Here is a 70407-nt window from a genome sequence, read left to right as displayed (position 1 = left end):
TCGAGTCTCTTGTTATTTGTCTCCATAAGTAGTTGCACAAAACCTTTGAAGTTGTCTTGTTGTTGGCTCAACAGTGCGGTGTACATCTGCTTCTGCTGACTCAACATCTCTGTTACTTGCGCCGCTGAAATATAATCCTCTTCTGCTTCAACATCCTCATTCGCTTCTGATTTATTAGCTCTTTTCCCTCTTGGAGGCATTTTAATAGTTGTAGAATTTGTTCAAAGACTTGAAAATGTAGATGTGAAAAATCGTAGACCAGCCAAGAGGAGCAGTAAAGACGTCTGCTCTCGCTTGCAACCCGGAAATAAAAAATGATCACCTTAGATCAGGTAAAAGAATAGGCACAACACCTTTCCTGTGTTCATTTAAGTCTGCTGTCTGCTTAATTAAGGACAGCAGTGTCTACACATTTGATCCATTGTTTTATTTCCATCTTTTCAATGACAGCAGCTCAGTGGCTAAAACAGTATGATCTTAGAGAACTGATGCCCTCTCAGATGTAAACATGTATATCAGTAGTTTAAAAAGTATCCAAACTGGTATTTAGCTTCTCTTATGTATCATAATTGACAGCTTGCTCTTCAGCTCCATGTTCTGTATTATGTTCTACCACTCTGTTCTCTGTAACTCATTCTCCTCACCGCTGTAATAATTAAGTTCTTTTCCCTTTTCCATTAAAAAGTGTTCAACATAAATTAATCATACGAGGCCTCTCATATGTCAAAGCATCAACAAAACTACTGTATAACTATTTCCTACACTGTTCACTCTGTTGCTCTTAAATCTAATACGTCCTGACTTAGACTAGTCTCAAAGTGAAAAACACAAGTTGTTGCCGTCATGGCTGAGCAGTTTCTATCTGAAGTAAACTCTGAGGACCGAGACCGAGATAAGAGAGCACCATATCACCTCATGGCGTTAATGATCGTCCGCTGTTACAACACAAAGACAGTCAAGTAGCAGATAGAGCACAGAAATAATTTAAGCAGCGGTAAGTGGTCCATTGTCATTCAAATGATAAATTATGCTTGGCAGAGGTTTTAGAGTCACTTTTACAAAGCGTTGCTATTGTTTGTGTCGAGACAAGGTTTTAAGGAGTTGGAATGGAGGGAATTACTTGGGAGAGTTTGGAGTTCCTTGGGGTTTGGACACAAATTAGTTCCCTGCTCATCAGGGCTGTGCTCTGACTGTTAGACAAGCCTCCTCGCCTGCACTGCTCTGACAACAGTGTGCAAATGAAGGTCTGGAGACAACATGGCAGCTTGTGTTTGTGTTAAGGCTAGAAGATGTATAAAAGTCTAAAAGATGACTGGCTGAATATTTTATTCACAATAAAGAAAAAGAAACTCTTTCCTTAATAGTATTTAATATTACAGAGGTTCTTAACCCTTACATCCTAAAGTGGGTCATACGTTACTTGTATGCCTTACCTACAGGAATTTATAGGAACTTTTTGTAATTTTATAATCATGTGTATATATTGCATATACTGATGAGCCAGTAAAAAAATTCTCTTGACTTTGTGTTTCTTCGTATGTAGTTCTGACAAGGCTGCTGCCACTATACAGCTGAAAAGGTCTCGGAGACACTGGATGAACAATCACTGTTGGGCTTACATTCAGAGGGAGACAACCCAGACTATCACAACATTATCATAGCATTTCTTTAGCTTAAGAACTACACAAAAGGAAATAACTGGGACACAACCTCAAATCACGTCACAAGCAAAACAGGTGGATAGTGTGCACATCCCACCCCAGCTGGGTACAAGTGTGGGGGAAAACACAGCTTACAAAGGAAAAGGAGAGGTCAGGACTTTGAAATGTGCAAGTTCTCAGTATTTTTTATTGATACAACATTTCAGCCTGAAAAGGTATTTGTCAAACTTGTGAGCAAAAAGCAGTGTAGGTGTATATGTAGTATACAGAACAAAAATGACAGCTCTCAGCTACTGGTATTGATCAATAACAAATCAGCGTTTATCAGCTGCTCTAAAGTAGGTGGGTGTCCTTCTGATCGAAACAGGAAATTACCATCTGCTGGTTTCCCTCCTCTGTTTTCAGGTGCTTGACATTGCTTAAGATGTCATTACCTCTGTTGGGACTGTTAAATGGTTCCATAAAGAAAAATGAAATATTCATTAACTTGGTTAATAATTCATACTGATAAAATGCAGTATGTGGTTTGCAGAGTAAAAATGAATGCATAATGAACACATACTCAGCATATTTGTGGATGGCAATGTTTTTATTTCATGATAGCAAAAGAAGAAAATTAATTGAAAGTTCATTTTCATTTCTTTTTTGTTCTATTCCAAATGATATAATAGATGCTTTCCAAGCAGTTTTCAAGAAACTATTAATAGGGTTTATATGTAACCCACACACCACACTATGGTTTTTAATTATGGAGAAACTGCATTTAAATAGTGTTGATCAAAATTTTAATTTTAGGTTGACCTAGTTCCAAAAGTCTGAGAAAACTGTGTAAAGCAGTTTATACTTTGCTGCCTGGAAATGGGCTCTATAACCTCCACTGATCATATGTTACCAGTAATAACTTCACAGAAGTTTTGTATTGTTAATGAAAATATCCAGGTGCTCCCGTCCTGACACAGCAAGCGTGTGCACATTGCCTCAGTTAACGCTGGAGTGGTGAAGTGTTCCCACACTGCCACACTGCAGTGTAAACACCGCTCAGCTGAACTGTCAAACTAATTTTCTCACACCACAGAGGTTCATTTTGGTTTTCAGATGAATCAGTCCGTTCTCTAATTATCAACTGTGACGCCCATAATCACTCGCAGACTGTAGTGCTGAATAAATGATGTCTTTTGTATTATAATTCTGTGCATCTTGACAAACATGACCCATTAAACAACCCTGCAGCCTTTTGCAAGAGAGATGATTACACTAATTAAACCTACAAAGCAGCTGAGAGGGCTGCATGTGTGCCAGAATTAAACAGGTCATTAAATCGGCTAAGGAATATATGAACTTCCACACTGGCTTTTGCTCGCACAATATGTTACTGAGAAGAAACAAACAAAAATATGTCGTGTACAGGAATGTGCTCATAATTTCCAAGATACCATTTGTAAAAACTAGCATCTTGAGGTTGTATGGTGGCCCTGATGTGCAAAACAACACTGGATGAAACAAATAAACAGAAAACAACATTTCACAATTTGTTAATGATGTTGGGAATGAAACAACAATGACTTGGTTTTATAAAACCTTTGCTGAAACATGTTTTCTAAATGTTTTTTTATGGGTTTTCCACAAAGTGGTTGTTTACAATAGGTTGTTGTGATTTGTTAAAGTTACAGTATGTTGTATTTTTCAAATATTTTTTTAGTAGAAATATCCCCCAAAACCTCTCCTTCTCCTGTGACTCATCACACAATCTGGAGGCAGTGCAGAGATATTCTAAAGGTTTTTCAGTTTCATGAAAGAGATATAAAAAAAAATCATCTATCATACTGAAAGAACTGTAAAATCTTTGGGACATTCAAATGGGATACTCAAATCTTTAAGCAATAAATCTGCAGCCATCATGAAGATAAGGCCCTAAAATCCCCAGTTAAACCTCTAGTGTCTGTCTGAGTGGTATGAATAGAAAAACAGACTGCCTTACAATCCTATCTGCTGCATAGAAATGGATTTGAGAAATCGATATACTATAGTGCTTTTCCTTTAGAAAAGGCTGATGGCGCAAGATGAATAAAAAAAAAAGAAAAATAAAATCAAGGTTTGTGAAAAGGTCTCAAACTGTGCTATTTTTAATGACAAAACATGGGCATAAGGTGCTACTGCACCTACACTACAAATCAAAGGTTCGGACACACTTATGTCCAAACCTTTTAGTCTATAGCAAGACTTGGCTCCACACAATTACAAGTCAAAACAAGATAATGTGTATGGGAAAGTTCCTGAAGCCAAAGTCCAAAAGACTTGCCAAACAACAGCTTCAAGTTTATGCTAGTCAGTGGAAAATGAATGCCTGGGCAACTAAACACCTTTCTTTAATTTACAATCAAATGGTTCTTTGTTAGCAGTGACATTTTGACTTGCAAAGTAATAAAACATTGTGCTGCTATATTACCACCACATCTTTGTAGTCACCCAGGTGAAACAAACTACTGCTGTCCTCAGCAATAACATATGTTTTCTAGTCTGGCCATTTTGCTGTGAAAGTAAATTCATAGCTAGGTTACCAGGTAAATAAAAACCTATATTATCTTCCTGAGCATGAGTACCACTCTTAACCAGTAGGGAAAACAGGTGCAAAACAACATCTGGGACAAAGTGATGACACACTGATGACATTCAAAATCACACATAGTTCAGTTTATTGTTTATTCTAAACATGTAAAGCTGTAGAATTTAGCTTAAAAAACATCACATTGATTTCTTTCTGAGGCTGGCACATTTAGTTAAATTAAGTGTATTACTCACAAGCCCCACAAAAAACCTGAAGGACACAAGGTACAATGACTTTTACTTTATAGAGAAGTAAATTTTGCAGGTGCTGGCTGACAACCAGAAGGCAGTGATTCTTTCGAGCTTGACACAATGCAGATGTGTGATCAGAAAAACAGGGAAGTAATTGATGTGAAACACTGCTATCATCTTTCCAATCTCTTCGACACTGATAAAGAATAGTACATATTGCAAAAAACTATTTAACCTTTAAACATGAGAGATGATGCAAGAACAGACAAAGGGGACAACCATATGTTTTATCTAAAAAGAAGTGACTGAATTGATGAGGTGTGCAAAAATAAAGAACAGTATATAAGAGACAGTGCAGTCTACAATGCTGAAAGAAAATATTGATGAATAGTTTAGAGATGACTGATACATATGGGAAAGGAGAGACGCACAGTAAAAGTTATGCTACTGTAGGACATCCACAAAATGTAAACAAGGAGAAGAAAAGACAGATTTAAAACTGTATACAGACAGGATTAATGACATATTAAATTGAAAGGAGCAGGAGAGGTACAGTATGAAGTGGGTAGGCATTAGGGATGGGCATTTCAAGCTAAAATGCTATTCGATATTCACTGGGAACTATTTGACTATCTTTGAATATTCGAAAATCACTGCTTTGTGCAAGGGTCAAGGGGGATGACCTTGAAGTATTTCAGGAGAATATGAAGTTAAAAAGAGACAAAAATGACTCACATCAGGGGGAATCCGTGCACCATCTTTGACTGTGTTGCCCTCTACAGTGATATGGTAGACCTGCCCATCTGTGTCAGTGAATACAAAATGCTCCCTTGCTGAGATGGCCTGGCTGGTCTCTGACTTGCTTTCTGCATCCTGCAGGAGGCTGCAGTGGAGAAATCACACAAGCAGATAATTCTCTCAGATACGCATAACATGTTGGCATTTTTCCACTGGGTCCATTGTGAAATATTTGGACTTAGATATCTTGGTATTCAGTATTTCTGTATGTTGCTGATAGTGGTAATGCATTTACCATCTGCATATGATAACCCAGTTGTACAAATGCAAACATGAACTTAGACATAGAGCTCAACTGTATGTAAATGTTATTGCAACAATAATGTTGAGGCAAAAAAGATTGTTCCAGGTCACGTTTTCTGCAGCTGCAGTATCTTTGATATTTACACAATATAAGAACTAATTAGACTACTGGAATGTTGACTTCCGCTATCAAATTATTAATCAAATATAATAAGGGGTTAAAATGTTTTGGAAATAGAATGATTAGACGTTGAATTAAAAATAGAATTCCATGAATTGCAGTCAGTCTGGTGCTGGAAGATTGCATTCATGGAAGTCTAAAAAACATGTGGCACTCTGCCTTAGGGCTTTCTACCCTGACAAAAGGCTTTATAATGCTGACCTGATGACTGAGGATTCAACACTACTCTGCTCAGCATCTGACACTGTCTGTCGTGCCATTGCCTCCCTCGCTGCCATCTGCTTCTTCTTTAGACTCTTCAGGTTGTGGGATGGGGACCACTCCTGTTTTCACACACATACATACATACATAAGGTTGCTGTTACAGAAACAAACCATCCTCCACCACATTCACTGAAATAACAGAAAACAATTACAGTGTAAAAAGACAGAGACAGGAGGAAAGGGAAGTGATCTGCACATGCTCACACAAGAGAAACTGAGGTGATCAGGAGAACTGTATTCCCCAGCCGTAGTGGAACACTCTTGCGAGAGTCTGGTTAACTTGAGATTGATATCAATATGGAAATGAGACAGCAATAGAGAGCTGGGGGAGGCGGGTATGTATTATTAAGGTTTTTATTTGCAAGGTGGATGATTTTACAGCTCCAATGTCCAGCATACAGTAAGTCTTCTTTTACGAGTATTTCTCTGGTCAAATGAAGCCAATGTTAGATTAGATAAGATAATCCTTTATTGTCATTGTAACACGTACAACAAATTTCTAGAGTGATTCCAGTCGGTACAGCAACAGAAAAAAAAAATTGCTAATCTTGCAAACATTTCCAGACTAATCTTTCAAGGGGCCAACACAAACACAAAAGTATGATACTATTAGTAAAAGAAGAAATCAACAACACTGACAGTGCGGTTTGTTAAAGTTACAGTATGCTTTATTTTTCAAATATTTTCTTAATAGAAACATCCCCCAAAACCTATCTTAATGGGGAGAATTTCTGTCAAAGGCTCCTGTGACTCATCAAACAATCTGGAGGCAGTGCAGAGATATTATAAAGGTTTCTGACCAGATAACTCTCTTAACCAATCAGAGAAGGCCACTGTCAGGGGCAGGAGCTCATGGCTGTCAATCAATACAGGAGCACACTTCAGCTCAACTGACATAACTACAGCTGTTTGACAGGCTAGCAAGCTGTTGATTCCAGTGTTAGCTGAGATAGCTACATGGAAAAGAAGGACAAGAAGAGAAAGTTAGGAAGAGAAAAGAAACCAACGAAACTGGACTTGGATCATAATCTTATATCATTTATATCTTTCACCCAATGGAGAGAGTTGACAGAAAAATTTACAAAGCACTGGCATTATTTCTGCTCAACTGATAGTATAATAATGATTCAAACCATTACCCCTTGTGCTTGTAGCAAAATCATGCCAGAACATGTCATTTGCACTCCCAGTGTGACTATAACAGCAGCTGGCTACGCTAAGGATGTCACTGTGTTGCTACTTTTAGTTATAGTAGTCTGTCAGTTACATCCAGGCAAGTTCATACACAAGCCACTGGTCTGCTGCTGCTGGTGAATCAGTTTGTGACCATGAATTAGATTATTTTGATGCCTGCCAGCTGAATGTGTTGTAGTCTCCACTAACTTGGTCATTTTTCCCCAGAGTCTGGCTCTGGGTCAGTGGTTTGGCGCCTGCTACAGCTGTGGTGATATTACTTTGCCATGTGTTGTTCTCTCAAGTTACTACAACGATACAGCTGCACTCGACAGTGTGTTTTATTCAAATTCAGATGTGTTTTCCAACAGCAAGTGTCCTATTGTATATATGATAGAGTGGCAAAGTGTTATTTGTGATGTGACCTTTTCAGGGTGCATTTGTTCTTTCTCTGTCAATGCTCACAAATTGTGATGGCTGTAAATGTGTCATGAACACCTGTCATGTAGTGGAAGTTGCTGTGCAGCTATGCTGTGTTTACTGTAGACATGAAGCAGGGTGGAGCTGAGCACAGCAGAGAGGAGCGAGCAGGGTGTGGGAGGGCTGGGCGGAGCAGAGGCGACTGATTCTAGAGTCTTATGCTAAGATAGCTTAGTTTTAAATTAATATGAATTGTAGCTTTAAATGTTTTAAAAAATTTTTTACTTCTTGAAAAAGTTTGTAAAAAGTTTCAATTTTCTAAAATGTTTTCAAAAATGTGTTTTGCTCTGTTGTGGTGTTTTCTGTCTATCAGGGAATATCCAATGAGACCAAGGTCTTTTTAGCAGGGCTGTGAAACCGTCAGTGTGACAAGTTACCCAATAAAACAACACTGTGGCTAAAGTCTTCTAAAAAAACTTGAATATAGGAACACAACCACATTTCTCTGAGCTACACTTTGGGTTTCATTAGGTGTGAGGCATTCTGAGCATTGCTGGCCCTTATCACCTGCATCTTGGAGGTCTCTCCTTCTGAGTTAATCCTCTTCTAACCAGTGATAGCAGCGTGTGATAGTGCTGATGTCTTGTTACCAGTAACATATGTTGCCTTTCATAAAACTGCAGCTTCCCAGCCATTTAATGGAGTTGTTGTTTTATCATTAACACCGCTCCATACAACAAACTCTTTTCCTACAAGTGATTTGACATGTGCCCAAGGAATTTGTCTCTGCATTTCACAACAAATCAACCTGGGTCAGGGGCTAAGATTGGCCTCCAGTAATAGACTATTGAAAACAGCTCCTCAACATGAGGAGGGGAAAGTGGATTTTCCAGCTTAAAAGCAGAATCATCTCTGCTCAAGGCATTATCCTGTGTGCAGAGAAAAAAGTGAGATGCTATTGATATGGACAATGATGCTCTTAGATCAGTGTTGGTCATGTTCACTGACAACTACTGGTTTTAAAAAAGAAGAGGCTTTACATATAGAAAACATATTCATAGATATTCATAGATGATTTTTAGCTTCAGTTTTGTAATCTTCCTTCTCTGAGATGATAAATCCAGAATATAACCTTCTTGAAAAGTTGTTGCCTCTGACAGGCGGTGCCATTTTCTGCAAATAAAACAGATGCTTAAACTATGATGTTGCCCTCAAGGAGTTATCCAGAACTTTTGAATAGTTTGCCTCCTTTTGTCCTGTTAATGAAGCATCCCTGATGTTTCCTCGCTCCCCAGTGAAGATATATTTTTCATAGCAGTCATCAAAGTGAAGAAATCCCATGTTGTACTTTGATGTGCTTAACACCATTTTAACTCGCGTCTCATTACAGAGATAATTAATAGTTTAATTAGCACCAATTCTCACCAACTGACAGCTTCTCAGACACACAGACGTGATTCACTTGAATGGAAAATGATGCAAAAGCTTGATTTTTTAACATTCAGCTTGTGCATATCTAGGTTTCTTCAGCTCAGGTGTTTTGTATCATAATTGCCTATAAACTTTTATTGCTGATGTTTTATTCATTTCACCATGTACTGATTCAGCCTTCGCAGCAAAGTGCTCCTCACTAGGGGACAAAATGTCCAAATATGTGCAATGCAAACAACTTAGGAGGATTAATTTTAATTCTTATTACCTTGAAGCAAAGTAATTATTTTCTATGGTTAAAAAAAACTGTAAGCAAGCAAGAATAAAAGTAATCATCATTTTGTGCTTTTTTGCATGCTCTTTGCACTTAACACTTCCTGGAATCTGAATGATGCATTTCAAAAGTGTTGAGTAGCTGCAAAAGATGCAGATTAAAAAAAGATCAAACAGCAGAAGGGATCGACAGTTTTAGATGAGTTTACCGATGCTGAAGAGAGCTCATCACACAATGAGTGGCGAGTGTAGGCTTCGAGAAACAGCTTGTGCCTCTTGTTTGGGCTGAGAAACAATAGCATGTCTCCCAGCATGGGCGAGGGCCAACAGCAAAGCCTCTGTTTCATGTCTCACACTGCACCCCTCCCCATTCACTTAACTTCCAGTTTACGACAGCTCACATCAGTTTACAGCAGCCAATTTTCATTTTCTACTCCCAAATCCTATCGCACATTATCCTGTGCATTGCATTAAAGCCCTAATCTTTTCTTTCTCTTCCTTGGAAGAAGAAAGGAGTGCCTCCATGATTAACCCACTTTACAGCAATAAACACAACATCCAGTAATGTACACCAGATTTAATTTGAAGGAGGAAGAAAAAGCCAGAGCACTCAAATAACTGAAATGTAATGAAAAATAACACAATGCAGACACCAATGGGTGCCTTTGGAATTAATCTGAATGTTCCATGATTCTTCTCTCTCTTGTACTCAGGATTGGTTTCTCTCTGTGCCTTTTCTCCCTCACACTCCACTGGTGTGAAATCTTCAAACATACAAAGAGAGAGCGAGAGGAAAGAAAAAAAACAGGGTCAATCCTTTAAAAAGACACCACTTTTATCAAATTAACTAAAAAGAAGCACAGTCCTTCTCTTTTTCCCGTTTGTCACATGTAGCCCATGTTGCTTTTGGTTTCCCATCGTTTTTTCGCCTCAAACCTGCAACACAGAAAAACATTCAATACATTTTAACTTTCAGCTTTAAGCTGTGCATAAGCAGCCATTCACTTCTGAAATGCAGACTTCAGTGGCTCCGTTTTAACTGTGCTTGAAACCTGAGGGTCACATGTGGCAGATATGATGGCAAACAAACATGAAAGCAGAGAGAGACGTCCTACCCCCAGGCTATTTGCTTTCTTTTCTGCGCTGCCCTCAAAGCATCCTCTTCCTGTTTGCGTCGCACAAAGTCATGGCAATCAGCGGCTTGAGCAATTTTCACAGCCAGCTATTTAGAAGCAGACACAGGAGAGACCCATTAGAAAATAGAAATCAGTCTGTGGCAAGAGAGAGCTTTCTGACTAATGTGTCCAAGTGGCTTCTCGTCAAGTGTCTCTGCTGCCTCCTCCGCAAAACAGTAAAACCTTAATGAGCTGATCAACACATGGATGCTGCCCTGTTGTCCTATAATTTACCACATTTTACATTACTGTAGGACTGGTGATTGGATATAACCTACAGTATCTCTTGGAAAGTAAGTGATCTTGCACAGTGTCCTATGACTTGCAGCAGAAATTCATTCCATCATATGGACAATAATGTTTCTCAAAAAACTATATTGGATAGTTTTTGTTCTCCACCGTCAGTAACACTTCTTTTACAACAATGTCAAAATCGAGTGTCCTGTTTCTGAAACAGACATTAATACTGCAATGTTTAGTCAAATGACTAATTAACACTTTCTCAAATATTAATATTTTGCTATAACTAAATATCTTCTGGATGTCGACGTCCTTACCTACATCACCTAGGGCTCTGGGTTGGGCACTGTTTTGTGACATTTTATTGACCCAAGCAATTAATCAGGAAAATTATTGGCAGATTAATGGATTCACTACTTGCCGCCCCAGTAGACAGAGTTTTCTCCAGCGCGTCTTGTTTTAATTTGAAAATTCAACCCTACAAGCTCTTTACAATCTGCAAAACCCAACGTACAGAAAATAAATATATATGTGATATATGTGTGTGTGAGTTTGCGGGGGGGTGAAGTGCCCCAGCTCTCTGCAAATGACAGTTCTATTTTACTATTTTATTAAAATCCTGCTAACCTCTCCTGCCTTTTGTTTGAGTCCTCTATAAAGCTCCTGGCTTACAGTCTCTTGTTGTTGCTTTTTGATGACTTTTTTCTGTTGTTTAATGTCTAGATTAAATAACTGAATACATAAACAATGAGAAATAATGTTCAGCATTTTGCCCTTTTTCCTTCATCTCAAAAAATGTTGTAATAGCATTTTTCACTCATCACCAGTGAAAAGTGTTTGGAGTACTGCAGGCAGTCCCTGAAATCAGAAGTGCAGAGAATGACCGTGACTGCAAGAGGCAAACATTCAAATCCCAGGGAAAATGTGTGTATTGTGAAGCAGAATAATCCCAATAACCCCAGTCACACAGAAGCACGGGAAACAAAGGGAAGAATCCTGTCTCGGCTGTCACTCCTGCGATAGGTTTATTATTCAAGCAAAGGCAAACTTTGATAAACAACGTGGAACAATTTTACCAAACCTTTGGGTAATTCTCTGCAATATTCACAGTACAATCAGGGGGGAAAGTCTTAAGGCAGTGAAGAAATATGCCACCACTGTGCCACTTGAAAAAAAGACCTGCTGGAAAAAAATGTTTCAATTATAATTAAGTGGGATAAACTTTATTAGAAAGACTGAAACTAAAATATCTCCTAATGCATGCTGGGATTAAGCAGGTCAGAGCGAGCAGGCAGGAAAAATTAAACTCTAAAGGCTTTTTATCACCATATTTCAGGAACCAAGGGTGTAAAATGTTCTAATTTGGGATACATTAAAAGCCATAAAGGTCTTTCAAAAAGATTAATGGTACTTTGCTTGGATTTAAGATAAGGGCTTCAGCTGGCTGCAAGTACTGGGCTCTGACTGGGCCCTCAAGGCATTCATCTATACAGTCACTGGAAGATTTGTGAAAGCGTCTGCATAACCTGAAGCACACATACTGTGACAGTTCTCTAGTTTTTTGCCATTTTATGGGTTTTACATTCCTCAAATCATGTTCCTCCTCTTAAAGGGCCCTATAATGGGTGACTACGCTTACGTTTGCAGCAGATCTGCGAGCAGATAAAATCACACCAGGATGTTTCTCCACTCTTTGTCAGAGTGGTGTAGGTGCTAAATGGCTCTGATGCACGCTGAGATTAGAAACCAGACAATTATTAAATTTATGACAAATCCAAAAGCAGTCTCGGGTGTTTGCAGAAAAAAAAAACACTTTGGGGCTTGCTCATGGAGCAAATCAAATGAAAATGCATAATGTTAAATGTTTCATTTGGAGATTTACAGACATTCTTTTTTTTTTTAACATGAGGATGAAATGCAAAAGGTCTTAAAAACACACCTTCCCATTCATCCTAAAAGAAAAATGAAAACCCACTTCCATGCCCCTCATGTCCCCCTATTAGTTCACAACATAGCCTTTGCTATATTCAAAGCATTAAAGGTCTTTATTTTTTCCCTTTTTTAATCAGTTGACTGTCTTTACTGGGGCTCAACATTAATATCAACCAAGTTACCTTGGAGATAGAACAGATCAAAGAGACAAAAACCCCTCAAATGTCTGATTAATCAAGCCTGCAAACAGCTTATTTCTTTTAGCCTGCATGCAAGTATGAAAATGAGATTCTGAGAGCAGTACATTGTGCAGATTTGTTCATTCTTATCTGAACAAAGCCAGCAGCAGCTTATTTCATGGATCACTGGCACTGTCAGCGCTGTGGCGCCAAGCAGGTGATGGCTCCTCTTTCTGTGGCGAGAACAAAATTAGCAAAAAGTCGGCACAAATTAGCCTCTCATATTTTCTGTAATATGACGTTATTTTTCATTTACTTTTTTGATCCACTTTTCAGGATTTCCCCCGTCCTCCCCTTGCGTGCATCTTAGTGCCAAATCCTTTCACATTAGACGCTTGTGAAAAATAAGAATGAAAGTACAATACTGGAATAAAGGCAGGAGACAGGAAACCTTCTGCATTCTTTATGTGGCTCCTAAAAAGCTATTCTTCCCAGTCCACAACATATTAATACACAATTAAGTGTCCATCACAGGCGTGTTTCTGTGCATTGTTGCTGTCTCTTGTGTGGCCTGTGCACAGCCCTGTTAAAAACAAGGTTTATTCAGAGGATTATTTCTCTGACCTTTGGAAGATGTGAATGCAAAAAAACCATGGTACACAATGCTGGCACTGCAGAAGCAGAGGCTTAAGGCCACTAGGAGGGTTAAGTCAAAAGTACTGTTTTCTGTTCATTCATGTTTGGGCCATCATGGAGATTTCAGTGAAGACTCAAATATGAGATGTCCATACGGGAACAAAAAAAGGCAAAATAAAAATGAACATTGCTGCTATGTAAGCTATACACAAGATAAGCCAGTGCTATCTTAATAACTGTTTCACAGTGTTTTGATTTGTGTGTCGGTTCTGAGGTGTTTGATGAATGAAAGCAGCATTAGGAAGTCTTTGTGAGCAGCCAGGGGTCCACAAAAACACTGTGGCAATTAAACAGCGAGTGCAAAAAGACAATAGCTGAATGAAAGATGTGGAAAAATATATCTCCATGTGAATAAAGTGTTAAAGCTCCTATTAAGAATGTGAAATAAATGATGGCTTTAAGGAAGAAATGGCCTTAAACCCATTCATAAATTTCCTATCCAGGAAGCCTCTTCCAATTAAAACATGTGAGAGGTGGATTAACAAGGGCTATATGGCTTTGCCTCACTAAATCACCTCCCCGAGCTGCTCTGCTGCATTTGACGTGTAAACGATTAATGACCAGCCTAATTCCCTTATCACGCTACCTTAATGCCTAAATAATGTGGCCTTAGTCAACTTTGGAAAGCAGGGCTATATAAGAAAGGAATGAATATCAGATTAGGCAGCTCGTGTGTTATTTCAGCATAGTTTCTGAGAGCTGAGGTGGAAGGGGAAGAAAAATGTGTTTCTGGCTGCAAAGCCTTAGTGTTGCGACAGCATAAGGAAGGACAGGAGATCAAGAGGATGGGATACAAAGTTCCATTCAACTGGTCCACTTTGAAATCAGTAAAGAAAAGTAAGAGGCTGGAGTAAACATAAAGAATGTAAATCCAGCAGAATGTCAGCTCTTACATAAGACAATAAATGTAACAATGATTAACACCATCATCATGTGACCATACAGATTTCAGGGGTTAAAAATTTGTATGGCTACAACTGGTGGTTATTTCCCTGATTAACAGTCAAGTGTAATCATTTCTAATGAGGAGGCTTTAATATGTCTTGTTTTGTCTGACCATCAAATACAAAGATATTCCATTTAGTATCTCAGAAGACAAAAAACTGAAAAACTCCACAACTGTTTTTGTTGTTTTTCGTGTTTATGAATTAACAGCTACTGTATGTTCACTGTGCTGCTGCAAAGCTACCGGCAGCTACCGGACACTTTTAAGGTGGAATGTTTTCTTGCATGTTACTTGCACAAGTTGACTTTTTGAATCAATCACTACACCTTAAATTTTAATATCATAACTAACCCTAACTTTTTCTGGTTCTCTTGTAGGATGTGCTTTACTGATGACTTGTTCTTCAATCACTAACAATATAACGATATATTTATAATTATATTATAAATATAACGTTATATGAATTTCATTTATACAATCATTCTTTTTAGTCTCCTGGAGAAAAAAAAGCATCAGAGGGTCATACCATTGCACTCCAGAAGCACTACACCTATAGTTACAGCCTATTAAAAATGTGAAGTGTCCAAAATACACCGTATTTCTTGAGCGTTGTTATGAAAATCAACTTGCACAGAATGAAACTGGTGAACAGATCAGCCTCCTCACCTCCAAGAACGAGCTTCAGGTACGAAGGGTGCTGAAACTGAGTTTTGAACACTGGCTATATATAAATGCACTGTGACATCACCCATTAAGTTCAAGTCTGGCCATCACTGATGACTGGATCTTCAAGCATTCACAAAAATGCAACCTAATGAATTTCAACCACATTATGCAAATATTCTTGTTCCTCTCTTGGAGAAAGAAACCACTACACCTATGGTAGTAATCAAGTAAAGTACCTAGATTTGTACTTAAGTACAGTACTTGATTCCACCACTGGTCATCCCAAAAAGCATTCAAGCTAATTTCTTGAGGGTTTGATAGTCAGAAATAGTGAAATCACTGTTAAATAATATGCCATTATTTCAATGCTTAATATAGTGTTAGACAATATTCCCACCAAAGTTGATCAGTCATAAGAGCATTTTGTAATCTTGCCTCCGCTTTGACAAACAGAATTACATGGCAAGCCAAAAGAAAGCCACTCCAGGGAAGGCACAGTGGAACAGCCATGTCCCCAGTTTCTCCTCTTGTAATCTGATGCTAGATACACACAACATGTCATTTTTAGGGAGAAGAGAGAAAAAAATCTCTGAAAGTTTGCCTGCTTTGTGCATTTCATTATCTCGCCTCTTGCGGAGGCTTATTAGCGAGCTTTGAACTCACACTTACAATAATATGCCATCAACAGTTTTATAAGCTAATTAGAAAAAACTGTTTAATTAATGAGTGACTGGCAATAAAATGGCAATCATGAAAAAAGAAACCGCTACCACCAATTAAGGCCTAATTACAAACAAAATTATATATGTGTTTTGCTGTGGGCTTTAATTTTAAATAATGGCTTTAATTAAAAGAGAAAACATGCTAATTAATTAAACAGCACACAAATCTACATTGAAAAGTATGCTTTGTCTATCAAGTAATTAATGAAATACAATAATCCAAATGAGATTCCCAGGAATTTGATAAAAGCTTAGCACCCATTTCCAAATCCATTTCAAAATTAATGGGCGAAAATTTAATGCGAGTCATCCAGAGATACAATAAAAGTTCATTCAGTGATAAATTCCTTGTGCTGAAGGAAAAATGAACAAAGAGGAGAGTTTTCCTAAACTCTCTGTGAGGTGGCCTATGGGCCATGTGGGTGGGAAAAGTCAGAATCTGATAAAGCTCACTTTTCACAAAAGCGACGCTCAATTTTTCGATTACAAACACGGGGCATGGGAGGGAGACGGTGGCAAGTAGAAAAAAAAGGTGTTAAATAACATAAAAATCATGAAACACACTTAGTTCAGCTCTTTGTTTCAACTAAGCCACCATGTCTCCTCCAGCAAAATGCCATGCCACCTTTCTTTCACAGCGCTTTAGTGAGGCTTTCTAAAGGGTAGATTTCAAGGACAGTGAGGCTTTTTCTTTCAGCTGCTGCTTCTATTGAAATATGAGCCTGAACATAATGAGGGATGTTAGAACCATCCGCATGTTTAAAGGATACAGAAACCATAAATGGTTTCTCAAGTTAATTCATATGGCTAATTACTGTATACATTAAGTGACCTAACTATTAGACGGGATGTCTTTTTAAACACTTTAGACTGCTCAGGTCAATTATGTATAAAACAGAGTGTAAAGAGAGGTCCGCCAACCAAATGCCATCTAGAGAACAGGAAGCCACTGATCAAACATGAAGCCATATGAGGGTGGCACAAATTTGGTTGATTTCAATTCAGCACATAACAGGCACCAATAGAACAGAAGTCATCATGAATGTGCTATGAATCTATGCTGTGATATACTGGTTTTTTTTCCAAAATTTAATTCTGAGAAAAAGTGACCTGCCTTTTACACTCTCATATTTGTTCAATCAGTTTGCAGATACACTAAAAATAAACACACCTAGTGCACATAAACACACCTAGAGGAATATATAATTGTTGCAAAGCAGGGTTTGCTAAGCACTTTCATTTGCACAGACGTGGAGTGTTATATAAAGGCCACCGTGTATGTTCAATTTATTGTCCATCAGGACAATAAATTTGTTTGTTTTTTTGCATGCAAGGATAATAACTGGGTTGGGATAGGTTTAATCTCTTTTAGAAACCTGATCAATAAGTCTGCTTATGTTTAACTTACTGTGGCACCACTAATCTCTCCCTTTTGATTTTCACAAAGTACAACATAAAACTCTTACATGTAGAGTAATATGGGATAGCACCAAAATCATGGATTCAAAAGAAGATTGTAGATGAAGAAGAGGTAAACATTTTCATTCAAAACAACTGAAAAGCTTGTAGGCTTGTTGTCAGTTAAACCTGAACTGGATTAAAGCCAGTATCTGGGCTGTACTGGATCTAAATGCAGCCAGTGAATCCAGGATTGAATGGACAGTTCAGTGAATACAGGAATGAGGTCAGCTCATCACAGCAAGCTTCCACTAGATTTTGATGCATTTGTCATTGAGTATCACTTGAATCAGTGTGAACAGAGGTCAATTTCCCACTGACTTGAGTCTACTGTGGGAAGAACTGCATTTGTGTGACCCTTTGTGGTGTTTGCACACTGGCAAACATGTCTCCAACTAGATCCTTATATTATAAAACCACCTAAACAGTTCACTGCCATATCTATAATATAGTGGTCCTCCATAGTGCTAGTTGACTGAAAAGAAGAACTACCTTTTAGAACATACATGTTTTTTGTGTTCGGTGGTTCAACACAGGTCCGTAGCCATGCAACAACTTTTTATTTTTCATATGGACTTGACATCCCCAGTTGTGACAGACTATAGAGAGTTTCTGTTTTGAAGTGGTAATGCAACTCTAATAGCTGTGATGAGTGCTATGGGGAACTGTAAGCTCTAACATGGTGTGACCATCTTTTTTGGTGAAATATACCGACTTACTGTATATAAAACACAGCTCCTGACTATTTCAAAAGACCTCGGTGGCTCTGTTTTTATAAAGAGAAAAATGAGCAAGGGAGTAATTATTTATTGCAAGGAATGAAACACAAGAGGGTGGATTAGTGTGACAAACAATGTGCTGTACAGCAGCTGAGCACCAAGTAGACAAAGCAGCTTTTGCTTTGCCGAGTTGATTTTTATCATCCTGATTTAAGGTTCAGTACGGAATGAAGCTACAAATACAAGTTCTGTCTCAAAATGCCAAGCAAGGAATAATTATAAGTTTAGTACTAAATGCTGTAGCCAATGTAATCCAGTTTCATAAAATTATATGGTTCTATTCGACCTTCAAAAAACTTTTGATACAGTACATTATTTTATTTGATGCAATAAATATGAGGCTGTTGGGTGCGATAACTTAGCAGCTAGCTGGTTAAATCATACCCAAGTAGTGTTATTCAATGTGTAGGTATTAATGGCACCACATCAGATGTAGAAGTGCACATTTCACAAGTGTATCAGGTTACATCCTCAGCTGACTGGGAGCTTTTTCTCTTTGCTGATAATGTGGCTTTGTTAGATCCATATGTGTCTGTCCAAACTGAGTACAGTTAGTGCCTGGTTAGAGGACTGGCATCTTTTGTTCTACTGAACTACTAGGACCACTTTGGAGGTGAGAGGATTTCTACATCATTCTGTCTTCTATGAATTATGAAAAGAAATCTACACATGCTGAGGAGGATCAACAGACATGTTTATGAGAAAAGAACCTTATTTGCATGGTTTAAAGAAATACATTGGGGAGCTTTGTCTAAGCAATGCAGACATTAATGATACTTTGTTACCTAAAAGGGGATGTGAGTTCTTTGTGCCAGCTTTGAAGGTATTAATACTTTCACTTAGAAAATGGAGCATGTCTTCATGAATTTATCCGAAACAAAGACTTACAGCCTTGGGAAATATTTAAAAACCGTAATGAGAATAAAAAACCTCAACCTGAAATATCTGAGGAGCGTGTCTCAGACGTCTGACAGATGAAAGAGCACATATCTCAGAATTTGTAAGAAGCCTTCAAAACACTTTTTTACTTTTGGTAATTGTTTTAATGTTAAAATGAAAAAAAGAAAGTAGAGCAAATGGAAATCACTAATTGATTTGGGGAGCTCAAACGGCAGAAACAAACATTTTTGTCTTATAAAAGAGAAATTCTGACAGCAAGCTTTCTATCTTCCTTCCATTTGCCTTTGCTTTGAGGAGATAAGTGGGAAACGATTAGATTGAGGGTGAAAATACACTGAGACTTTGTCATCCAACATGTAGCGGCGTCTTCCTTACAAAACAATGCCTAGAGGGACAAACAGGCCTCTTTAGTTCTTCACAGCTGTCGGAATGTTTTTGCTTTTTTTGCAAGAAAACCTGCTGCTATTATCCCAGTGAAAAGCCTGTCACAATCATGTCTCAGTGTTATGACCATAAACAAATTAAACATCTAAGCCATTCTGTACCAAATGAGCCACTCAATTATAACCTTGAAACTGATTCTGGCCACAGCGGGGATTATTGATCCTCTAAATGTTTGTCACAGTGCTCCTGTCAAAAGTGAACAGGAGTGCTGTAAACAAATATGTTGGTCTTAATGCTATCTGTTTTACAGACAGCATTGTTCCAGATAGATCATAATCCTTTCTGATTCAGAATCCTTCAAAGTTATTGGCTTTTAGCTGCCACTTCTATTCAGCTTTCCCATGCTTCCTTTCTTTGTATTCAGAAGGAAATGGTGCACAAGTTTGCATCAATTCACTACCCTCATGAAATAAGTTATCACTGCTATACAATGAGTTGGGGCTGCCAGACTGCTGTCACATCCCATCACAGCTCTAGCAGGTGCCAGGCAGGCGAGAACCCAGGCTCAGGCTAAAACCAATCCATGAGCGCTCTAAGAGGCTTTCTGAAAGTACAGTGCAGGTGCCACTCACAAGAGCTTTCATTTAACTCCCCCATATTTGACCACTATGTTAGCAGTTAAGACTGGAATATGAAAGGGCCCTGATGCTGCACACTAATGTCTGTTAAACGCAGGAGATACCGGTGCACAGATGCAATGCCAATTCAGTGAATAGTACAACTGCTTTTTTAACATACTGAACCTTATTTATGGAGCCTGCTTACTCATTCAAGAGGGTGAGGTCTTCTAGAAAAATGTTTTGATGATAAATAACAACAAAAAAAAAACCTGGAATATAATCTTGTGCAAACACAGATTCTACACTTGTATTTACAGTGTGCGGTGTCACTTCTTCCTGTACATCATTTTGGCTGACAATTAGAGATACATTCTATGAGAGCGACAGACTGAAAAATGACTCCATAACCTGATTTCAGCTTTCGGTTCAGGAGCTAACGCTAGCTGTTGACAGATAACATAACCACTTCAGATGAATCAGTTTCTGACCTGTCTGTGCTCACAAACTGAACACTAAAGTGGACATCTGGATGTAGCTAAAGCACCTGCTATCGTATGTAGCTTATGGCAGAGTAGTTTTTTTTTTTTTATTTACTTATAGATGTATGTTGTGTATATATGGATCTATGGATAATGAGTATGATGCTCCAAACATGGTGCATTTACCCAAAATTCAACATGGTGTGATGTCAACTTCACATTCTACATAGGAGCTATTTTCCATAATTCTGAACTATTACTTTAAATCAATACACTTTTAGATTTCAGGTCAATTTTGGAAAAATTTTGCATCTATGGCAACATATTTTGTTCACAGCTGCAACAACAAAGTGTTTTGAATTTGCTACAGCTCTGATTCACACCTCTGGCTGGCATGTTTTCCACAGAAATTATGAAAATGGCTCATGGGTACTGTACTATTTGGCACTGGCCATCATGCCAAAATGACAACAAAACTTAATTTCTTGGAAACTAAGCTTAAACGGTTAAAACTGGTGGTCACAACCTATACGATCATGAGTTTAAATGGGAGACTCCCATGCTTGTATGTTGTGTAACACTGAGCAAATCACTGAAAGAAAAACACTGAAATGGTGATTCAGAGAAGGGAAAGTTATTCTTGAACCTAATTTATAACTATAGTGCAATCCACACCCAATAATGAATTCTGAGTCTGCAGTAGGTAACATGTTTGTGTTGCTACTATTACAAAGTGAAAAAGCTTATGGGTTGCTGTAAGCAACATGCATCATGAAACAAAGAAGTTTAACTTTGACACACGAAGTATGGCAGTTCCCCCAGCGGAAGAGTAACACTGCAGTTGTGTGTCCTTTTAACCACAATTATATGTGTGTGTGGGCTACATTCTATGCTAAATTAGTTTCAAACCACTTGATCCTTGATGCCTGCCAAGGCAGTTAGTTACAAAACTTCAGGCACTGCGTTTAGGAACATGTACAACTTCAAAGGTATGAAACTCTTACCTGGAGAATGATTTAACAGTTGGCTTGAAAGCAATGTACCCTTCATTAAAAAGCAGAGCCAAAAGTCCTTTAGACACTGCAGCACTTCAAAACTAAGGGGAGGGCTTTCCATTAACTCAATGAAAAAGGGCTGCAGGACTGAATGGTGGGTGTCTGCGTGTGTTTTTGTTCCTCTATGTCTTTGCAGCAGAAATGGCCACGGATCCATTAGCCTGATTTGTCACAGCAGGGGCACCCCAAAGATCTCTTATCAGCGCAACGTACCTCTCGAGTGGCGAGTCTGTCGCTCATCTCCTCCGCCTTTGCAATGTCCCCTTCAGCTATGGCCCTCTCTATGCTCTTTTCAAGGCCGGACTGCAGAAGAGAGAGAGAGGAGAAAAAAAAATCAGATTTTTTTTGAAATGGGGTAGAGAGAAAAAAAAAATCAAAGAGTAACTTCAAAAGTCCCTAGGGCCTTATTTTTAATATGATTGCCATTACTACAAATATGTAGATTTCCCTTCATAAATGAAAACCTTTTTGATTGGATATTAGTGGGGAAATCTTAGAAATGCTACAGGAGATTACCAAACATAAATGTGACTCTTTAATTACACATTTCCATTACAGGCCTAAGCGGGTGGTGGGGGGGATTGGGGGGGGATACTGATGGTAAGGCAGTTCTGCTGTGATGAGGGAGCGGAGCACCAGATTTCTTCATCCCCCAAATTTTCAACATGTTAAAAAAATACACTGGAAAGAAGCTCTATTGTTAATGTGTCTCCTCTGATGTACTGTTTGAGGACCTTGACTCTACTCTAAAAGTACAACACCATCAGGCTTAAACACACAATGTTCTCTGTAACTCTGGCTGCTTGGTCTTTATTTTGTAGTTTATTGTTCTGTATTTATACTTGAAATGATTCTGACACAACTTGACTACTGTTCTCAGTTATCATCTACTGTATCTCTCAAACAAAACTCACAATGACAAACCATAATCCTTTGTGCCATGAAAAGTGTTTTAACCTCTAGAGTCCTGAGCTTTGGAAACCCAAGCTGTGCGGTCCTCATATGAGGACGCAGGGACTCTAGAGGTTAAGGTCACTGAAGAAATTCTGTTAGCAGATGAATTAATGCCATCTGGCTTTTTTCTCAAATGACTGTGTGCAAGACTTGGCAGAATTTAAAAAAATATATTCATTACAAGGAACTGCATTTGAGGGATGAAGGAGCCCCTCATTATGTTGATGTGACAAGTTCTGTTTCATTCAGCTTGTTAATCATTTCTTTTTTCCTTTCATAGTTTCATTTTTCAAAATGAGGCTAAAATCAGCAAAAACTCAATTTTATGCTGCTGTGAGATAAATTAAGCACAAAATACTCCAAAATAATCATTAAACGGGTTTCAAATTGAAATGAGGACAGTTCCCATTCACTGGGTTAATGCTCATCAAGCTTGCAAATATTTTGCTTCCTTGGCAATTTGAAAGGTTTTGCAATAAACGTTCATTAATTTTTAAGTGCAGAAAATGTATTCGAATGGAAGAAAGTTCCGTTTTAATTTCTTCAATTATGAATTCCACAGAAGCGGTAGCACCAAACCACCTATTATCTAATCATTCATTTAAATGCTCTGGTTGCAGTCACACAGGCTGTATCAGGTAATTTAACTCTCTCTTCTTCTGGCAAGGAAAATTTAGATTTTCATTAGGTTTCTTCCTGAGAGAAAAAAAACCCCCATCTCACTTTAATAGCAACCCCACAAAAAAGGAGATTCATTGTATCATTAAATGAAGACATACATAATTCTTTAAATTCTTCTCCATGTCAGGTTGAGTTAACATAAGGATTCTTCTAATCCATATATCATAGCATATAAATCAATGAGAGGATACACCACAGTGGAAGCATAAAGGATGTGGTATTACTAACAGCTATGACAGACACAGTATAAAGCCTCAGCAGATAAGTTGGAAGGAAGGAAACCTTTGTTACCTTTGGAGGGGGTTTGGAACATGCAGGGGGATCAAATCGATCATTTACACCAAAATATTGCTTAAGCTCACTCCAGTGCTTCTCCTGCTCCTTCCGACGCTGTCTGCTGACAGAGGAGATGTGTGTTAATGTTCGTTACATACATGTAGACCAGCATTATGATAAGGCAAATTGTTTTCACCACATCTTATTTCTTTTTATTGCTCATCCTTTAACTGGACTCTGTTTTTATCATTAAGATGAAATTAGATCTTTATCCATTTCATAATCCCTTGGTGTTTTTAGCTGTGTGTTTTGGGTCATTATCCTGTTGAAGGACCCATGACATGAGACTGAGACCAAGCTTTCTGACACTGGGCAGCACATTTCGCTCCAGAATGCCTTGATAGTCTTGAGATTTCATTGAACCCTGCACAGATTCAAAACACCCTGTGTCAGATGCAGCAAAGCAGCCCCAGAACATAACCGAGCCTCCTCCATGTTTCACAGTAGATACAGTGTTCTTTTCTTTGTATGCTTCATGTGTGCGTCTGTGAACATAGAGCTGATGTGATTTGCCAAAAGGTTCCAGTTTTGTCTCATCTGTCCAAAGGACATTCTCCCAGAAACTTTGTGGCTGGTCAATATGCATTTTGGCAAATTCCAGTTTCGCTTTTTTATGATTTGCTTTCAACAGTGAAGTCCTCCTCAGTCGTCTTCCACAAAGTCTACTGTGGCTCAAACAGAGACAGCTGGTGCAATCTGACACTGATGTACCTTGACCTTGGAGTTCACCTCTAATCTCTTTGGAAGTTGTTCTGGGCTCTTTGGTTACCATTCGCATTATCCATCTCTTCAATTTGTCATCACTTTTCCTCTTGCAGCCACGTCCAGGGAGGTTGGCTACAGTCCCGTGGACCTTAAACGTCTGAATAATATGTACAACTGTAGTCAGAGGAACATCAGGCTGCTTGGAGATGGTCTTATAGCCTTTACCTTTAACATGTTTGTCTATAGTTTTCTTCCTAATCTCCTGAGACAACTCTCTCCTTAGCTTTCGGTGGTCCATGTTCAGCGTGGCACACACCATGATACCAAACAGCACAGTGACTACTTTTCACCCTGTAAATAGGCAGACTGACTGATTACAAGTTTGAAAACACTTGTGATGCTAATTACAGGACACACTTTAGTTTAACATGTCCCTATGGTCAAATTATTTTCAATCTTTTCTAGGGGTACCATCATTTTTGTCCAGGCCAGTTTCTTTAGTTTGTTTTAAAAAACGCTTCTGTTGAACCACAATTCCAAAGCAATGACTGATTTTCATTAGTTAATTTTCAGTAAATTTTTATTTATTACTTTTGCCAATTTCACATTATTTCAGTGACCATTGTGAGTTTCTCTTTCTTTAACGGAAGGGTACCAACAATTTTGCCCACGTCTGTATCAGAGGCAGCTGCCAAACAGTGTTGCATTCATAAGCTATTGTTTCCCCAGTCCACAATATCAGATTCACATTTGCTAGTGATACATAAGCATGACTATATGCATATTTTGACAATAAGCACCAGAAAGCTTAAACACTTTACTTGAATATCAGCCAGATATTTTGCTTTCTAAATTGTCTTGAGTGAACACTGTAATATTTTAGTACCTTGTCTCTGTAAGTTCCCCATTTTCTGCTCCTGTTAAAAGACATAAGACGTACAGTAGTTAAAGGTTGTTAGGATGTTTCATACAAATTAGCATAAGCTAAACAGAAGTCTTCAAGTATAACAGATGTGCCAATAAGGTGCTAAGTATCTTAAAGTTCTAATATGGGTTAGGCTTGGTCTTTTCTTTTACTCCCCTTTTGTCATAGAGTTTTTCAGATACACTTGCCCACCAGACTAGGCCAGCAATTGAAGCATACCCTTTATTGCATTTTCACTGACACTTTTTTTGTGTCGTCTTCTTTTTCTTCTTCTGGGGACCTCCTCCATTTTCTTCATTTCATCATTCTTCTTCCGCAGATCCTGGAATTTCTTGAACGTACAGTGCACACATACTGAATTCAGAAGAGCACCAGGAGCCTTGATCTACTTCTGCTGTACAAATACAGTTTTATGATATACACATAGTCCAACAGGCCTTCACAAACCATATAACGTTTAATCTCAGTAATCTTGTAACCAAAATTCTCTCTAGTAAACAGCCCTTACTTACGTGCAACAACAACACCGGTAAAGTACACAAAAGCTAGCTTGTATTTCAGACTTAATGCTAGTTAAGCTTAGTTAGCTCACTGCACCACATCAACATACTTGCCAACTTTCCTGGGATATGCCAGGAATACTGCACGTCGAACTATCACTGCCTGCATCACTGGCAGTGTGAGTCGGCTGTGCCTCTACCGCTGAGTCTATGTTTTCTTCGGCAGAACTCTCACCCTTTTTACCCTCCATCATTTTCTTCGCAGCATCATCCTCCTGATTATCCTCTTCGTCATCTGGACTGAGGTCGTCTTCTGTTAAACCTTTGGGCAGGAGTCCGCTGTACATATTTAGTCGAATATGTACAATCAGATCATAAGGTAATTGTTAATTTTACTAAACTAAAACTATCGGAAGTCGGTAAATTATAGATTTCGACCACAGTTGTAGAAGCAGATTCCCATTTCCGGGTAAACATTGTTACGTTTTCCATATAAAAGCACCGATTGGCTGACAGCTATTCATGTTATCCAATCAGAACTGTACTTACTAAGGTTGCACAGTGGGAATCACCAGGGCAAGACCAAAATTCTTATTGGTCGTTTTTGTAGGAACAATGTTTAACAGTTTAGGATTAAATTTAAGGTGTTTGGCTGGTAGAGCTGTGAACCTTTCTGTTATAGTTAAATTCGCGACTGAGAATATACATGTAGTTACAGCGTTCTAAACCAGTCTTTTCAGTAAAGTAAAGTCAAGAGTAGACTGTTGAGGAGCATTTCTAATTGAGGTGAGCAAGGCTACTGACAGGTCTGTGAATTACTAGGAATCATTTAAATGTTATGTTATATTTGTGTCATGTTCTGGGAGAGATAAGCTTCCTTCTATGACCAGTGGTTCACAAAGTGCTTTGGGCATTACATTATTATTAGAATGATTAGCATGCAAATCTTGTATGGCTTTTGGCACTGGCACAGGCACATCTAGCCCTAAATTGCTCTTTCACACTCATTCACATTAGACTTTCTTTTGGCTGCATCTCATTGCAAAGCCAATAATCTACATAAAATATGGCCTGTATTTTGTGTGCTGTTTGAATGTGGAATAAAGAGAGAAACCTATAACAGCAATGTGTATATAAAATGTTAATAGCTAGTCTCATGTAGGCTACTAGGTACTGTATATAAAAGGGGAAGAAGTTTTTCAAGTAAGCCAATAATATTGTATTATTGTAAAGGAGGCAAAACTTCACAGATGTTATAAATGTCAAAATTATGTTAAAACTCCCCATAGTTCATGGACTGTAGTAGCTGGTTTAATAGATTGTGTACTTTAGCTGTAAAGAACTACATTTCCAGAATGCACCTTTTCACTCCATACCTTACACTGTTCCAGCTTTTATTTTAAAGCATTTTATAGATTAGACAATTGATTGATTTAAAAACATGATTGACAGCTCAGTAGATAATGAAAAAATTCTTGACGTGCACCCTTAAAATCGGAAACTGTTTGAACAAATAGGAATACAATTCAGACCAGAAATTAGATGCTAGCCTTCAGTACGCAGTATTTTGGACACATTTGGGTCACTAACAAAAACGTAGGTTCATTAGAAAGCTCTGTCTTTTTGCTCAAATGTAAAACAGAACAAAACCTGAGACCTTGCACTCTCCTTGACCTTCCTGTATCCTAAGAAGACAGATTTACCATACTCAGCTTTGCAAAATGCAGTTCATATTAAACTGGGCTGGTAAGTCTTATGCTGTATTCAATGTCATCTTGAACCTGCATAATCTATATATCATCCTATAAATATGCAACCATTAACTAGTATCACTCGCTCAGCATTATTGTGACATGTTGATGAGCACGGCACCATCTGAAGGTAAAAGAATCACAATTTAGAGCTGTTAATACTAAACAATTTTGGCATTACAACTCTGAATCATTTCCTTATTGATTACTAGACTTTGTGTTCTATTTCACACTTGAATTAAAGTCTCTTGGCTTTCCCACCGTCCACCTCTCTGTCTTTGCCCTGGCATGTGCTCCAGTTCATTATTTCCATAATTTCTTGGTAATTTGGAGTTGGCTGTTTAAAACTTAGAGCCTCTTATTAAGTTTTGGTCATGGTGGATAAGAGGCAGGACTGTAAGAGCACAGAGATAAACTAATCATCTTAAAACCCTAATTATTAGTATCTTACTGTGACAGACTGTTTTTGCGAGCCAGCCAAATTGAGCCTCAAATGAGGAAAGGCATATCTGTGTAAGTGGTAATAATTTTAAGTCATCTCGATCTGGCTTGGTGTGGCAGAATTCATTAGTGCAGATTAGCACTGTGTATACAAAGTAAATGAGATATCTAATAGCAAACGTGGAGGTCTAGGGATGCTTAATTTCATCCCCAATATGAGGGATGGTGTTAAGAGTTAATTATATAGATTTTAACATTGTGACTTTGGCTATGTAGATTTGTCTTCTTCTGTACCAAGCGGTGACACTAAATAGTGTCACTAAACTGTTGACCTCTCACCTCCCTCTGGATTTCAGCTGCAGAGCACTGACAACAGTGGACCCCAAATCAGATTAAGCTCTGTTACTTTGATGCAGAGGCAAGCTGATTTTTTATTCATTCATTGATTTATTTATTTATTTGTGAGGTTATGAAGGAAGTTAATTATGTGTGTAAGGAGAAGGTTGGGGAAAAATAATAAGATTACAAAGAATAATTTGCTGATATAATTACACCAAAATTGGGTACACACAATTGTAAAATACATGTATTGCTTGACCTGGGTTAGCCAGTGAAATAAATCCTCCTTCTATAGCCTTTGTTAATTTGTTTTTATCATCTCCAAGTGGTGTTTGTGCAGGCAGTTCAATTTGCATGTGTAATTCCACTGTGCAAATTGACAACAAGTAGATAATTCGAGGAAATAGGCTGGTTGCAGGCCCCTGCTATCTTCCCAAGCCTATTCATTTTGAGGAACCGCTGAGGCATGAAACTCATACATCAACTATTTCCTGACAACGCTTAGGCTTATTGTCCCCTAAAATGTCATTACAGCCATTATTTATGAAGCTAATTCATTTATTAAACTATATTTACTCTGACAGAATTTGTCACATTCTATCCATATCCTCAGCATTGCTTTTGAACAATGTCTTTAAATGAGTATGTGTGAACACGTACAGCCTCACAAAGTTTTGAATCAACCTTATTTGTCACTCATAATAGTTAGAATATTGAGAAAAACGGCAGTAGCTCACAGTTTTATTGACTTTTTCATGGAAACCTTTCATGCCAAAAGCCTATACTTACTAACAGAAGTCCACTGAAAATAGTGAGATAATAACCTACTTCCTATTTTGCCCTAACACAGCAATTTTAATATGAATGTAATCACATGGATTGCATGTATTTTAATGGCACTGATAAAACCAACCTCTGACAGCCTCCTTCCCAAATGAGTGCACATTAGTCACTTTTAATGCATTGCACTCAGACATCTAAAGCTAAAGAGTTCTCACATGGAGCTTCCTGGCCTGTTGCTGCTGATTTATGGATCTGTCAGTTTAGCGCAGCACACTTGTAATCATGAACGATGAACTACTGTAACACATGGGGGAGTCACATTTTAATGCTACATGTTCTCTCTGGGTAATTCCATCATACCATTCTCATGTACCTCTTTCTTTGGACTTACCTGTCACCCAAAAGTACTTAACCACAGCAGTGGCGATGAGTTGTGTTTGAGCTAATTTAAAATATTGATATGAAGGCATGACATTTTAATTATTACTGGGTTTTAGCTGTCATATAGGCAGCCAGCCTCAGAGGTTAGAATATGAGACAGGTGAGGTGGGGGCAATGAAGATAAGACTAAAGCACTTACTGTGAAAATGCTGCAAAAAAGGATCAATGTAGAAGTAGAGAGACAGTCATGGGCTAAATGTAAGGTGGAAAAAACTAATATCTGCACTCACTGTAAATCTGTCAAGGTCTATTTTGTGCTCGTTAGCAGAAATCACTGACACAGTGTGCCTTCTGCCTTCTACAGGTTGCAGAGCACATCATGTTATTGGGAGTCTGTGTTGCCAGTAGACCCAGAGAGAGGCTGCATGCTGAGAGACAACCGGGGGGAAATTAGGTAACTTTGTAGCACTCCATTGAACAGCAATAAGCCTTTAGGGCTTAGCAAGCATAAACACATTAAACTGATGAGATTCATCAGCACTCTTGTGTCAAATCTATTGTGCCCACAAGCAGAGCTCAGCAGCAGCAAACTGCAGAGTGAGGAAGGGTTGGACACAAACCAGTGCTGTGTCTTCTGGATAGTTCCTGGTTTACCCAGGCTGAGTCAGGTGATATATATACAGTGTTGTGGTACAGGCAGTGCAAAGAATATGAATAATAAGGTAGTCTGAGTAAAGTACAGAGTAGTTAATTGATTTTATATGCATACATTGAAAGTACAAATACAGAATATGCAGTCTGCTTAGAATTTTGACAACAGAATTGTTATTACTGCAGAATGCTTCTCTATGATAGACATATATATATTAAAAAACATATCTGCAGACAGACACACAGCCTGCTTGCCTGGAGGAGGGGTGGTCTTCTGTAATGGTGTGTTGTTCTGTGTTTCAAAACGGCCAAAGAAGTCATTGAAGCTGTTCAGCAGAGAGATGTCACTGTCACAGTTCCGAGGTGGGGGTTTATAAAACCAGTCAGCAGCAGATTTACATATAATATAACAGACGGTAAAACAGCAGAGGTAGTTTTTTTTGTTGTTGTTGTTGTTTCCACAACAGTCAGCAGCAGATTTACGTGTAATATAACACAAAGGGGGAATGTATTGAGTTTGTGCAAACAGCAGGGGTAGTCTTTCTAAGTCTTTTTATGTTCTGTAGTGGGTTACCCTAGGCCTGCGGTGTCGCCGGCCCTAAACACTGAACCTCACCTGTCATCCAAGGCTTAGCACGAACACTGATACGGGCAGAGGGGGGCAGGTAATGGACAGCATTTAGCATCCTCACAGCCTGATGGATGAAGCTGTTTGTAGGTCTGGTGGAGTGGGCCTGACATTTGTGATGTATGCTGTGATGGCCTCAGTGTATTCCGCTGTATCTATGCAATTGTTATGAGTGGCTGCTTATTTGAAAATGTCCCAGTCTGTAGTGTCAAAACAGTCCTTCAGAGCATAAGAAGCCCCCTCCGGGCAAACAGGTACCTCCTTTTGTGTTGGTCTGATGGCTCTCATTCTGGGTCTGTATGCAGGTCTCAGCATGATGAGGATGTGATATAATGATTTGCCAGTAATATCAAGCACTCATTTGCCTTTGTAAAGCTACAATCAGCAAATATCTGATAGTTTTACATAACAAAATGACCAAAACTAAGAATCACTTCACAGCTTCTGAGTCAAATACTGTTCAGGTGACAGACTCATCCACTCACTAACTAATCATTTCAGCACAGCAGACATGTTTATGGACAGCATGCAGCTGTGTTAAATCTGTCTTTCTAGATTTAGTGACTTGTGGTTGTAACTGAATAGCGCTAAACAACAGCAGAGTGCCTGCCTTAAAACAGGGCCTTTTGTTCATTTACAGTTAGTTCACCATATTTGATGTTTAATTGGTGTAATCTCAGAGCTGCAAAGCTGGAGGACCTTATCCTGATAAAGTGATACATTTAAATTGAAATATTTTTTCTCAAAGGTAAAAAGGCCCTTTAACTTCATCTTCCCATTTATGTGTTGTCTCTGCTTTCCAAATCATTATAGCCTCTTGGCTTTTGGATAGTTTCACTGGAGGCAACCAGACTAGCATAAAATTAGCTCAGTTTGACTTTATATGGTCCAATCAGATGAGCTAAGATTTAATCTAGGCTGGTCTGCCCTGCCAGAGTCCAGCCCCAACGATGAAATGGACCACATATTCACAGGTTCCTGTGCATGGATGATTATGACAGCATAGATGGAAAGTACAGCCTTTCTTCTGTTTATCTCTATTCCAGTATTCCTGTGTGAGAATGAGGATTGAATACTGAACATGAATTCCAGCCACTGACTGATTCAAACCCAAAGAACACTATGACATGGCACCAATCTTTCACCAGTCCAAGTGTAAAGCACATACGCTTTTACACAACCACTGAATCCATATTTTTTCCCATGGCGCAGCAGATTGTTCTAGTTTTAAATATTCCCTTTCTATAATTTCCATCAGTCCCTTATATAATTTACATGGAGTACAGTTTTGTAATTTGTAGCTAAAACATGTGCATGCCCTCATAACTATTCATTACCTGGCCTGACATAAAATAATGCCTTGGAATAATGGGACATATTACCTGATTAATTCATTATGATGATAGCATCTATGGTAGGAGTCTTAAATGCCATCTTAAATTACATGCAGAAACTTTTGACTTGTCTCATTTGCATAAAAGGAGCAGAAGTAAGCCTGGCTTCTTTGCAAAAGGGGAAAGGGATTTCTTTGGGCAGCCTGATGAATTTAGAGTGTAGAAATTACAAATTACACAGCAATGCAAAGACTATAGGTAAAATGCCTTTTTTGTACTGTATATAAAATGGTTTGTGTTGTCACCTTTTGATACAGCTACAGCATATATCAAGGGTTACACCCTGTTAGTTGAGAACTACATTTGTTTTCACAGTGAGGCTGTGAAAGTTTTCTCATTATTTTATTTGAATATCAGAAGTTAGTGTCTCTTCAGCATATTTAAATATTTAAATTTAAAACAGGAAATGAAATTTTCCAGATAACAAATACTCAGTTGTACTGAATCATAATACTAATGTAATTTATTGTATTGTTTCATTATTTGCACAAGGCACCGAGGACTAATAATGATAATGTAAAACACGTTTGGTAGAAGAAATTGGGAACAGGGTAGATATACTGTAACTATAACTGTCGCTCAGATAAACTACAGAACAGCACAATAATAATTGCTTAATAAATAATGATAATTATTCAATTTTTATGGCAAAAAGTGGTAAGCATGATGTGATTGCTAATTGTGCTTTACCTTAATTAAGCTCTTATTTTCTGTGTTTTTAATTATATAATTGTGGCAGTTTTTGAAGTAAATGCTGGTTACCTGTACTGTACTATACTGATCTTCATGCTCCTGTTCAAATTTCTCCTAATGTGGTTCACTGTCAAAATGTTTTTGTATGCCATGTATTTATTTGCAGTGCATTGAAAAAAAAAATCTATATTTCCTCCACCATAAAAGAGCTAGTTAAGCTCAGGTGTACCCACACTACAGTAAGTTCACAGCTCTCCTCAGTTTGTAGAGGAAATAGAGAGAGGCGCGATTGAGCTCATATCTGATAGTTTTACATAACAAAATGACCAAAACTAAGAATCACTTCACAGCTTCTGAGTCAAATACTGTTCAGGTGACAGACTCATCCACTCACTAACTAATCATTTCAGCACAGCAGACATGTTTATGGACAGCATGCAGCTGTGTTAAATCTGTCTTTCTAGATTTAGTGACTTGTGGTTGTAACTGAATAGCGCTAAACAACAGCAGAGTGCCTGCCTTAAAACAGGGCCTTTTGTTCATTTACAGTTAGTTCACCATATTTGATGTTTAATTGGTGTAATCTCAGAGCTGCAAAGCTGGAGGACCTTATCCTGATAAAGTGATACATTTAAATTGAAATATTTTTTCTCAAAGGTAAAAAGGCCCTTTAACTTCATCTTCCCATTTATGTGTTGTCTCTGCTTTCCAAATCATTATAGCCTCTTGGCTTTTGGATAGTTTCACTGGAGGCAACCAGACTAGCATAAAATTAGCTCAGTTTGACTTTATATGGTCCAATCAGATGAGCTAAGATTTAATCTAGGCTGGTCTGCCCTGCCAGAGTCCAGCCCCAACGATGAAATGGACCACATATTCACAGGTTCCTGTGCATGGATGATTATGACAGCATAGATGGAAAGTACAGCCTTTCTTCTGTTTATCTCTATTCCAGTATTCCTGTGTGAGAATGAGGATTGAATACTGAACATGAATTCCAGCCACTGACTGATTCAAACCCAAAGAACACTATGACATGGCACCAATCTTTCACCAGTCCAAGTGTAAAGCACATACGCTTTTACACAACCACTGAATCCATATTTTTTCCCATGGCGCAGCAGATTGTTCTAGTTTTAAATATTCCCTTTCTATAATTTCCATCAGTCCCTTATATAATTTACATGGAGTACAGTTTTGTAATTTGTAGCTAAAACATGTGCATGCCCTCATAACTATTCATTACCTGGCCTGACATAAAATAATGCCTTGGAATAATGGGACATATTACCTGATTAATTCATTATGATGATAGCATCTATGGTAGGAGTCTTAAATGCCATCTTAAATTACATGCAGAAACTTTTGACTTGTCTCATTTGCATAAAAGGAGCAGAAGTAAGCCTGGCTTCTTTGCAAAAGGGGAAAGGGATTTCTTTGGGCAGCCTGATGAATTTAGAGTGTAGAAATTACAAATTACACAGCAATGCAAAGACTATAGGTAAAATGCCTTTTTTGTACTGTATATAAAATGGTTTGTGTTGTCACCTTTTGATACAGCTACAGCATATATCAAGGGTTACACCCTGTTAGTTGAGAACTACATTTGTTTTCACAGTGAGGCTGTGAAAGTTTTCTCATTATTTTATTTGAATATCAGAAGTTAGTGTCTCTTCAGCATATTTAAATATTTAAATTTAAAACAGGAAATGAAATTTTCCAGATAACAAATACTCAGTTGTACTGAATCATAATACTAATGTAATTTATTGTATTGTTTCATTATTTGCACAAGGCACCGAGGACTAATAATGATAATGTAAAACACGTTTGGTAGAAGAAATTGGGAACAGGGTAGATATACTGTAACTATAACTGTCGCTCAGATAAACTACAGAACAGCACAATAATAATTGCTTAATAAATAATGATAATTATTCAATTTTTATGGCAAAAAGTGGTAAGCATGATGTGATTGCTAATTGTGCTTTACCTTAATTAAGCTCTTATTTTCTGTGTTTTTAATTATATAATTGTGGCAGTTTTTGAAGTAAATGCTGGTTACCTGTACTGTACTATACTGATCTTCATGCTCCTGTTCAAATTTCTCCTAATGTGGTTCACTGTCAAAATGTTTTTGTATGCCATGTATTTATTTGCAGTGCATTGAAAAAAAAAATCTATATTTCCTCCACCATAAAAGAGCTAGTTAAGCTCAGGTGTACCCACACTACAGTAAGTTCACAGGTAAGCTCTCCATCAGGAAAAAAAAAAACATTTTGTGGAAATCTGTTTCTCTGTAGAGAAAGAGAGGGGGAGAGAAAGTGGGAGATGGAATGCCTTGCCTTCCTCATTACACTGCTGTCATTTACTCTTCATCCCCCGTACTCTTTAGTGGCATTAAGACGAGATGTAAATTTGACAGTTAACGCTGTTAGAAAATGGCTAGTTCAAGAAGGGCAGGAATTAGAGATGGGCATTAGGCGCTGATAAGCTCCTTTCCTCTGCCGTGGCGGCTGCTTAACATTCATGGGAAAGTCATCATCAAACAACGTTATCACAGCTCTGTTGACGGCTGAGGAACATCATCACTATGATAATTTTTTTTATAGCTGTGAGCCAAAAAAGCACTCTTTTATTTCAGCGGGTTGTTAATGAGATAGGAGCTTGTTGGTATGGGCAAATGCAAACTTGCCACTCTCCAGCATTTGTTTGAGTCACCCACCACCCACCACCCCCACCCTTCCCCTATGCCTCCAACTGCACCCCCCCACACACTGTTTAATATTGTGGTGGTGGAGGGGATAGGCATTTTTATGTACTCCTTTGGAAGTGCTCTGTGCACACTGCTGAAGGAGGGCCTTTATGTGTACCTTTGCAGATCAGTCGCTCAAAGAGAGGAAAACACGGTGGTATCAACAAACGCTCTCTCCTAACAGCCCTGTAGCTGGCACCTGTCACTCACCTGGGATTTTGCCATAGATCTGGATGAAGGGAGCATGCTGATGATTATTTGAAGCTGAGTAAACTCCCACCAGTTACAGACATTGATCAGTTCTGCTTTTAATAATGACTGTCAGATCCCGAGCCCTTCAGTAATTATGGCTATAAATTATTTGCATTGCTTCTTCCTATTTATTCATTGTGTTCTTAACAGCTTGGTTCAGACAGCTTGTTAACCACTGCAGCAATTCACATATGTGCTAGCTGCCAACGCTAAGCAGCTTTCTTATGGATAGGGATGCAAACTGTGTGCTGTAGATACCAAAATCTGATTTTGGCTTTATCACTGTTTGTGTTTGTGGAGTGGGTTAAGAGAGATTTCATCTTTGGAAATCCTTATCAGGGGAGATGACAAATCATCTCTAACTTGTTCTAATTACTTCTAAAACTTTTTGTTTGCACTACAGTTAAAAAGCAAAGGTGCGTAATGTAATACAAAAGTTCAGTTTATTATGAAGGTTCAGAGAATGACATTATTATTATTTTTATGAGTATCATGAAATTTCAGTGCACAGCTTGGCACAAAGTGATCTGTCATTTATGACATGTCTGTGTAAGTACTGTATGTCAGAAAGGTCAATGTAGCATAGAGGACCCAAACTGACAATTCAGAATAAACAACTTGGCTCATTAAGATGAACATGTATAAACCTTACCAGACAAATGATCTGTCTGCTATTAGTAAGATACTAGTCTAAGCTTTCCCCTTCAACTTTTTACAACTTTCTTTTTTCTTCTGTTCATTTTAATTATCTTACTCAATTTATACATGAAAAACATATAGAAATTTGTCATGATACAGGGCCTGCAATTCTTATTGTAGCAGGATGTATGTGTTTTGAGTCAAATAGCCAAAACCACAGAGAGTGAAAACTAAATCTCTCACAGGGTCCCATTATAAGAGACGTCTAGAAATTTTCATCAAAATTACAGATGATGGCTGTTTGTAACTCATGATAAAGCATTCACGTTATGGGATATCTTCACATATAAGATATCATATCAAGTGTGTCATAATATCTAATTGTACAGTATATACAGTAATTCATTACTACTTGCGATATGGCTGATTATCACTCCTTTCGTTCTTGCCAACTGATGAGACCCTATGTGGCAAAAGCAGCCATTTTCATCGTGTCTAGCTGAGGTATTTTGTATCTTCCCATAAGACTTTTTCAAGTCCAGCACATAGCAGCAATACCTGGAAACCAGGTAGAAGTACACAGAGCTGCCTGTCTTCTCCATGCAGTGCAGCTCCTGGTAATCATTATGGCAGATTTAAAACCAGCAAAGGTTAACATTTTCTGACACAGAATTATACCTGACAGAGAACCATGCATAACATTTCAGTACGTCTATTAAAATTCAGTTCTCTAAGGTACTATAAGAAGTATTTTTCACAGCTTTTTGATACAGATTTCATAATGATAATTGCATGGCACCCCAGTTTATAGGAATTTAGTTAATGACTAGACATAAAAACTAAGATATCACAGCAACAACACAGTTTTATGATTTATACCTGAAAAAACAGTTTGTTGCCTCATTAGTGCAAGAACACAAAAATGTCTCTTTTTGAGGACATCACTTTATACAACATACTGATTTTTGATAAGATGTCCTTTTAGAGGGGCACAAGTTTTTTTGCCTAATTGTTAGTACAGAAAGTGCTTTGACATTATCAATGTTTTGTTTCACTATGAAGTCAGTAAAATAGATGTTATTAAGACATACACATAAATGAAAATGACCTTCAGTACTTGGACAAATGAGCACAATGCAAATAAATTGCAATCTTTTTGGAGTGTAGTGGTCTCCGAGCCCTGTGTCATGTTAGTTCAATAGTCCATTGCTCTGTGTAGCTGAATTATTTATTCATATGAATAATAAACTATTCAGTGCTGTCTACATTATTCTGTTGACTGACCAAACTTTTCAAATGCAACCAAGAAGAGAAAGTCTAGAAACACTTAAAGCCAACCAGCTTCTATGGTAAAGCCTTCATAACTAAGACACAGCTTTGTTTTCCTTATTTATGATAATGAATTGTAATTCTGCCTTTCAGTGACATGCAGTGCTCTCATACTCGAGTAAATTATCTTTTTACCATTGCTTACATATTTTGAAGCCTTCACTTAATCACATTGTCAAAATCCCCATTTCCTCTCATCAATTCAACGTTGAGCTTTCCTTTCGTTTGCCCTCAGCCACTTTATTCACTTCATTTTTCTTATTTAGTTTTGCTCCACATTGGTGTTTATGAGTTTGAGGATGACTGGATTACCCCTACTGAAAAAGCTATTGCTCTGATTTTAGTTTATCTACCAAATCCATTAGGGGAAAATATACAAATAACATTTTTCTCTGCCATCCATAATGGTCTGCTGTTTATTTTATGTCTGTAGAGAATTACAGTGCTATTAATAGTATGTAATCTGTAACAAACCTGTCTCCTAACACACTTGTGGTTATTGTGTTATGGGAAATAAACACTTAATGCTGATAAAGGCTCTGGCATACCTACCTACCAGTAGCTTTACCACTTGATGGATACTAAACATTACTGTGTCACATTAGTGGCAGCCAGCTCATAATTCATAATGTATTAAGTTACTATTAGAGAATTTAATAAAATTGATACTGCAGTATTAGTTATTTGGTGTACAGTTTTAACAGAAACAAATCCGTGAATTCAGTGAAATAAAAGTAGTCACATGAAAAAAATTAAGTGAAGAAGCAAAAGGCATTGAAGCTAACGAAGTGTATTACACACTTATTAAAGTAATTTTCACGTTGCCTTCCAGACCTGGCCAAAAACACGTATTGTACTCCAAGGTAGGCTATGTGGAGCTCTTTTTAACTTTGAAGTAAGCTCAAAAAATGTATAGGTAGACAGGGGTGGCATCACATAATCAGTAACTTCAAAAAGCATGCTGCCACTTAGCATTCTTAAAGCTAATGTCCCCAAGACATGCAGAATGGAAATTATTCAAACTCATTTAGTGGCAGCAAATTGGTCTAAGTTCAATCAGAACACAGACTGACACTAAACAAGAAGTGCAGCCTAATTATACTTGTTTGTCAAATGAAAATTTCATTTGGGCAGAAATGAAACCTTCCAGCAACTTCTTTTAAGGTGAGCTCCTAGTTGTATTATCAGCTAAATGCAGTAAAATCCATAATCATATGATGATAATGAAAATGGAGCCAATGTTAACATTCAGGCTTCCAGTGCCCCGGGCGCATGGCGATAAAAATTAAGTACCATAGTCCTCTGCCAGGCACACTGACACCCAGGCTGGTCTTTAGCCTCTTAGATGCGTTTTTGCATTTTAAAAACTTTATCAAAGCACTGTTGCAATGTGGAAAATGTCAACGTTAAATGCACTGAAGGCAAATTGGAATTTCATTAATAGTAAAATTATTGCTTTTGACTGATGTATTACTATGCTTGTTAAGAGCTGGAGAGTGGAACGTTTGTCTGACTGGTCGGCAGCCTCGCCTCTTCTTGTCCCATGTCATTTGCTGAAAGTTAGAGATCTACTTTTAACTGAAAATGAAAATATAAAGTTGCCAAAGCTGCCAAAGTGAAGAATATCTAGCCTAAGTCTCCTAACTAGGTTCTGTGTGAAGATGCTAAGCTTATTTAAGTGAAAAAGAGAATGGACAGGACAACAAGATCACACAGATACTGTATATGGATAGGGTCATACTTGCTATATTGTCCCCCAGCTTTAATATTCACCTCATGATTGACCAACACAATGTGAATTTGTGCTGCAGCGCAGTGAAATGTCTTCTCATTTTTAAGCATGGTGCCATCTAAGCGTAACTACAGAGAAAAGGTCCTAGACATCACAATGGGGATTGGTATCACAGGTAAATAGACCTAACCTGATGTGAAGGTATTAGTTCCCGGAGACTTGGGCTCATTCATGAAGCTGCAGTGTTTATTGATTTACCTTGTAATCCTCTCACTGTCAATGCAGTCAGTGATGGAGTAGAAAATGGGAATAATGTGTCAGATAGAGTACATTTTCTGACAGCGAAACAAGACAACAGACTGTCTTTAATGGGATACTGGTATTCTTGTTCTGCTGTGGGGTTTGGATATGTGCCATTCAGTCTACAAGTGGACCAGAAGGGTTTGCTTGAAAACAAGTTTTTTGATAAACCAGCCTACATGATGGAGAAGCTATTCAATGCCCAGCGTTAACATTTTTTAACCATATACATGCTATTTTGGTTATTTCTCATGACCCACAACATCCTATTTTCTATAAGGGGAAGTAAAGAAACATCTTGGTCATAAGTGGAAAAATTTGGTGAAAATATTTGGTAGCATTACTGTTTTAATGACATGTACTGTAAATACTACAAGGTAAAAACTAGTTACAAGTACCTTAGATGTTATATGTATATTAGAATTCAGTGTAAAGAGCTGAGAGATACAGCATGACAGAGTTTTCAAATGAAATGAACAGTTTATCTCTGAAGTGTTTTGGCTAAAAGAGAGAATTAGCTTACAAGCTCATGTTTTCAGGGTGAAGAAGCATTCTGTGCTGATTTAACAAATGATCATATAGAAATGTCCTGTGCCTGCTGTTGCTTTACTGGCCTACATAAGCTTGTGGTTTCATTTTGGCAAGTTTTGATGATACAGGAACTGCAATTCATGCTTTGACTTGACACCATCTCAGACCAGGTTTCACATCTGCGTTGCCTTTCTGTGTACTCACCTGGCATTTGTAGATGTATTTGTTACGTGGTAAGTTTTATTCTAGTTTATTTAATCTGGCACTTTTCACTTTAAGTGTTATATGTTGGGTCACAGGAAACACAACAAGTAAAAGGTTGCAACAAGTTTAGAGCTACTATATTCTAGCTACATACATCAGTTCCCTTTTCAACTCAGACTTTATTGCAGGGCTTAATATCCACTTTGGCAAGACATAAGACATAATGTAGATTGGAACCAGTTTTCTGTCTTACTTTAGCATAAAGCAGCTATAATTACATGGTTGCGTTAATATACAGTGTGCCTTATTTTCGAATAAAAATACAGGCTATAACAATTTGCTTTCTCATGGAAATACAAACATGTATTACATAAAATAAATTAAGCAAATAATGAAAAGCACCATATACAAAATACTGAATATTTTCAACAAATGTGTCAGGTATATTACTTACAGTTAAAGGTACATTTTGAGCATATCAACAGATTTTTAACCTTAACTCTACTGGATGAAACATTAATAACCCGAGCCTTGACCAAAGAAGATGATTTCACTGATCAGCTGGTACATTCCATTAAGCCAGCTCCTGCTGGTCCTCTCATGGCATGAATGATGTGTTGTCTTTGTGTGCTAGAAGTGTACTGTTAGCAAAGATAGCATACAGTAAATGTGATGGAATGTGGACAAAGAGTTGGACTAAAACAGTTTGATAAGGTCTACTTTGCTTATGAAATTTAAAATGTATTGATTTTAAATGATTGATATAGACTCATTGGTGGTATCAAATGAAATCAGACCATACGCTCCAGTTAAACATGTTTAAAGAGCTACTTTTTGAATCAATGTGATAATTACAGTAATCGTAACATAATAGTGCATCTTATGTCAGTCAGTAAAGCCCATAGCAATACCTTCCTCCATAAGGTCTTCATTTAAACATCACTGACACGTTAGATTGGTACCTGATCTTCAGCTGTAGGCTGCGATTTAAAAGAATTTCAAATCACACAATATTGTCACTCTTTTCATCTAGTTTAATGACACTATTAATTGGATTTGTAATGATGTTTTAAGCAAACTTATTTCAGCAGACATCTTTCAGGCAATGGCCTTCATGATAACGATGAATAGTGCATGTCTGGCATACTAGCTGTGGATTACATGCCAAGGTATTTTATAATATTTGCAGTGGAGCTCTGACCTCTTGTGCCTTATTGTGGAAGTGCAAAATCTTCATGCTACACTGGCAGCAGTGGTAGTAACAAGCTCTGTACTTGTAAGTTTGCACTTTAATTTTACAAATTAAACCTTCTTAGAAGCCCCTTCCACAGTTCCTCCATACACAGTATTTCATGAAGCCCTCGGGTGACTTCCAGAAAACCTTCATGATAGTTCCCTGTAGGGTTGGTAATATTTTAAAAAGCCCAAAGAAATGGTCCACAAGGATACATTTATGGGATGTTCACACTGGAACTGTAAAGGAACCTTTATTGGCTTCCAAAAGGACACATACTGTACCAGTGTTGGTTACTGTATCAGCTTGTAATAGAATGAATTTAGAGTCTATGTCATCATATAATGTGCTCTGAATTACTGTACTGTACTGTATGTCTAGTGGTGGCTTATTGTTACCTTATTGTTCCACATGATTCATGACCTTTGATGTTTAACATTCCTGATTCTTGTGTCATTCCTGTACTGCTGTAACTCTTGTCATATGTAATGATGCTTTAGGATAAGTAACGTTTTCATAAGTTCCAATTCTTGATGTTACTGTTGCTAACTTGGACAAACAATCCCACCTGGAATAGTGCCAACTAACAAAACAATGGTAATCTGTCAGTGGGAGTCCCTGAGAGTGCCATAGATAACATCTGGAAGCAGACCAGTTTGATATCCTCAGAAATCCACCAAAAAGGGCCCCAGCATGCCCCAGGATTTTAAATATACCAGAAGACACGCTGTTAGCAAGAAATCAGTTTAATAGAGGTTCATTTAATTTCAAGCTAGCAACATATCTGCTCATGCTGACTGAATGAAATGAGCTATGACAGAATACAAAGTAAAGAGTGCAAAGTAAAAAATGCATTAAAAATTGAGAAACATAGGGGGCAATAGCAAAGTATGATATGATGCTATACAAAACACTGTAACCAAAAAAACCAGGCCGACGGACATTTTTCTCCCTCATCCCATTGCTCTCATGAACACTTAATCTATGACTATAACAGGACAACAGCCTTTAGTGCACATTGAGAGCTACTAGAGTCAAATTCCTGTGTGTTCAACATACTTGACCAGTGAAGCTGATTCTGATTCTGACATGCAGTTGATTTTATATAACAGGAACAGCACTGTTGAATGGCTGTGAGTTTTATATATAAATGGCAGGACCTACTATATACTGTATTCTTCAGTAGCTTCTTTAAGTTACCTTTAAGGAAGCATATTCTAGTTATGAATGTTAAGACTATAAAACAATTAAATTCCTAAGAAATCTGGTAGACGGATGAATTCTCTTAGTCAATAGTATTTTTAGATAAATTTGAAACTTTTTTTAACCACATTTGTGGGCTTTAAAGGTGTTTTTACAGGCAGTGTTTGAATTGTTGAGGGCCATTATGAATTGTGAAAACATGAAAGTTACAAGAGTTCTTAATTATCATTAAATATACCACTCAAGATATTTTCAACTAATGTGAGATAATCGCTTAAACATTGACTTCAATGGAAAATGAGTGTTGCAGCACAGTGAATATGTTGGAGGCGCTTTTCTTGAGCCACTATCTTTTAGAGTGTGAGTATCTTTAGTCTGTCAACTATGGCCTGTAAATCTCAAGCTATAAAATACGTATTTAAGCCAGTACAAGGAAAGTAAAGCGATTCATGGGATTCCGTATATTGCTTCTTCTATTGTTGATTCATCTTATGAATCCATCTTTGTCAGCTCGATGAATTCTAATGAAGCAGAAATCTGTCCCATTTACTCCACAATGAGGCTAGTTGGTAAAATTTCTTTGTAAAATGAAACTATTATCTTTAGCTAGACACGCACAAAGCCCAATATAAATAAATAAAGTCACACTTATCTAGTGGCCAGTGTGATTACTGTAGCCAAAGCTGACATCCAAATTGACTGTCTTATCATGTCGAAGTGATTTCGGCTGAGCAGAAAGTGTAGATGAAAGCAAAATGATCTTTAAGTATTAGTTAAAGATGGCTGCTTGATAAGTTGTTCCACAACAGTTTTGATCACTGAAGCATGCATTCAATATATTGCCTATTTAGATATATGAGATAAACTTAACTGGTCTTCTAAATGATTTAGAAATTATATTTTCGTCAGTACAAGGGAATGACTTTATGGCCTTGATGGATTCTTAATGTTGGAACATAATGTAAATGCTTCAGGAACATTATGGTGAGCTGGGCAGTTTGTCACTTTACACTATGACTTTTGTATTTGATTTAATGCATGATCAAATGTTTCAATTCTTATTTCTTTATCTCTACTATATATAGGCAATTACTAAATGATAAGTACCTATTCTTAAGACAAACATGAGGCTGGCTTAATGTTGAACACAGGGTGAATGATTGAAACTGGACCTTTAGGCAGTATTTCCGGGAAAGGCTTTGACTACCTCGTGTCGAAAAGCCTATGAATTGAATTTGCTGTGCGCTCATACGACAAAGCCTGTCAGGTGGGAGTTCCAACTGTGGAATATGTCAAAGCTATTTTCCTCTTTACCAGTCAAAGCAGTGCTTGTTTAATAGTAATTGGAATCTTATCCTGCTGTTTGTTCATCATTTCCCCTGCCTAGTTATTCCACCCCTAAACTTCATTTAAGTTTTTAATAACATTTTAGAATACTTCCCATTCAGGTAAACACAATCTGATTACCTTGATGGATGGAAAATGTATGTCTGATGGTAGTTTATTTGATGTATTTAATGAGGGGGGCCTCCAATGGAGACACTTTAACTGAGGCATACAAATGGTTGCCATGCCTTTTCCAGCAGCACAGTGGTTTAGAGAAACTGTGAGATCATGCTGGAAACATACAGTGATGGTTTATGCCATTCCACAGAATGTCTCCACAATTCCCCTGCTCCAGAGGAAAATACTGTCCACTGGAGTTGTTTGTGTGACTTTAGATATTTTTAAAACGGAATAAATGCACACTCAGCGCCAGAAGCCAATGAGCAGTGGTCTAAAACTATTCGGTTTGGATTTCCCTCTCCAGAAGCCTCTCATTGTGTTAGAGGTCGTGCTTTGTACAACTGCTTGCCAGCTGCTTACTAAATGAGGTTATAGTGTTTCCCTATCAACTGTAAATTTCAATAATTTGTTAGAGGGGCCTCTCACTGTCAGTTTTTATCATATTATCAATGACGACTCAATTTTCCTCTGCCACTCCATCTCAACCACTGACCCCCGGCCCTATTACAGTCCTGTAATGAAGTGCAATGGAGTGGTAATTGGTCCACATTATACCAGATCAGGTAACATTAGACTTATTTTCTTATCACAATGAGCCCTGCTGGTGACTCTCAATGAGAAACCAAACACAGTTCCTTTCTTATGCAGGCTATCATCCAAATAACATTTCAGCTGGAGACCCTTTCCACATTTCAGTTTTCCATTTCAAGATTGCACTCTATGTCCTCGGATTGTGTTTTGTTTCTAGTTTCCTCCACTTTAAAAGTCTCCCAAACAGTCTCAGAGGAAGTGCAGATATGAGGTAGAGCTTTCCTGAGATGGAACTATACAGTAAACGAGATGGTAACATGACCATTATGTCGGCAGTATTAGATGTACAGTACTCCGCTCCCCCTCTGTTACAGCTTCCTGTCTTGGCGTGCTTGGTGCTTAGTCATTTTAGTTTAGATATAGTTTTTCTGTCACTGAAGAACAACAGGCTTCATTATGAACTGAGTAAAATTCATGAGCTAATGAAAATGTTTCAAAGTGCCATCAGCATTAAAAGAAGGTTGCATTTCTACCATTCCTAAAAAAAAATGACGCATGTGGAAATATAAAGTTTTCACCCAGGAGGCAACAACATGTGGGTGAAATCAAAAGCAGCTCAGAAAATTGGCACGAATCAATTTTCTCATACAGTTACCATGTGTCTGTTAGCTACCAAAAACATTTAATGACTCTGAGTAACAAGGAGTTAACTTCAAGAAGTTGCAAAATTATGTTTAAAGAATTCAGCAAAAAAAATAAAAAATAAATAAATAAATGTGATGCTTCCAGTAGAATAAGCCTAACAGAGTCGAGCAGCCTCATATTGAGTTGTCCAACTAACATCTAGGCATGACTCAGATAGACTAAAACTTTGAATAATGGCTGGCTTTACCAGTAGTCAACTGTTAAAGCTCCTCTACGTACATTGACTAATTTAATGACAGTCAAGCAGAATATCACAAAGCTGTTAGGCCGTGTGTGAACTGTTGTGCGCCAAAATGCAGGATCTCATCAGGTCTGTGTTGTGAAGTGACGTACATTTCCCGGCAGAGCCGCTCTGTGTGCTGAAAACACACCGAGGACTACAAAGACAGGATATTGGATAACAAGGTTGAAATTTGGGAGCAAAATATTCCCTTAGGCTCAGGCTGCAGGGATTTGATTTGAGCCACCTAATAGACAGTGGTTGCAAGGGAGCCTAAACAAAAGGTAACGGGCCGGTCACGCTTATGGCAGCTAATGGCAGAGTTAGAAGAAATTAGGGATTCTTTTTCTACAGGAAATTGTACTTAAAGACAGGTCATGGATCACCCTGATCTTCAGAGGCAACTTCAGAAGTCAGAAAGGGAACTTTTGCTGCAGCCATTAAAAGGTCAAAGCTTAACTAAAACTAATTGTATTACTAGAGAAAAGCAAAGTGGTGTAAATTGATTATGTGGGTAAATTTCAAGTGAATAAATGCTTCTCTTGTGATTTTCTTATTATAATTGAAGAAAGTGACAACTGAAGGCAAGGCAAACCTGCACTTACATGCCAAAATAAACCCAACATCGACAAAAATGTTTTTAACTGTGAATAACTAAGAACAGCTTCTTGGCTTTGATTTGACAGATACCTGGAAGTTTGTTGAAGTAATTCTACAAGAGCCGTGATGGTTTGGTGTTTTGTTGATGGCGATAGAAAAGGCAGTTTCAGGTGCTGCCACATAATCTCCTGCCAGCACTTTACAGCGCTGGGATCTTCATGATTGCTTTGTATATACTGGCTTTTACCTCAGCATCTAATTCGTTCAGTAGATATAGGCCAGGAAAATGTTCTTTAAGTGTATCCTCTGCCACTTTCCATGTGCAACATACATACTTGTATAAAGAAATTTAAGCTCTGCAACCTCTCTTTACTTTGTTGTTGCAACTCAAAATATCTGCTAACTTATTTAGATTTACAGTTCTTCATATGTATTTGCTTGTGTACAACTCACACAGTTTTAATGTGTGAGCAGAAGGTGTTGCACATGACATGGACACCACTTTTTACATCACTTAGTTGGAAAGTACTTGTCATTTCAAAACAAAGCAGGGTGCATCAAAGTAGTGTATTTATATAATACCCAAAGTAAGAGGGTACCTGAATACCTTATGTGTCTGTCATCTAGTGGCTGCTTTCTTCTGGTTGCTGTCTCTTTAGTGACTAGTGATAGGGACTGTCTGTTGGCCAATGTAAATGATTGTCTGCTGCCCTCTAGTGAATGTTAATGTTGTTGCAGTCCGTCTTTTGAATTTTCTGGGTAAGCTGGAACTTCACCTACTAAGCAATATTTACAATATACCGGCGATTCATTCAGTTCATTGACTTATTCATCCAGTTGTTTGTTTGTTTGAATTAAGAAATACATAGTTGTGTGCCTGTATGCCTGTGTACTCTCTGTGATAATCCTCAGTGAGCATTTGAGCACACAAATAACTACTACAGATAGAATCATTTTAATAAAACTGGCATTATTGCAGGTTTTATCCTCAACATTTATACAACATAAAGCCAAAATCACCTTCACTGTCACTTTTAATGTTTATATTGATGCATTTACATTTTATGTGATATGTTGCAGATAACCATGGTAAAGTATCTAATAAAAGACTTATTAGATAACCATGACCATATGGGTTTTAAAATAGGTATGTAGGTTTATTATTAGCTAAGACATTGATACCTCAGTGCTAACACAAGTTTACATAACATGGTGTCACTGTTAAGAGATAGCATGTCTATTTATTTGAGATATAGTCTTATACTATCACTCTCATTACGAAACTGTGACTGCACCTTGAAAAGGAAGTCAAAAAACAGAAGAGGCATTTGACATGCAACAGGTGATTTGATGCATTTGATGAGTGTGTGTTTCTTTGTGTTTGTACAGTATTTTTGAGAACAGTATCAAAAGTTGTTTTTTCACAAAAAACACTATTTGTGTTAGTCTGTTTTCTGCAAAGACCTGTGCCTGCATGACCCACAATTCAACACAGACACTCCTAACTAAACCCTTATTTTAATTTCTTTCTTTTATTTATTTCTTTCATGTATTTTTTGCTCTGAATCAACAAATGCAAAACAGTCGAGGGCCAACCAGTGGCATGTGAAATTGCAGACACGTTGCACATTATGACATGACTGTGGTGCATTTTCTCACTTCTTCAACTGCTTCAGGAAGTGGGACAGTGTCACCAAAATCAGGAAACTAAGTGTTGCTATAAATACAACAGAGTATATTGCTAGTGCTGGTGAAAGCTTAGTTGCAGCTGAAGACAAAAGGAACGTCAGTAGATTTGAGAAACTAAAAAGGACATGGGCAAATGACGCTCTTTATGGGGTGATTTTTCTGAGTCTTCACAACTATGGATGAACCTGCTTCAAGTATTAAATCAGGTAAATATGACCCATCTTTTGTAATTGTATTTCACTGTACACAGATACATACATACAAAAGCTGCTTTACAGTTTGTCATTTAATAAACAGTATGAATTACTCTGTTTTTTAAAATGTAATATGTTTGTTTAATTGAGTTTTAATGTGCTGAACCTTCACTGTAAATTCTTTTCTGAGCTCATAAAAAAGAGGAAGCAAAAATCTTAGCTATGCTGTGTGACTAAATTCATGAATTGGTTATTTTAGAATTTCCTGCACATCATATCTGTCATGTTTTCGGCCCATTAACAAACAGATGGCAGGTCTCCCTGCCCTGCCATCAGTGGGAACTGTGATGAAGGGGAATGAATACTCATGTTGGGTTTCTTTCCCAGTTAGCTTGTACATGGGTGAACCTTTCCTGATTAAACACTGTAATGAGTCACAGAAAATTACTCAGACTAGTGTTGACACAGTGCAGTGTTTGCACAACTCCTTGTTGGCGCTGTGCTGAAATATCCAACAAATCCTACATTCATTCTCTGACCACAGTCACCTTGACATTCCACAGTTGGACAGCTGGTGTGTTGTGGAGCCTTTCCACGACAAACATTATCCACTGCAACATGGAAAATGACACATAATATTACTGGTGTCGTATCATAGTGTAATGTTTGAGCTGATTACAGGACTGTCATTCATGATGCTGGATGAGTGTTAAGACGAGCTAATGATTAATATTTTCTAATGTTATGTTTAGGTGAAGCAATCATAAGACAAGTCTGCATGCATGTACTCCACATACAAACCACTCTGTAATATGTTCTGTTTTTCAGCAAAGTCTGAATCCCTCTCAGTATACGAGCTGGTAATTCTGCACACACCTGAGGCACAGGAATGGGCGACATATTTGCAACTGATCTTAAAATCTTCTCAGAACCTCCACAAAAGCTCGGTTCTGCTCCATGCAATAGGCCCAGCTGATCAGCTCCATGAAAATGACTCTGATCGCTTCCAAAACTGCAAGTGCATTGTGTTGCTTCTCACTGGAGCGTTCCTAGATATCCTCTGTGACATAGAACTGCAGGAAGCACTTCACAGACTCCTCTATCCACCACACAGAGTGGTGGTGCTGCTGTGTGGCGTCTCAGAGGATGACATACACACAGAGACTTTCGAAGACTGGCAGAGCTGGAGAAAGCTCTATGCTGATGAAGAACCATCTATCTATATTGCCACCATTTTGGAGTCCATCACTGACAGTAGGCAAAATTCAATCACTTAATTATTTCTTTTTGTGTCTTTAACACCTTCACACGTGTGTGCTATATTATTATGGGTACCCATTTAAAGCTTTCCTACCAGCTTTTGGCTATTTAATATTCAGATAAGCTCCTTTGACCCACAATAGGCAAACATAATCAATTAAAGGATCAGTTTGCCCAAATTAAAACCCATTATTTCACTTACCTGAAACTCTATCCTGATAAGAGTATACTAGTCTCTGCTCTGCTACAATAGAGGTGAGAGAAATATTATACTATATATGGTGGTAAAGGGAAGGCATAGGGCCACAGTGGATAGCACTGTTGCTGAATTATTAAAGCTGAATAAACATACCTTTAATCCTGAACCTTCACTGTAAATTCTTTTCTGAGCTCATAAAAAAGAGGAAGCAAAAATCTTAGCTATGCTGTGTGACTAAATTCATGAATTGGTTATTTTAGAATTTCCTGCACATCATATCTGTCATGTTTTCGGCCCATTAACAAACAGATGGCAGGTCTCCCTGCCCTGCCATCAGTGGGAACTGTGATGAAGGGGAATGAATACTCATGTTGGGTTTCTTTCCCAGTTAGCTTGTACATGGGTGAACCTTTCCTGATTAAACACTGTAATGAGTCACAGAAAATTACTCAGACTAGTGTTGACACAGTGCAGTGTTTGCACAACTCCTTGTTGGCGCTGTGCTGAAATATCCAACAAATCCTACATTCATTCTCTGACCACAGTCACCTTGACATTCCACAGTTGGACAGCTGGTGTGTTGTGGAGCCTTTCCACGACAAACATTATCCACTGCAACATGGAAAATGACACATAATATTACTGGTGTCGTATCATAGTGTAATGTTTGAGCTGATTACAGGACTGTCATTCATGATGCTGGATGAGTGTTAAGACGAGCTAATGATTAATATTTTCTAATGTTATGTTTAGGTGAAGCAATCATAAGACAAGTCTGCATGCATGTACTCCACATACAAACCACTCTGTAATATGTTCTGTTTTTCAGCAAAGTCTGAATCCCTCTCAGTATACGAGCTGGTAATTCTGCACACACCTGAGGCACAGGAATGGGCGACATATTTGCAACTGATCTTAAAATCTTCTCAGAACCTCCACAAAAGCTCGGTTCTGCTCCATGCAATAGGCCCAGCTGATCAGCTCCATGAAAATGACTCTGATCGCTTCCAAAACTGCAAGTGCATTGTGTTGCTTCTCACTGGAGCGTTCCTAGATATCCTCTGTGACATAGAACTGCAGGAAGCACTTCACAGACTCCTCTATCCACCACACAGAGTGGTGGTGCTGCTGTGTGGCGTCTCAGAGGATGACATACACACAGAGACTTTTGAAGACTGGCAGAGCTGGAGAAAGCTCTATGCTGATGAAGAACCATCTATCTATATTGCCACCATTTTGGAGTCCATCACTGACAGTAGGCAAAATTCAATCACTTAATTATTTCTTTTTGTGTCTTTAACACCTTCACACGTGTGTGCTATATTATTATGGGTACCCATTTAAAGCTTTCCTACCAGCTTTTGGCTATTTAATATTCAGATAAGCTCCTTTGACCCACAATAGGCAAACATAATCAATTAAAGGATCAGTTTGCCCAAATTAAAACCCATTATTTCACTTACCTGAAACTCTATCCTGATAAGAGTATACTAGTCTCTGCTCTGCTACAATAGAGGTGAGAGAAATATTATACTATATATGGTGGTAAAGGGAAGGCATAGGGCCACAGTGGATAGCACTGTTGCTGAATTATTAAAGCTGAATAAACATACCTTTAATCTATGTCAGGGGTGGCCAATTCCAGTCCTCGAGGGCCGCTGTCCTGCTTGTTTTCCGGCTATCCCTGCCTGACCTGCTGCTGATTACCTGGCTCAGGTGTGTTCAGCCAGTCAGAAGCTGGAAGATACCAATTCACTTTATAATTCCTCACTCCAATTTCATCTAAGATGGTATCTTCCAGGTTCTGACTGGCTGAACACACCTGAGCCAGGTAATCAGCAGCAGGTCAGGCAGGGATAGTAGGGATAGCAGGACAGCGGCCCTCGAGGACTGGAATTGGTCACCCCTGATCTATGTGAAATAATTAGGTAGGGGAGACCAGGGATGGTGCTGACACCTGGACAGTTGTAATACCAGCAGTTCCACAAATTAAGGATAAAATAGGAGCCACGTAATCATTTCAGTGTTTAGACCTGGCCCCTCCAGTCCCACACGTACAACTAAGGACACTTTCTTGATTTTGATCGTTTTACAGAATGCCTAAGCAGAGGAAAATAAAGACGAGCAGAGGTGTGCCTGCTAATGGTTTTTTAAAAGCCAAAAGAAGTACGTGTAATATGTGCACTGTGTAGGCCTGCGTTCCAGGGTTACCCACGTTCACTTGTCACCATTATGACTCATATTCACACACACATACAAACACACACACACACATTATAATTATTATTTATTAGACTTGTATGTTCTTTACACAGGTACACTGCATATATACCATTAAGGAAGCTTTTTCTAGTAGTGCATTACTTAAAAACCACACATTTAAATGCGTGTCGTTAGTTCTAATTTCTGGTAATTTCTTTAAACGTCTCTTGGATATTGTGGCCAGTGTTCAGGCTGTCTGTGTAAGCATTTGGCTATGCGGCACCACACTTGAGCTCAGACTCGGGGCGGTTGAAGGGACCTGGGTGCACACAGAGAGGTACTGTACAATAAGCTGATGGCACACCTGAAAAAGCCTGATGCGCTGGTCCAGGTCAGGTAGCTCTGGGTCAGCCTGTCCTCCTCCACTGGTCTCTCTTCTGCTTGTTTTGTTGCCTGAGATTTGAGATCAAACCATCTTTTTACTTCATCAGTTGTGCGCCCTTCTCTTTATACAGTGTTCACTGAATGAACAAGAGCATCCCAGGACTTTTTGGTTTTATTTTTTATCCACTACTCATGCTACTAAGTGCTGTTCTCCAATTTATAACTGCTCGAGGTTTTTTTGGTTTGGAGTTTGTTGCTCCACTGTCTTTACATTTTCATTGTAGCATTCCTGGCCTTCTCACCATTTCTCTTTCATTTCTCAGAGATTCTTGTGTGCACATGCCCATGCAGTCTTATGCCCTTTTATGGAAATTGGCGGAGCATTAACCTATGCTAATTAAGAACGACTGGCACGCGCTTTCAACTTACGAACACATAGGATTCATTAATATAAGAGTGCTAGGAGTTCTGCGGTTTAAGAACACCTTCATGAATCAGATGTAGACTTTTCTTAGGACCTTTCTTAAGGACAATCCACGAAGAAATTTAAGAAAACGCTTGGGAAGATGTTGGTGAATGTGGCCCATTTTTCTGGATTGTTTTTATATTTTGAAGTATATCTGGGCTCTGTTTTTACTTTTCATTTATCCAGCTGTTACAACTTTCAGTGGAGGCCAGGAGAGACTAGAATTGCTGCCATTTGTAGTGAACAAATTCAGTGAGTTAGGTGCTGAAATTGTGTTACAACCATTCATAAATTCATAAAAATTGCTAAGATTAGTAAAATAATGCAGTTTTCTTTTTAATTCATAGGCAGACAAGTTGAGGCCAAACATGAGAACGAAGCTGTGGCCGAAGTGGAGTTGCACACCACAGCAGCCTCTACAACTGTAAATCCCACCATTTATGAAGCAGAGGAAGTGGTGTCTGATGAGCAAAGGGAAACTGTCTTACAGGATAAAGAGGAAAAAGCAGCTGTGAGCACAGGGAATTCATCAAGCATGGAAATGAGTTCACCCACACACCTCACCTGTCTCACAGTTCAGCCTAACAGAGTTCTCTGTGGGGTAAGACCGAAGGACTTGCATAACAATAACATCAAAAGCAATATTAGCATGGATCAGTGTGTTAGTGTGCATTTACACTGTTACTGCTGCTGAGTGAATTAAGACATGTTTGTACTGGTATCAATAAAATATTCTACCCCAGTACTTATTTAAAATTATGAACTGGTAATGTCCTAGTTTGATTTGATTTGATTTATTCTTTCAAACATGTAAAGACAGTCAATATGTCAACACACATAATTTCACACATATCCACAAATGCATTATCAATTTGCTTATACCTAGTACATGCTTGAATGGAGTAGGAAGAAGTTAGACTTATCCAGTCCTACCCCATGACATCATCTTACCATCATTGGTTTGCAAGCAGTATCTCTACATAGATAATTCTCTTCTACACCACACAAGTAATATACTAAGAAATTATAACAGAGTGTTAACATTCTTACATAATTACATTCTTAAATAATTTTCTTCTACACCACACAAGTAAAATATTAAAGAATTATTACAAAGTGTTAACATTTATACACCACACCCACAATGTTCCATCTAATTAATCATTAAGCCTGTTCTTGCATATATCTTGATTGACACATACCTTTATATTTATGTTTAAACTCATCAATTCTATTACTATTTTTTATGTCCACACTTAAATTATTCCATAGTTTTACCCCACTTATGGAAATACAGAATCTTTTTTTGGTTGTACGTATAGCATGAATTTAAAAATTTAACTGACCCCTTAAATTGTATCCCCCTTCCCTTTCATTAAAAAGTTAAAAATATAGAGAGGTCATGTTAATTATATTTTCCCTTTTTTGTTTAAGGAACGCGAGACACTTTTTATCATTTTCACGCACAAAATAGATCATCAGTCAGTGCTAGAGGTGGAGTTTTCATCTGAAAGTGTAGCTGCAAAAAGGGTCCCAGGCACTGTGGAGAATGAATACACAATATGCGTTTCTGCACCTGGCAAGTATCTCCAAGATGTCATGTGCAAACAGTTGCCTGTCTTTTAAGTGATGAATGCCAGATATTAAAAGCTTACAGTAAATCTGAAATCATTTTTTCTTGTTGTCGTCTAGATATGCCTGCTGGACTGGTATCGCTCACCATGTATTGTGATCAGTTGTGTGTCAGCTTGACACCTGTGACATATTACACCAGTATGGGGGAAGTCAGTCGGTATCTTGAAAATGCTAGTGATCCTGTTAACTTCATCTGCCAGGTGCGATGTTATGTCACACAGTATGTTGCACCATGTGCTTGTTTGATGGTTTTAATAGCTGTCCTAGTCATGTAACTTTTTTTTTTACTTTCAGGCCTTCAACTTGGCATCCAATGCAACAGAATTAGTGGACAACATGCTAACTGACTCATTAAAATCCAAAATACCTGCCTCTAGTCTTCAGCTGTTTGGAATCAGACAGATTGAAGAAGACAATATGGCAGCATGTGAGTACAACACCTTGATTTCTTATTCCACTCATTTCTTGTTCTTCCCTAAACAATGCCACAGAGATATCAGTAAATACTAAATTATATATATTCCATCTTTACAATTCCTGTCTCATTTTTCACATTGAAACCACAGAGAGAAAAGCAGCATATGAACAGTTGTATCTGATTGCCTTTTGTCCTTCAGATCAGCGTAATGAGGAGCTTCCCACGCTCCTCCACTTTGCTGCTAAGTACGGGCTGAAGAAGCTGACCACTGTTCTCCTTCAGTGTCCTGGGGCTCTGCAGGCCTACAGTGTGATGAACAAGTATGGAGACTACCCAAACACGCTGGCAGAGAAGAGTGGCTTCTCTGATCTCAGACAGTTCATGGATGAATTTGTTGTAAGTCCAGTGATAAGAGCTTTTAAATATGTATTTAGTTTGAAGTGTGTTGAATATTTTCTTCTAACACTGAAGTTTTCCTGTATCTTTAATCAATGTCTGCCTGTGTCTTGTGTACAAATAATCCAGGAGACAGCAGACATGCTCAAGTCTCACATTGAAGACACCATCAAAACAGAGGAGGGTGCAGAGGTGTATGAACCTATGTCAAATGCCTCTGAGGATATCATGATGAAGTACTCAGGTTGCTCAGAGGACATATATGAGTCAATGCTGGGGATCAACCCTGAATGTGCAGAAGACCTATGTAAGATTAAAATCCTTTTGTTTATTGACAACAGTTACAAAACTGGTGGTTAAAATTTTGCTAACAATTGCAGTGCTGTTTTTATCAGATGAAATGATGAATGCAGTAGAAGAGAACCCCGAGGATGCTATGCTTAGGATATTTTTCAAAGGTATATGTTTGAATAACTTTCAAAATAATGACATTAAAGCTACAATACTTAACTTGGCACTTTGTCTTCCCTTACAGCTGCTGAATGTAATTGTGTTGTGCCCAGCTGTCATACTGTAGATGTGTTCTCTTTCTGTTCTTCATGGCTGTGGCTGGCCTCTGGCGGTGCTGTAGTTCTGGGTTTGTGTTATGTGGAGTACGTTTTTACATGCTTTGGCTGTACAGATCATGGGAGAGATGTCTGCTGGCTATACACTGTACTATGTACTGCTACATGTGTGTACTTTAGTCCATGTCCTGATGCACAGCTTGTTCTTGTTCACAATCACAGTAAGGGATTGTAGTAAGTTAATGAGTCCAAATATTAAGTCCAAGCTCCCGAGGACAGGAGAACACAGTACAATGTGCAACTGGAACACCGGTGTCTGTACTGACAGCTGTTTACTCTGCTCTTAATGAGATGTAGTGTAGCTGCCTGCTAAGTAGAGTCAGTTTGGTCCACTAACTGTTATGTGCCGTTCGCACCTGTCAGTGAGCGAACGAGAAAGAGGCGGACCCAGGTAGCCAACTTCGATGCAAGCAGTGATTTATTATGTACAGTGATGATGAGAGTAAAAATACACAGAGGAAAATAGTACGTAGTTCTGTCGATGAGTAGTAGCCGGGTGTTTGACCAACAGCAGGAGGCGAGGAGATGGAGAGCTGGGCCGAGCTGTGTAGGCTGGGTCACTCCTGGGCTGGTCGGTGGTGATGGTGGCTACTGAAGGTGGAGACAGAGAGATGAAGGCAATAGTGGAACAGATAGGCGACTGAGCATTGACCTGCCTGGGAGGGGAGAGTGGAGCCACGGTCTGGAGGAACAGTCCAAGGGGAAACACAAAACAGTAGCTGGCTAGGGGATAAAGACATACAAAAACAATGAAAACGCACGGAGTTAAGTTGGCCTAGTGACTAGAAAGAACTGGCAAGTGACTGAGGAGTGAAACCGGGTAATATAGTGAGCAACCTAATCAAGTGCAACTGGTGATAAGGGAGTGAGGAACAGGTGAACATGATAAGTGTAAATGGGCAAGAGACAGTAGGAAAGGTGAGGGAGGCTAGAGCGGCCGAGCAAACCTGACGCTAGCAGATCCTTACAGCTTCAAAATCATCAGAGCAAATGTTCAAATTGGCAATACTTGGATAGACTGACTTATATTTGCAATCTAAGTGGTTACTTTCTCACCTGAAAACGTATCAGAACTCAATAAAGGCCCAGGGATTTGTCTTTGCATGTTTGAAGTAAGAAATACTGAGCTAACTGAAGGGTCTGGTGCCGTAAAGCATTACATAGTTGTTGCAAGAGGTCTCCATGATGGTGATCCAAAGTTATGTATTGTTGCTTTAAATAGAAATATTGTATATGTATAGTTTATCATATCTGCTGTGATTGTGACTTTCAGGAAAAACTCACCACAATACAGTCCAGGACAGCAATGAGCCCCTTAAAAGTAAGGAAGAGGAAAAAGAAGGTCAGACTGAAGTGGATCAAACTGAAGAAGAGGAGGATCCATACAATCTTTTTCCAGAGGAGATCTATGATACTGTGGATGAAGACAGTACCTACAAGCTGGCAATTGTAAACCGTCCACCAGCCCCTATCCCGAGACCTCAGGCCAGGCCTGAATCTGAAAAACCCATGCCCTACATCTCTAGAGGTGTTGTGCAATCTGTTTTTAGCTAATTCAAAATGTTCTCTTTACACACAAGAGTCCATGAAATTGTTCTCAAAAATAGATAACTTCATATTCTTGACAGTATTTTCAGATAAAGGTACATCCCAGGATAAAAATATGACGATAGGATGTCCTGCAGGTAAAGAACAGTTTATCTGTTGAAAATAACACTTAGGATCTTTCCAGTGACGTGCGGTGAGGTTGACAGCTGGTGAGGCACTGACTCTTTTACAGTCAGATTTACAAATACAAATGAACCGTTAACAAATTGTCTGTTAAGAGACAATGCGTTATGTTTTATATCTCATATCAGCATTCTTCACACAAACGTGACCCATATTTAATTTGAGGTTAAAATTTATTCCAATTGAGCTTATTTCTAACTAGAAATAATAAAAGTTTATGGTCTTATCTTTACTTGTACACGAAATCCATTTGCCAGCTGGTATGTATTACAAACCCTTTTTCCGTTCGAATCCAGTATTAAAACAAACGTTTTCAATAAAGAAAATCCTTCTGGACAAAAATGTCCAGACTGTCAAAAATGTTTTGATTGAAAGTCCAGATTTGCGAATTTTCTCAGCTTGGAAATGTAATCTTCCATTTTGATAAGGCGGATTGTAAAGGAAATATAAACAAGCACGAAGAAGATTGTAGGTAGCGCAAGAATCTGTGGGCTCACTAGCGCCCTCTGCCTTGAGGCAGGCGTACTGTTTGCCTCACCGAGTAACTTTTTTACTGGGTTTTATGGTTAATCTGCGAGCCTAAACACGTTACAGAACTACATTTTATACATTATCCAGATTATGGCAAGGCAGAGCATATAATCAGAGTGTTTGAAAGCATTTTATTTGCGATATATAGAGGGACAGCGACACACTATTTGCATCGCATACAGTTTGTGAGGATTTCACGATCCACCGAGAGGCACAGCAAAGTGCTGCCTCATCGCGCATCTCCTCCATGTATTTGAACGGGACATACGGAAATTCTGCTATTCATTATTGAAAAAAAAAATCCTTCGACATCGGATTCGAACGGCAAAAGGGCCTACAACACACACCAGCCGACAAATATTAACATTTATTATATTTTATGATTAACTTTTTTTCTTTTCAAGATTGACAGGGGAGGCTCTGCCTCACCTGCCTCCCCTGACTGCACGTCACTGGATCTTTCTCCCTCATCTGTTTAATTAATAAATGCTTGAGACTCTCTTCTGTAGCTTCATTTAAAAATGTTTTATTTTTACTCCACATACTTGTTTTTTTTTTCAAGTTACTGATTTCCCATTTCACACAGTTTTAGCACCTATTTTTTATTTGTTGTTGTTGTTGTTGTAGACTGACAAATTTTTCACCCATCCAGTTTGGCCTGCGACAGATGCCCCAACACCTATTTATGACCCCTATGCTGGGATGAAGACCCCTGGGCAGAGACAGCTCATATCCCTGCAGGAGAGAGTGAAAGTGGGGGAAATCACTGTGGATGAGGCTGTCCAGGAGTTCAAGGCTTGGCAGTTTGACCATGAGAGGAGGGCAAGCTCCATACGCTATCAGCAGGTAGATAACTAAACAAACTTGATGGTCCAACAGGTGTGGCCAAAATGTTGGTCCATCTGTGGCCAAGGATTAGGTCTCACATGTTATGTTTGTTTTATCAGGAAAATCTGAAGAGATTACGAGACAGCATCACCAGGCGTCACAAAGAGAGAGAAAAGACAGGAAAGGAGCTGGGTATAATAATTTGACTGTTGGACTTTAATGTATTTATTTGGAATAGATATACCTACATGATGGACTGATTGTGAGCATGTCTTACTCTTTAATGAAATGATGACTTTATGTGCACAGTGGAAATGACATCCTGTTGTTTTCAAAAATGCTAATATTTGATGTGGTCGCTCCTTTCTTAGATTATGAGATAAGCGCTCCTCTGCAAAACAGCCTTTACACAAGCTCCAGGATTACATTAGAGTGTGCTGTTTATGACTCGACGTCCAAGTCGGTAGCTCTGCCACCCCCTCCAGTACCTCAGAGTATTCAGAGAGGCAACTGGAAGACAGGTAGCACGTCCAGCACATCGAGTGAGTCACCCTTTTTTTTTTATAATTAGTTTTTCTACAATGGTTAGAAGTGTAACTACACAAGAAGGACAGTGTAGATGCCTCATGTATCAGTTGTGCTTACACAACATTCTTGTGCTTGAGCGCGCTCATCTCAGGACACAGGATCAGATTTATCATATTCTACTTGTGCTTGAAAATGTGCATACTGTACATTTAGAACCCCTACTGACCAGATGTACAACAGACTCCCCGTGGGAGAGGTACAGTCATGGACAAAACGGTTCCTAAACTACAGATTGTTTATTCTAGACATTGTCTTAGATTAGAAACATTCTTTTACTCAATTAATTATTAACAGACCAAATTAGACGACTTATATCCTGAGAACGCTTCAATAAGCAAATCTGCCCTGTGAGAGCTGGAAACTTTAAAATGTCGCCGAAATTCTTCCTCTTACAGTTTAGCTAAAAATTCTCTTGTTCTAGATCAAACAAACGTCACACAGTCAAATGACCAGTTTAATGAATTAGAGCTCTTCATTAGAGGCAGACTTTTGATAACATCTTGCATTTAATTAATCTCTAAACCACTGAATGTTAAATCCTATCATTTGCTCATTTCTGACTACTCTTTTTTTGTTTGTGTTTTTCAGTTGAGCTGTTACAATGTAGGGATGGTGAACATTGGAATTATTAGATTATTTGTCTGTTCATGAAGGAGTTGTCACTTTAATTTCTTGTACTTTGTGTCATTTTTTGCATCAGAAATGCACCTACAAATATCACAAAGGAAAAGCACTGTGCTTTCAAATGCAGTAGTATGTTCTCAGGGCTGGAAGAATTATTTGTGGTGGTCTCATGCTTCTCACATTTGATCAGTCTGTTCTTTACAGGCTTCTCTTTTGGTTATTCTCACTCTAACTGCTCATAACTCCCCCTATAGGCATGTGACATCTTTATTGTGTGGCTCAAAACGCTATTTTCATCCACATTTGGTGATCTGGTCTGACGACATAATTCACCACAAGCACTAACCTCAGGCAGACTTGAAGTCACGTGTTTTCTTTCTACATTTCTTTACACAAGGTACTGAGAGCAACAGACTGAGCACTCACAGCACCTTCAGCTACAGCAGCGGGACAGAGCCTGAGTTTGAGGTGAATTAATAACAGGAGCACACTGCATGTGTCTTCACAGCGACTTAACATCAGGAAGTGCTACACTGGGCAGTTCTTTTATTACTGCATGAGTGTTATAAACCAAACATAATTTTCACTTTCCTATGTGGTCCTGCTTAGTAACCTTGTGTTTTACACTTTTGACACTCGTAACATGCATGATTTTACCACTTTTGGAGCAGGGAGGTACACAGAGGATCTAGTGTTCAGTTTTATTGTATAGGCACTGACTACTTCAGCTTTTCAGTTCCTAAAATACTTACATGTATTTTAACATTACACTGTTAAAAGACTCAAGCTGACACTTTTCTTTTTTGTGAAAAAGTTGAATCTTGACTGGAGCATAATAGAACTGTGACATTTTTTAATGCACATTTCAGTTATGTCACTGCTGAAACCCTTACACATATTACAACGATCTGATAAACAAAGAAGGCAGATAGGCCTGCACTTGACTGTTTTCTTTGTTGAGTTAGGTGGTGGTTATTTTTTTGATCAGTGGATTAATCATTTAGTCCTTAAAATACCACAGAATATTAAAATGTCATCATAATAATTGCCTAAATCCCAAGATGATATCTTCAAATTGCTTGTTTTGTTTGATCAACAGTCTGTCCAAGAATTTTCAGTTTAGAATCGCATCTAATCTTTACAATTAAGAAGCTGGAACTAGAGATTGCTTGAATATTTACTTAATATTAGTATTTAAAAAAGCTGACAGCTTTCTGTTGCTCTGCTAATTGAATAATTGTCTGATTGTTTAAACCATAAATACAGCACATTTTGAAATGTTGGATTTGTCTGAATGTTTTAAATTTAAGTGCGGTCACAGTACACATTCGTTTTTTTTTTCTCAAAAGGATGCAATGGAAAATCTCCCTCCTCCACCGCGACCTCCTCGGCCAGCTGACGCTGTACCTCTACTTCCTCCACGCAGGGTTCCTCCACGAATCCCAGAAAGGTTGGTACAGAACCACTTGCTTATGCTACTGTCCAGAATGATACAGTATTAAACAATATGATACAATGCAATTGTATACAAAACAATCAAATATATTGCATTGCAGTATGGCAATTCAAACATAAGCATAAGATGCCTTAAAAAATGTGGTCATGTGATCATGTAGCAGAAACAAACTGAGAGGCTTATAAAGAATATGCAGGCAGCGATTAGTGAGACAGTAAGAGATAAAGAGGAAATGTCGCCCACCAATGGTTCACAGCTGTGCATTAGAGAGGAAGCCAACATCAGACAGCAGTGACAGATCACTGATGTTCTGTTGTGCACAGACATAATTATCTCCATATCTCCCATGCACGGAGTTAAAAGGGCGCATAAGAACATTTGAAAATGAAAGCTGAAATTAAAGTGGCTCTACAAGTGGTTTGATTGTTAATTATAACTGCAATGAGTTCTTGTAACTCTGAGATGGTGCAGTGTGATTTTTATTTATTTATGTTTTTATGGTAGCAGTTGTTGCATCTACCTCTTTACAAAGCAGTGTGGGTAACAGTGCAGTGTGTACTGCAGTGTGTCAGATACTTTAGTTGTACTCTGAATATATTTGTTCTTTCTTATGCTGTTATGATATTGCTGTGAAAGCAGCTCACACTGATTTCATAATTTCAGGTTTTAAGTTTTTAGTATCTGAGATTATATAGGCTTATGCATTAAATACATTTATAGGTCACAGTATTGAAAATAGTACACCTATAGAAAGTTTGAAATGCTGCCAATAGTGTGGTAAGAGCTGCCTGTGCAGGTTTAGTTCTTGCTAATTTCCTCATGGTGCTGTGAAATCTTAAGAAGTTGTATTTTGGTGAGCTGGTGTGAACTTGTGAATGCACCTGAAAGTAAACTCAAGATTATGTGAGTGAGGGGATTTTGTGCATCTTTGTTTAGTTTTTCTTAGTTGTGCAGTTGTAGCAAATGCAATGGGACATTGCTTCATGCCGCCAATACATTTAGCCTCGTCACATCAGACCAATGAAATTACCGAACAGGTCACAGTGGACCAATGAAACTGTTCGAATTAAATCAAATGCACTCACACTAAAAAATGCACAAAAATGCATATGATGGAGCTTTCAAGTTAAAGGCGATCGATCTGGCTGTCGAAGAAGGAAATAGAGCTGCTGCACTTAAGCTTGGCTTCTATGACTTGATGGTGAGATGTTGGAGATGTGACTCAGAGGCACTCACTGAACTTGGATCCCTACAGGTACCCATACTTCTGAGATTAAAGTCAGAATTCTGAGAATAAAGTCAGAATTAAAAAAAAAATTATGCAGTGGCCCTAATTAAAAAAAATTTATGCAGTGGCCCTAATACTCTTCCGTAGTTAGTCTTATGCAAAGCTACAGCTAAATTTATCAATGTAATGCCAATTTTGATGACTTAACATCTTGGTCATTTAATCACACACATGTAATCACACAAATAATTTAGGTAGTAGCTAAATTAAGAAATAATGTTGAACAAATCCTGCCTAAACTCCTACTAAAAATAACTACCTTAACGGCATGGCAGTAACCGCCATCTGAGCTTTTCACTCTAGTGTGAGTCATATGATTTATTCCGGCTAAGCTTCTGTTTCCTACCTAATCACTAATTTAAAAGTATTAAAATTGTAGTTTGATGTATATTATAGTACCATCTTACTTAAACAAGTTTAAGTATGTGATTTCTTGGTTGAATAAGAAAGCTGAAACATTACCTGAAACACATTTTGTTTTGAGGAGAAGTGTTCACTCTAAGTTTGAATATCGGGGATAAATAAATGGTAGAGTAGATTGAAACCAGCATTTCATGCAAGGTTTGGATGAACTGTACTGTATGTATGTGTGGTTATTGTGTGTACAGTTGATGACACTGCAGTACGGTCTGTGTCTCGTAGGGTGCCAGAGAAGATGCTGCATGAGCGCTACATATCCTGCCCTACTCGAGCGCTGCCTCAAAGACCCGCTTACAGACAGACCGACTCTCCACCTCCCATACCTCGCCGCCCGCGGTGATTGACACACATCTACTTGTGCCGAGTTTAATCTCTAGTCATGAGTTATTTATCTGAAAAACGGGAGAATGAGTTGGAAAGACAGTGTGTTCTTCTGTATACAACCAGCAGTTAATAAAGTGAAACCAGACAGAGAATACTCTTTATTTTGTTTGTTTTTGTTTTGTTTGATTATTTTTATGAATCAGTTTACCTAACAGAGTAATCCATGATATTTCAGTGTGTGTGGCTGGGTTTGCGTTTCTATGCGTGAGTGAGTCTGTGATATTCATTATACATGTTGTGCTGTGTTGTTCATTGTAAGATCTTGTGATATTCTACGCCTCTAAGAACATTCAAAATACTGCTATAGTAATAAAACATATAAATACTTTGGAGCTTTGTTTTTTGGTTTGGATTTTAAGTGTAATGCATTTTCATGGGGGGTGGGGGGAGGTGTGTTTCCTGTAACCTGAGCCAGTGACAATAATGCTTTTCATTTCAACAAAGCGTTATATACTGTATACGAAGTGCTTCATTGAGGTATATTTTACTTATTTTACCTCAGATCCTGTCACCATTATACTACTTCATGGACTTTGAGGTCAGCTAGTTTCTTTCTTAGACTTGAAAGATTAACATTGGCCATTATGATATAAGTTTTCGTTACATCAGACTTCATGTAACTTACTGATTTTAACTGAAGTATGAAAATGTTCCTTTTAGGTCTTTATTTGAATTGGCTCTTTTACAACCAGTATTTATTATTTCATGTGCTATAAGAAGTTTGATCACTTGAGGGAGCTCCATATTTTGTTTGTTCTTCAAGACTGGACTCTTTTTTTTTTCATGAAATTTATGGTAACTATTCTTCAGTTTTCTGTGAAGAAAGCTGTACAGTCTAAAATAGTGTAGCCAACTGGGACATCAGGTCAAAACTTTCAAAGTAAAGGTTTTACTGATAAAAACGTAACCAAATTGGAAAAAATTCTGATCAGTAGTAAAATAATTTGAATTATATATTTTTGTGGCTCATAATTCCATGCTGACCTTTCTGTATTAAAAGTGTTAGACTGATAAAGGCAAGTGTTAAAAAAAGTTTGCTAGAGTCAAAGCAGAGATAGAAGTCAAAAATGAAAATATGCTTGCACATTTTTCAGTAGGCCCATGATCCGGTTTGTTTCATGTGACTCCTGTCACAGATGCCAAAACTGTGGAGTGGTAAAAGACACATGAATGTAAGAATCAGCAATGATCTGTAGCAGTCCATCATTATAGTCATAAGAAATTGAAACAAAAATTAAATCATATTTAATACAGGCATGTTAGTCAGGCTCATTTGCAGTGTTGTACATATGGAATCCTGCATAATATCAGTGTTTTTCAGCATGCCATGTTCAATGAATCTGTTTAGATCCTGACAGCCAGATGTCATTGTTTTAAATAACCACCATAGTCAAAACTCCAAGTAGTTAGTATTGTCACCTAGACTGCACAATTCCAGTACAAGTTGATGTGCACCAATACATACAGTATATTTTTAAAGCTGCATTTCTCAGTATGGTAACTGACTATGGGTAAGGCATAGGTGTGATTTATAACTCCTCATCAGTTTCCCTCAGTTTTGTTTTAGAATATTTCTTCTCATTATTTTGGTTTTAAGGACTCCACTTTATGTTTTTTTATTCTAGGTATGGCTATTCCTTTCAGCCCTGTTTCCCCACCACAGCAGGCAGCTGTTTATAACTATAAGCATTATTTTACATCATGTGCAGATGCGCCCAAGTAGCTAAAATATATACGTTTACGGATACTGCTTTATGTTTTAATATGGCTACATGTCAGTTTCATTAGAGGTAACTAGTCCATGCTTTTATTGTGAAGGGACAGCGCCCCGGCCCCCCGACGCTCAGTAGTTGTGTCGTGCGGCGGTTTTGACGCAGCTGAGCACGTCCAGTGTGAAGCGCTGACAGGACGCTGGTGGAGCGCAGCCGTCGGCGAACAGAGCTCAGTGAAGTGTGTCTGCAGCAGTGAGAACCACACTGGATTACCACCACACGCAGGTAAGCATGTTTATGTATGGAGATTGTTATCACTCTTTCACATCCTTTTTTATTTTTTATTTTTTATTTTTACCCTGGCACCGAAATTGCTGACTTTGTGTTATTATCGCATAATGCAAAATCAGCACCACTTAATGCATGTTTCATTAATCACTCGCTTTTTAATGTCAGTTAAGCTGACTTTAACAAATATAAGTGTTTCTATGAGTGATTCGATTTCTGATTTGCGCCCCAGCAGATGGGCGCTCTGGCTTTGGGACAGTTACTGCAGTAAAGGCAGATCCATACAGTGGAAATGCGACCCGCCATGGGTGCCGCACTGTGAGGCTGAATGCCCAGGAGAAAACCCACACACCCATGTCAGGGAATTAAAAGCTTCACGCCACGCTATCTTTTTTAAACGAATCCTTTCTAGTGCGTCTATTTCTTTAAGTTGGAAGGCAGCAGCGACGTTTTACTATGAGCTGTTGTCACTGTGAGCCGTAAGGAGCAGACACAGGCTACTCCACATACTGTACAGTGAGGCTGTGGCATCAGGAGCGTGCACTTAATATGATGCATATTATGCGGCATGGAGATGTTAGGAATAGTTTATTGAATAGTTTTCGACTTTAATTTCTTTATCAGTGTTGTCATATTTGAAAGTACCCTTTGCCATTTTTAATCTATTGGTTTTGAAGGTGAAAAATCAAGAGGGCTTGTGGAACAATATACAGCTGTTCAAGGTTTTCACTGCAGCATTATTAAGCAGTAATTAAGTCTGTTATAATGTTATTTTAGAGGAATATTTTTAGTATAGTTGCTTAGTTTCCACTGGTTCCAGTGGCAGCTGTGTGGCGTAACTGCACAGAAGTAACGTGCCTGAGTATTTTCTGCAGTTACAGTGGAGGAATGAATGTTAAACTTCATGTTCAAGTCTGGAAAACAGGTCTGTCTGAGGCTTCATAATGAGCAGCATGTGACATGAACAACTGGCTTATAAAAAATAGTCTGTATACTGTAACTTATGAGACTACATAGCACTTGTGTTAATAGTGAGCTAAAATGCCACCAAGAATAAACGTTGCTCAGCATTCAGACACTTAAGAGTCATTTAAAAATCCAGGGGGGTTGTATGCTAGCATGTCCCTGCAACGTATTTCTGGGTACAACAAACATTCAGCAAAAATCCTTTCTCCACATTGAGAGTTCTTCAGTTTATGGATGCCATTAAATCCAAATAGAAAAACAAAATAAATCATTGTACTGTTCAAATGTTGCTCCACCATCAGTGAGCTGTGTCATTTTCCTCTGACACTTATTTGTTTCTGTCTGTGTTTTTATTCATAGTTTTACTACTATCATTTTTTTTACACCAAGTGATCTGTGTAATGTGACACCACACAGGCTTGATAAAATATTAACCCCAGCACAAATAATTCATCAAAGTGCGTTGAGGACAGAGGCAAAGCAGTCAGACAGATTTTGTCAAAACTCCCTGTCTCATTGTTTTGTAATATGGACAGCAGATTTCAGAATATCACCGTCTTATCACACAGTTGTACTGGACAGACTCAATAGAGATATTGTGTTCGGACATTGTTTATTCAGAAAGAACAAGACGTCAGTGTTTTTCCTACATGATGTTGTGTACTGTGTGTGATCAAGGGTTGTTGTTATTATTGTATTTAACTTAGTTACCACATGTAAATATACTTAAACCCCCCATGAATGCACAGCTTGTGCTCAGTGTGCTCACTGCTACCTCGGAATGACGAGGCAGGTCTCCAAGAGTACTGGCTCAGTAGTAGTAGTGAAGCATATGAAGGAGACTCGTGATTTACAACATGTCAGAAGAGGATGTGTAGTTGTTTACATAGAGATGGTTTTGCGTGTGTGCAGGAGACAGATCCATCATTCAGGTGTTTGGTAACCAGCAGCCCAGTTATGAGCCATTTGTTCAGCCAGTCACTCAAAGAGCTGCCAAAACCCAAATATTTTTGTGCAATTAAAGCAAGTCAAATAGTTTTTTTTATTGAGATTGAAGGGATTCAACACTTGTATATTTATTTCATGTGTACAGGATACAGAGTAGGTAATATTTGTTAATTTATATTAACTAACCTCAGTTTAAGGATCTGACTGGAATTTGACATTTTAAAGGAGGATTTTATTTCTGAATTATCCTAATTTTCCCAAGCAAAGTTCTGCCCTACAAAAATATTAAAATACAATGTGAAGTTTGGCACTTGCTCTTAAAGGCCAGTAACATTTAGTTTTTGCTTTTTCAACGACAGAATAAATCAAGGTCAAAGTGTTGCATTTGTATCTTAAGCATGATAAGACAAGAAGTGATAACCTGTAGAGTGGAGATGAGACCTGTTGGTATGAACCCAACACAGTTGTTAATATTTTATGAAGCTTGTTCAGAGTCATGTTACACAGGTCTCCTAGATTTGAGAGGAGCGACCCCCTGGAAATGGCAATCTCAAAACTGAATCTCAAAGATTTGCCACAGCCAGCTGGCTTCCATGTCGCCAGTCTTGTTTTTCCAAGAAGATCTTCATTTGGGGAAATTGGACTCACGTTAGGAAATATGTTAGAAGATATTAGTTACCATATGTTTATTCAAATGAAATTAACTCAGTGTCACTTGAATGGCTTGCTTTGCCAAATATCTTTTACTTTCAAACATATGAGAAGATTTTACATTTGTTGTGAAGTCCCACCCCTAATGATTAATGTATGAATGTAATATACAATGTTAAACTGGGAAATATCATAAATATTCAATGATAATCTTTTTTTTTTTGTTTAGGTGTATTTGTTAAAATCAACCTTATTTATTATTAACCCTATTTATTTATTTATTATGTGTGCCAACTTGTTAGTGAAGCATGTAGTGGACAGAAACCTTTGCAGTGACAGTGTTTGTAGAAACCCACCTTGTCTCACTGTGAATAACGGATGTCTTGGGATCAGGCCGGATGTTTCATCCCGACATCAGGTTTCTGTTTTCACTCCATGTTAATGTTACAACACGTTGCTTAGCAACCCCCTCCTGGACTCCCCCATCAGCTTTCTCCATCTGCTGCCATTGGCTGACGTGAATGGTGAAGTGAAGTGTTATGCTTTGGTCTTTCAAGGTCTGCAGCACAAAGACGCTCCCTGATCACGGACGCATGTAAACAAAGCTTTGAAAATGCAATTTATGCTTTGGTGACACATTTAAGCAGCACCATTCTCCACCGCCACCACTGTACCTCCACCCTCATCCCCTGTAATTTATGCCAGCAACTCATGGCAGTTGTTGTCAGATGTTTTAATAACAACCAGCATGTGTTCTTCATCATCTTCACACAATCCAAACCAGAATCATTTGTTGACCCTGATGCGTCATAGTCTGATAACTCACTCACTAAAAAATGTCATAAACAATATTAAAAGTCTGAAATCTGCCACCTGTGAAGCCAGGCTGTTATTGATGGAGCTGCCTGTTGTGATTGTGTCTGGATGTGGGGACAAGTCAGTACTGGGCTGGCATTCTTGAAATAGACATATGATGGTGACCCGCTGGAGCCCTGCTGCATGCTCAGTTCACACCAGGATACCTTCATAGCACTTAAAATTACTGGATTATCATGTCACTGTTTATATTCACGCTTAGCCACCATATCCTATGACTCAATTATCAAGTAGTCCTGTCACATGGGCACTCAGTGAGTTATACTGGGGAACACATTCAGAGCTTCCATTCCACGTCGGAGTCAAAACATCCAGCAGAGATGAGGAAACGCTTTCAGCACTCTCTCAGACACCGATTTCAATTGTCATCACTGCTCACCAAATGTCTAGTACGCACTATTATCTAAGCCAGGAGGAATGTTTTGTGCTTGTTATTTAGTGACAACTTTAAATGAACATCATTTCTGTCTCTTATTCATAGTTATATGCCTGTGTGTTATGTCAACAAATATTTCATTATATTGTTGTGGTTGTCATTCATTATGTCCCAGTTCTAAGTCTCTCCTTATATGCTCATAAGCTTTCCTTAGTTTGAACCAATCACTTAGTGGCCACAAAAGTAAACTGTATAAACCCCCTTAAGGAGACAAATGAAGAGCTACTTTAATATTCAGTGTAGTGTTTATCCTCACTCTAGGGCCTGTGACTTGAGCTTTCTCGCTCTTGGAGTATAGCCTGGAACCCTTGCTGTGAAGCTGTATTACCCTGGGTAAACTGGCATTCTTATTACACTGGCTCTAAAAGCCTAGCAGGCACGTTATAAGCAGCCTGACTCTAACACAGCGTCTGTAACAGGCGGTTTGGTCCATGTAGCCAGCTGCAGCCTTCCTCAGAACTTTGACATGTGCTACGCAAGTGTTCCATGTCCCAGGAATCTGGTCATGGTCACCTGTAATAATTCTCAGGACTTCTCATGCACATTCTGACAGGTTTCAGGTCACTCCAACCCCAGAGGGACATGTCTTTTATTTGCAGGTGTGATTTGTGCTTTTGTTTTGTTACTCAAAAAGCACCCTTTATCCTTAAAGGTCACAAACATCCTCAAAAATCGGGCCTCAGATATGAAAGTGATACTGCATTGTTGTTACTGTGGTATTTCGTTAGGTGAGGATTGATGGATTCAAAGGCTTAGACTCAGTGCCCATATACTAGAGACTCAGCTTAAGTGTCATCTGTTATCAACATGAATGCTCAGTCCTGGTCTGAAGCCTGT

General features: G+C 38.3%; 3 protein-coding genes across 11 annotated transcripts in view; 2 read left to right on the top strand and 1 right to left on the bottom strand.

Annotated features, from left to right (window-relative positions):
• Positions 1-9694: 9694 nt before the first annotated feature.
• Positions 9695-26044, bottom strand: fam204a (family with sequence similarity 204 member A). Of its 2 annotated transcripts, none has more exons than XM_020601844.1 (7): positions 25683-26044; positions 25292-25403; positions 25034-25064; positions 23398-23500; positions 21685-21774; positions 10356-10462; positions 9695-10176 (listed from the first exon to the last, which is right to left on the bottom strand). In XM_020601844.1, exons 1-7 carry the CDS (start codon positions 25917-25919, stop codon positions 10125-10127), a joined length of 732 nt encoding a protein of 243 aa, XP_020457500.1. In that variant the 5' UTR covers positions 25920-26044; the 3' UTR covers positions 9695-10124. The 2 variants fall into 2 exon arrangements, with proteins under 2 accessions (XP_020457500.1, XP_020457490.1); XM_020601834.1 differs by having other exon boundaries at positions 9697-10176; positions 23398-23503.
• A 22005-nt stretch (positions 26045-48049) lies between these two features.
• On the top strand, positions 48050-63992 carry pik3ap1 (phosphoinositide-3-kinase adaptor protein 1). Of its 4 annotated transcripts, none has more exons than XM_020604007.1 (17): positions 48050-48269; positions 49086-49511; positions 53116-53369; positions 54203-54347; positions 54461-54603; positions 54698-54830; positions 55021-55217; positions 55347-55524; positions 55613-55675; positions 57117-57371; positions 57472-57528; positions 58758-58951; positions 59053-59125; positions 59305-59475; positions 60543-60613; positions 61495-61595; positions 63532-63992. In XM_020604007.1, exons 1-17 carry the CDS (start codon positions 48239-48241, stop codon positions 63647-63649), a joined length of 2610 nt encoding a protein of 869 aa, XP_020459663.1. In that variant the 5' UTR covers positions 48050-48238; the 3' UTR covers positions 63650-63992. The 4 variants fall into 4 exon arrangements, with proteins under 4 accessions (XP_020459663.1, XP_020459645.1, XP_020459635.1 ...); XM_020603989.1 differs by lacking the exons at positions 48050-48269; positions 49086-49511 and adding exons at positions 50438-50971; positions 52955-53020; XM_020603979.1 differs by lacking the exons at positions 48050-48269; positions 49086-49511 and adding exons at positions 50438-50971; positions 52955-53029.
• A 1601-nt stretch (positions 63993-65593) lies between these two features.
• Positions 65594-70407, top strand: part of sorbs1 (sorbin and SH3 domain containing 1) — a 37768-nt gene continuing 32954 nt past the window's right edge. For all 5 annotated transcript variants that reach the window (XM_020598849.1, XM_020598858.1, XM_020598863.1 and 2 more), the window contains exon 1: positions 65594-65690. The gene's annotated coding sequence lies outside the window, so the exon portion shown is untranslated. The remainder of the gene's footprint in view (positions 65691-70407) is intronic.

The sequence above is a fragment of the Monopterus albus genome, unplaced genomic scaffold, assembly GCF_001952655.1.
Source record: "Monopterus albus unplaced genomic scaffold, M_albus_1.0 scaffold3.1, whole genome shotgun sequence".
Classification (NCBI taxonomy): domain Eukaryota; kingdom Metazoa; phylum Chordata; class Actinopteri; order Synbranchiformes; family Synbranchidae; genus Monopterus; species Monopterus albus.
This window is presented reverse-complemented; position numbering and strand designations above follow the sequence as displayed.

Excerpts from the sequence above, each read along its gene's own strand:
- fam204a (XM_020601834.1), bottom strand. The coding sequence starts at position 25,919 with ATGTACAGCGGACTCCTGCCCAAAGGTTTAACAGAAGACGACCTCAGT. Across the intron at positions 23,504-25,033 it reads GGGGAACTTACAGAGACAAG|CAGACAGCGTCGGAAGGAGC; the intron begins GTACTAAAATAT and ends CTCCTCTGTCAG. Across the intron at positions 10,177-10,355 it reads AGAAAGCAAATAGCCTGGGG|GTTTGAGGCGAAAAAACGAT; the intron begins GTAGGACGTCTC and ends TCTGTGTTGCAG.
- pik3ap1 (XM_020603979.1), top strand. The coding sequence starts at position 50,500 with ATGTACTCCACATACAAACCACTCTGTAATATGTTCTGTTTTTCAGCA. Across the intron at positions 53,370-54,202 it reads CTAACAGAGTTCTCTGTGGG|GAACGCGAGACACTTTTTAT; the intron begins GTAAGACCGAAG and ends TTTTTGTTTAAG. Across the intron at positions 59,476-60,542 it reads TAGCACGTCCAGCACATCGA|GTACTGAGAGCAACAGACTG; the intron begins GTGAGTCACCCT and ends TCTTTACACAAG.